A 66,915-nucleotide genomic window follows, 5' to 3' on the forward strand; every position below is an offset into this window, starting at 1 on the left:
ACAAGTTCCACAATGTAATCTGCTTCATCACCTTTCAAATCACGAGTTTCTTTTGAAAATAGTAATGAAAATTATTTGAATCAATATCCAACCAACCATTTTGTTTTCTTAAAAAGAACATTTTAAAAATTGTCCATCTGCATCTACAAGAATGCTGAAAATGACACAATGTTTACCATTTAGCTAAAACTAAAAAAAATGTGAATGTAAATATATTAATTGCTATTCACATTCAATGCATTTAGATTTGTTTAAATGGCAACTCATACTTTGAGTAAATGTTTTAAAAGAGTGCATTTTACTTTAAACGTATAATTGTAATGAAAAACAATTATCTAAATGAATACTAAATTTGAATACTTTTTTTTCACCTGTAACCCTGATTTTTGAGACTATAACATAGTTGAATAGACTTTATAGCACACCCCCCCACCCCTTTTTTTTTTTTGCTTGAGCAGTGGCAAAGTGCTTTACACTGTCAGATTCATTCATTCATTCACGCACTGACGCACTTCATTCATTTCCTTTCCATAGTTGCTTATGCTTGCTCATGTGGACTTGTTGGGTTTCTCTCTGTTAAAAGCACAGAGAAATGACGGTGTTGTAGTAGGTGCCATATAAAATAAAGTTGAATTAAATTGAATTGATGTAACTCTCAGCCCTCCCGAATATTGATGGAGTTGCTCATATCATTTGGTGTTATACGAACTGAGGTGCTTGATTTGATTTGGTAAATTATGTACGGGTACATATAAATTCATGGGTAAATAATAAATATATGGTTAACTATACAATTTCAAACAAAGTATTATTTCATTATATGTATTCTATACGTTTAATGTTATTATTGTTAATAGACGCTGTAAATTAGCAACACTATAATATAAATATATATGTATATAAATTAATTTCTATAAAACTTGTAATAGTTGATATCATTGTATTTTATAAGCTTTTGCGGTTTGGGGTTTCATGTAAGACATGTACATTATAAATGAACAAAGATGCATCTTTAACTGAGTAAACAATGTGGGAAACTACAGGTGATAAAGTTCAACCATACTGGATCAAATAAACAATGTGTGATCACTCAGAATTTGCTTTTTTTTTTTCCAACTCGCATCAAAAAAGGCAAATCAATTTCAATCCAAACAGCAATGTACTCGTGCCTCTTATTGATATTTTGAATATGTATAAATCTTATTAAGACAATATGATCAGCAGATCCTCTCAGTGTAACAGAGTTTACATTAATCCACAAAATGTATGCAAATGGGTCAAAAGAAGCTGCAAAGTGCAATGGTTGGAGGGCCTTTAATCTTTCTGTAATCATGACGGTCGTTGATGTGAAATGAACTGTGGCCACTCTCCTTGACCAGTTCGTAGTGGTCAGCGGTCCACGTCCATGAGACTAGATTGAATTTATTGCTACTGGGCCAAAGGTAACAAATACATGCGATATAGAGGTGAAGATGGATGCCATTATCACTGGATGGATTTTGTGCCCATCATGAGGGGCAATCACACGGAATAGATTGATACTGCAAGCGATACTTTTATATTAGGCATATATATCTTTCCCGGACAATTCACTTAAAGAAGGCAAAACAGGAAGCGCTTGAATCAAGTGTCTGCAGATGAAGAGGGACAACTTTAATGAGAAATGCTCCAGACTTCCTCTTTGGGTCTTTCACGACTCATCTTCACCCCCCTCGCTGTTTACCTTTAAAAGTGAGCGTCAAAGAATCAGAAGGGTCAAAAACTGACTGTTGTGATTACTCAAAAGCCATTATCACCCCCGGAGGTTTCACTTGGCTGAGGTAGGAATATCTTCATCTCATCAGCAGGGTCGGCTGAAGGTTCTTGGGAGTCCTCGAAGGGATGAGATGAGGTTATGAGAGGTCATGTAGAACAGCTCTGTGTGACAACAAATCAGAGGCCGCCCCTCTGGTCGGAGTCACGTGAAACAAAAGGAAACAAGGAGATGAAACTCAAAGACAAAACCTCCACGGGCAAAGTCCATCGCCTCAGAGCTTCCCACAGCAACAGTGACTTATGATCTCATTACGTCATCATAAACAGAGGCAGCGTTTGCCAAAGTCTACGTTTATAAAAGACAGTATACACGCTTGATCTTCTAAGAAAAATGGTTGTTTTAAGTTTGGCTATTGCAGCTCTTCTTGTTGTCATCTTTTATTAGGGGAATAAAGAAAACCTATATATATTTTTTAAAGTGTTTGGTAATAGATTTTTAATGTTCATTTGTCTACGCCCCGAAGGCTTGGATCTTTGACATTTGAAATAATTGTTGTTCGAAGGATCATCACCAGGGGAGGGTTGTGAATAGTGTAGGGACGATTTGAGTAAATGACTGTGTCAGCCTGTTTATTTGTAACATGATTGCCTCGGGCGCTGCCGGAGGACAGCTATTAGAGGGTCTGGCCATAAAGAGATAGAGAGAAAAAAGCCCGGCGATCACCCAAAAGTTAGCACTTAATGTGACAACTTATCAGACAAAAAGCTCCCCACAGAGAATAGAGGGAGAGGGAGAGGGAGAGAGAGAGAGAGAGAGAGAGAGAAGGGAGGGGGGTCGAGGGGGTGAGATATCATTGCCCACGGAAAGAATATCATAATATGATGAAGGAGAAACTGTACCGTGATCATAATTATCTGAAGTGGCTGCAGTGACAAACATCACATGTCGATTCAGAATCCCCAGCATTGCTCCCATATGTTTTTGCATATTGTACAAAGCTGGCCAATCTGTGCTGGCCTGAGGGGAGGCAGGGAGCAGAGGACACCGAGCCCTCCATTTAATTAAAAGACTCCAATAGCTCTTGCCTGTGGCAAGGCCTCAAGTGTAAGTGAGTGGTTTGTGCTGTTGCCTGTAAGAGCTGCTAAATAAATGCCGCCGGTCCCAGTGGGCCTGAGATGATGTGGGGATGCGTGTCACTCACAAGATGTAAACACAGCAAGGACATTCTGAACGCGTCGTGGACGGAAAAGAACAGGAAGGCAAACAAAGGGTGTGTGTGTGTGTGTGTGTGTGTGTGTGTTTAGCTGTGACTCAAATAAATTAAGTCTCACTCTGAAGTTTATGTAGCCAAGAAATTATTGTTTACTTTGAATTTAATTTCTCATAATTGTTCCAAAACGTTTATCTGAAGACACAGCTTCTGAAAATAAAACTCCCTATTTAGTTTCAAAAACGAGGAGAGAATGCATCTTTAAAGGACAGATATGCTGAAAAAGCTTGTCCTCAGAAAGCTCCCCGCATCACGAGTCTCCAGGACAACTTTGGCCCGGCAGAAGAATTCTTGTAATCTCTTCTGGCAGGGAAGCATCCTGTGGCTCAGGCCGTCTGTGGAGTGGACAGTCCCATTGTTGCCCAAAACCTCAAAGGAGGAAAGGAAGACCGGGCGGTTGGCAGGAGGCCGAAAGAAAAGGCTCAGAAGTGAAAGGCTGTGGCAGCAGTTAAATATAGTGTGGGGAAGGACGGATTATGGACGTGGAGGTGACGGTGGGGAGCAGGTAACATCTTCTGTTGTTAATCTGCCTCATAAAACTTACTTTTTTCACAGAACATATGTCCACTTTGATGGTATTTTTCTCCCAATTCATTTTCACTGGACTGTTTGAAAAAGAACATTGGCTACTAAAAGTATATCCTGATGTGTATTAACAAGCACATGCAATTTCCCAGTTTGTCATTCCCTTGTAAGTATTGCAACAGAACAGTGCATGTTTGAAGAGCGCTGAAGGGGAGGGACCAAGGTTTTTGGAGATTATGCTAAGTCAGGGCCAGTTACAAGCGGGGGTGGAGTCCAAGGCCAGACAAAGCCCGTGGAGGATGCTGCCACTGGCATGCAAATAGGCAAAAGGGTAAGGAATCAAAAAGTTTAGGGTAGGGGGAAAAAAAAGGGGGAAAAAAAGGCAAAAGAGAGAAAAAGCACAGAGTTTCTCCGCCATGGCAGACACTTTTTTCTGGCTCCTCAAACAGATGCTGAGGCAGATGGCGGTGAATTAACAGAAGATGGGAGAAGAAGAAATGGAAAAGCCTAAAATGGGCCCATGGAGGGCAGACATTAAAATATTGTGTGTGTTTGTGCATGCATGCGCACACGTGTCGGGGTATGCACGTGTGTGTGTGTGTGTGTGTGTGTGTGTGTGTGTGTGTGTGTGTGTGTGTGTGTGTGTGTGTGTGTGTGTGTGTGTGTGTGTGTGTGTGTGTGTGTGTGTGTGTGTGTGTGTGTGTGTGTGTGTGTGTGTGTGCGTCTGAGTACACAGGTCCGGGGAGAGGCTGTTAAACAGTATCTCAGCTGGGAGGACTAAAGAGGATGGGTGGAGGATTCCCAGTCAGAGATGGAGCTCGCGATAATAATCACAGGCGTGAAATTACAATGCTGATATTTGTTGCACCCCAGGGTGTGGTGTGGTGGGGCTATCGGAGCTTGGAGAGCACCACATATCACCAGAGGCCTTGCGCTGGCTGACGGTCATCAATGATCAGACGAGCGGTCCTTCACCCACACCTCTGCCCACTACACAATCTAAATGATTCAGCAGTCACTATGAAAAAATAAAGGGAAATGGAATTGAAAGAAAGAAAAAAAAAAAGGGATACTTTCAAATTATGACTTACTTCAAATTACATTTACAGCACCGTATTACAAGGTAGAACAAGGCTCTAATAATAAGGGTTTTTATTTGTTTTTTTTAATGAAATTCTGATTTTAACTGCTCCACTGTTAAATTTTCATTTTGCAATTGTATTAAACGAGAAAAGCAAAATGGTTCCAACCTGGATTGATTCTTTATCAACAACAACAAAAGTTGTGACTTCTAAAGAATTGTGAACTGATATTTGGATTGAAACAAGACTCAGTAACATTAAGTTGAGTCTGTATAGCAACTCTGAACCTCTAGAAAACCAGGCCAACCCTAACATCCACTCCTTTCATGGGAGTAATTGAAACAAGGGTCACTTACAGGGACTTTGTGACAAACCTGCAGGACATGTTCTGATATTAATGGTCTACACAAAAAAACAACAAAATATCAAGAATAAAAAATGGCACCAAAGTGATAACTTGTAGAAAAATGTAACAGGTGGGATTTTGAACAAAACTCAATAAAGGTGCCCGTCCAATCAGAACTATCAAAAATATATTTACAAAGTAATGAGTTCACTGACTTCAAAATGTTGGATCAAAACTGAGATGAACACACAAAAATGTAATGTTGTTTGTTTCATTCCATTGCGACAATGCACTGTGGTATATCATTAATAATGTTCAAGTTCTTTCACATATATATTGATATCTATTGTCTTTAAATGTGAACTATGTAGCAATAAATATTGAGGAAGTCTTCAACAGGTACTGTGAATTAAATTATGTCAAGAATGACAATAAAAAGCAATAAACAGTGTTATAGACAATTGTGTTTATTTTGTGTGTCCCTGATTATTTTTACTGATACCTTTTTTTTTTTTTTTTTTTAAGAATTTAAACTACTCATGTTTGAAGAAAGATGAATTATTGCACACTGGACACATGGTCAATACGGTTTTGACCACCAGGTGATGGATATTTTATTTATATCTCAGGTAATTGCAGATGTAATGCAATTGAGTCAGCAAAATTGCCTACTTGACCCCTTAACACTTCTTTGCCCATTTGAACTATTCAATTGGCCAGGTACAGAAAGTTGATTTTCAGAATATAAAGCATATCTTAAAAAAAAAACCCAAAAAACAGTAGCCAACATCACCAACCATTAAAAATCACCACAAATTAAAAGTTAAGCAGTAAATCCAATGTGTGCATGAACACATTTACCGCTTTGCTTTTGTCTGAGAGGGAAACTTGCACCAGTGTCTTTGTGTCAAGTCATGTCAAGAGTTTTGTTTTTTTACTTGATTGCCATATTAGTTTGATACTAACACTGCAAGCTCTTTGTTTCCATCTAAAAACGCCACTGATACATAAAAGCATAAAAGTCCGAACTAAAAGCACAATACATTTTTTTTTTTTTACTTCCTATGATGCGACAGAACAAAGTGTACACTTCTCCTGTTACTTTTATCACCTGTCACTCTGATTTGGCTTTTTGTTGTTGGTGTACTTCCTCCTAAAACTGGAGGAGGAAAAAAGTGATGGAATATGTGATAATAGTAACTTAATTTTACCAAGTTGATCAAACTTTGGTGTCGTCACTACATTTTATATCAACTCGACTCACCGGTCGCCCATGTCTAATTTTCATTCATATATTTCTTCTAACTTTTCATTATCATTGAGTTTTATTGTGACACAAACTGAAGCAGCACTGTCCTGCCTCTTTATTTTTTCAAACATTGAACTCAGAAGCAGCAAAGTGGCGAAACATACTTTAGCATGAAGATCCTCGGGGCTGTGAGCCACAGTCTTGACAAGATATGACACTGCATTTTCCTTCATTCTCTGGTCGAAAAGGGGGAGGGGAGTTAATTTTCATGTCCATCATCTCCTGCTCTTGCCAGAGACTCTGCGAAAGCCCCGTCTGCCTCCCCTATTTCTGGGGTGAAAGTGAAAAGTAGATGTGTTGTCAGGGCAAAACTGATAATGGCTGTGGGACACAGAGTGATCCCAATTGCCCTGCTTTCAGCCCCTGCCACCCCCATGCTCCCCGGTGCTAAGGGGTTCACTGACAGATGGGACGGGGCACTGTGGGACAGAGTGCTGATCTGGCAAAAAAAGCCCACCAAATAGGCCTTTTTCTTGGCACCGGGTGGCTCGCACAAGTAGTTTACTGTTTGGCTCAGTGCTGCCCGGCTCATATTCATAATGTGCATTGTCAATTAACTTCAATAGTTTGGATTTACAGGCATAGTGGACAGCAACTGAATTATAAAAACACGAGGAAGAATAATCTTACGAACTTCATAAATCGTGGCTCCACTGCAGAGTGTTAAAATTGTGATAAATTCCTGTGAAGAAGTCATGGCCTTTGACTCCTCAAGCAAATCTCGGCTTGAAATCACTCCTGATTACAGATGATCATCAGCTCTGAGTACACTTAGAACTGCGTCCCCCCCCCTGAGCACAATACCTCTACTCTGCCGCGCTGTCTTTAATTCTTGCCATTTGTAAAGTAGCCGAGTGGCTACAATGCACGGTGGTTATTACTTCACAGGGACTTTTCATTCAGATAAGCTCCACCTCTCAGCAGAGGGGAGAGATAACTCCTGGGATCCATCAACGGAGGGAGCGAAAAGTGAAGGTCATTATATAGTCATCACAACTTATCCTGCTGACCCAAAAAGTCCCAGAGATTGAATATTGTCCTCTGGAGAGAACAGATACAGCACATGAAAGAAAGAGAAAGGGAAGTGTTGACAGACAGGAGGTGGGCGGAGGAAAAACTAACTGGAAATAATAACATATAACAGAACATATCTATTCGGGGCTGTGTTACATTAGAACAGGTAATGCATAAGCTGCCTGTTAGATTTATACCGCAGAGAATAGGCTGGTAAAGATGCACTTTATCTTCAGACGTGGAAACGACCCCGCTGCTCTGGCACAATCCCAACAGGGGCTGTTTGGGAAATTGCTGTTTTTACATTTGTGTGTATATTTTCCCATAAGGAAGGTGGATAACAAATGAAATATTCAACCCAATTGTCTGATTTATTCCTTTTATTATCCCCAAACATCAGGCTGGCAGTCAAAGAATGGCTTTCCTCGTGCAGGGGTCCCTTCCCTCTCGGGGGCCTGACAGCCTATCAAGTCTCCACGCATAAATAGGTCAGGATTGTGTGAGCATCTCGCTATGGAATATTTTAAGGTTTTCACCAAGCAGAATTACTGAGCTGATATTGGAAATTATGGGGGAGATGTATTGTTGTAAATATGAAGCCAAATACACAGCATAAAATCCACGTAAGAGCTTGTAAAGCCTTAAATAACCAGATGCCATTCCTCGTTTCTAAAGTTGAAATTCCTGACAATGAGTGTGCGATCCGGCTGCGGTGGTGTTGTGAAGTTTACAAAGCAGTAGAAACAGATGTCTGGTTACGGCACCATTGTAACACAATGAACCTCATCAGATATTAGTAATTGACCATTAATGAACTCCCGGTGATAGCCCTCTAAGGAATACACACAAGGGCCCCGGAGACCACGAGGCAGCGAGGAGAAAGGGCCTCACGGCATTAACATACTCCCAAGGCTACAAGAGGCTTTTAAATGGCCAATCAATACAGAGCATTAGTTCATCATGCCCTCTGAGGGACCCTGGAGGTGTCTGCTGTGTGGTGAGAGGCCTCACAAAAAAGGGGACGAGTACGCTGTCAAGTGCCCTATTCTTTGTGAGTGATGAATGTGAGAACCCAAACATGAGCTAATTTTGATTGTTAGTGGAGGTAATTTCTCCATTATCTTATCACAGAGAGCAGTAATTTATATCGGAGTTGTCTTTGACAAATTCAACTCTCCACCTGTGCTGCAGACTTCTGAGAAGCTCTGCTCTTTTCAAAGGCATGATAACGTCAACATTTAACCGCTTCTGTAAAACCGGGACAAGGGCATCACAAATATCATGTGACATTTACTGTACATATCCCATTAGATAGCTATGAATAAAGCTAGTATTCCTCCGCAGCCAGCAGTTTTATTCTTAATTTTCTCATTTGTGTTATATGGCACAATGAAATGGATATCATTACATAGAATAGCACTATCATACAAATACCATGCTGTGTCCTTGAAGGCAGCATAATAAATGGTTCATCACTGGCAACCAAATGGCAAGACAAATTTACGGCTGCTGATCTCTTCTCATCATCAGAGCAAAGTACTCAGTAAAATTTCATTGTAACTTCCAGGGAAATAAATAAATTTGCCCCTTGACCTTGAGTAAAAATCACCTCCAACGCATCCCGCTGAGATGATGGACCCCTCTCCCTCCATCAGGCTCCCCCTCTCTCTTTTTCAATCACCTCCATACATCTTACCTTCTTTGGCACTGTGTCCATACATAGATAGTAGGCTAAAGATAGGTTTCTCACCTTCACTACCTCGACCCCCTGAGATTTCCGCAGTGTCTCTCTTCGTCTCCTCTCTCTCCCTCTCTCTTTTTCTCTCTGTCTCTTGTGAGACCCCGGCCCCCCCTGAGAAGCAACAAGAAAAAAGGTGGCAAGAATACCGAAGACAGCCAATCTGGAGGGAGTGGACGAGAGGAGAAAACAGAACAAGGGTCTAAGTGCAGGCATTGGAAGCGGGACAGAAATGACAAGAGGGGAATATGCAGAAAGTCTCAGTATAAATCAAGATAAAAGACAGAAATAGAAAACAGTAGTGGGGAACAAGCCCCCGGATGCTGGCTCTCGCTAATGGAAACACATGGGTGAGGGCTAAGGTGTTGTCAGCAGTCTGCCGGCGCACACTGACATTCCTGCTTGATAATCTGGCCTGCCGTAAAATTAGACTAGCAAATACCCCACTGACAGAGATGCATGTCCTCCCTCTCTTGCGCCACCATAAAAAGCTGCTGCCAGTGTCTCAGAACACCCCAAACTTCAATTTAAATTTACAGCGCCGCAAAAGGAGAAGTGATATGCATTCAAAAAAATTTAATAACCTATTAAGTTATGACTTCAATTTCATTTTATGAATATTTTCCTTGGGGAGCGCCGCCATCACGAGAGAAAGACAGAAATTTAAAAAAGATAAATAGTGCCATTAATCTATAACATTTCACTCCCATTATTCTTCAAAATGAGAAGTTATTTTTGCTCAGATCATCAGATAATTAGCTCTTTATACTCCACTTACAAGGCAGAAAATGACCATGTTCAAGAAATTTGAAGTCTGTCATTTGGCTGGGAATAAAATCATCATTTGTCTTAATATATTGTCTATCTGACAAGGAGTATTTGAATTTGATTAGGTTTCAGTAGCTTTATTAATAACAACTGCTGGATCAGGGGGGAGGTGAGTCCTCCGACTATGAGAATGACGTCTCTGTGCGATGGGACTGCCACAAAGGTCAGGACGTCTGCTTTATTTTTGAAATATAACTAAACCATAAATTATCCGACGTCATTTATAGTCCAATGCCGTGTCGCACTGCATAAACTGGTTTTAAGCTGCAAAACTATTAAACAACTCATCACAACTCCACTTTGTAGAGGGTGAATGTGGGAGTGCAGCAGGGTATAATAGCTTTAATCTGTCTGTTGTTTGTCTCATGGGCATTAAACACCATCTTGATATGAGTGAGACTACAGTGCACACAGGAGGGGGTCCTCATAATATTTAATAGGTCATCAAAGGGAATGGGGGGTAGACTGCTGACATTTGCCTGGATAGTTAGGAGAAACCCCAGGAGTTGTCATATGACTCATTACCAGAGCACAGTCGAGTTGGTTGCATCATCGTTCAAAGAGACTGTCTGGCAGAAAAATCATAATCCAACAGATATAACTGCTCCAGTCACAATGGCCCCATTAACTAGCATGAGATTTTGATTCTTGTTTCCACCCTGAAAATAGAGACTAATCAGTTAATAAAACTCTATTACTGCCACCATGAATGAGATAGTTGCTGCCATTAGTGTCAAAAAAAAAAAAGAAAAAAGAAAAAAAATCCCTGCGAGTACTGCGGCTGGAGATTTTCACAATCTGAGATAGATGCAGATAGATTGTCTTTTGGATTTTCCTGCTCCTAGTGGAGCTCTCAAAAAAAAAAAAAAAAAATATCTGAGCACCTGCCTCATCACCTCCTCGCCCTCTCACTCTGGTCAAAGATTAAAAGCTGAAGCCCCACGACTCAGAGGAGATGAAAGGGCATCATTTGGAGCTGCAAGATTTTCCATAAAAGAAAAAATGGAGTACTTTGACCGGGCCAGCTGCTGACCTCCTCAGGCCTCCTGGACAGCAGGTGTCAGAGGAGGAGAGAGGAAAGGAAAGGTAACGTGAACTCCACTGTCCACAGTGGATTAAGCTTACGAATATTTAAAATGTCTTTGCACCTTGATCCTTATTTCAGTGGGTTTGCATGTCTAATCATTTTCCATGGAAGACCTTTTTTTTTACATTGTGCAGACACACACATTTCTTAAATTAAGCTAATTGTATCAAAGTTAAATTCCCAAATCCACAACCCAATAACATGTAAACTTACTGATTTTCTCTCTTGCTGAAAACTAATGCCACTAATAACTTTGTAGTGTAAACATAACAAAAATTATGACTTTTGTAATATCCTGATATATGAGAAAGCTGTGGACAAATGTAGTGTTTTTGTACATTCTTTTCTCAATTAATCAATCATGAAATAAAGCGGTAGGTTTTAATTACCAAGGACAAATTGTAAGAATTTATCAATAATGTCAATACTATTAGAGTTCAGTCAAAATATGCCAGTTAACTCTGAAAATTGCCTTCCAGTGCCACATTTCATATCCTAGCCATGTTACACATTATGCAACACACAAGCTATATTACAAATTCAAGTTTCTATGTAGTATAGTAATAACATAATAATGTGTGACACTTTTCAGGAATTGTGCATGTTTGTGTGTTTACTTGGGTTATGTATTTTTGTTTTGTTTAAATTTGTTTTTCCTAAAGTCCCTATAAAATCTGAACAGAAAGTTGTACAAATTTTAGAATACAAAAGTGAATTAAATTATTAAGTAATTGCAGCCTGGTTGACTCATTGCCCCACATAAACACATTTAAACCATTTGGCTCAAATTGATATTAAACTTTAACTCCAATTATTCACTTCGTAAAAAGGAGCAAACAAAACATATACATTTCCAAAAGAAAATTCAGCTGTCACATTCGAGACCCCTCAAACTTTGGACAACCTCTACATCCTTGCACAAAACAACAGTCCAGGACTTAAATGCCCCTCTCACATTGATTCCTTTCCCGAGGGCCCAAACCAATTTCTCTTGTTTTCAGACACTGTCCCTCCCTGAACCTGTAGTGGCCGTCAAAGACATTCATCCATCCGCCCAGGATGACTATGACTGATCTCGCCACCAAACGATCAATTTGTATTTGCTTTCTCTTTCTCCGTCTTTCCTTGCTGCGTGTGTCTGTCTTTCTCCTCTCCTTCTTTTTGTCTCCTTCACTTCATCCTCTTGATATTTTGTTGAGGTGCAGAATATGATGAAAAAGTGGGAGTGCAGACTGCTTTGACACTGTGGCATGTGAGAGTAACAACGCAATCACTATTTGACCTTGGAGAACAACTAATTTATATGTTCATCCATCTATATTTTTGACACATGCAACTTTTCATCTCGGTGAAGGCCCACAGATCATCCATGCAAACATATAGTCATAATTCTTTACTTGGTGGATTCTATTCTGTAAGCTCTGACACGCTGAGCCCACTTGAACAAAGAGATATCTAAAGGTAAATCGGAGTGCTTATGTATGCCTGATTTGTTCGGTAGTATATGTCTCTCCGTCATTCATTAAGCTGTAATTGGACGTGATTCTCACCCAGGAATGCAACATCCTCAGATTCCTCCAAGGCATGCAAGGTGATGATGACAGTGCGAGAAAGAGCCGTTAATCCATCTTGTAATTGCACCGAGCAGATTGCAGGGCTGGACGTGTGTGTGAAAAGGCTGCGGAGAAACATTTGTCACCAGGCGCGAACAATAGGAGGCATTATGTATTTGGATGTGTTTGCACTCAAGGTGAAGCTTTTTCTATGGACGTTTGAAGATGTGCGTATGTGCGTGGATGCGTTTGTGTCTGTCTGTATGTTGTGCGTGGGTGTGTGGTGTGTATGTGTGCGCTTGTGTGTGCGGTCGGGGACCCTTTTCCTTGCTATTCACAGACAATTTGTAAAGCCGGCTGTTGAAGTCAGGCCGAAGCCCGCGGAACAGCTGGAGCCCCTCCATGATTGATAAACGTGGTGGCAAGAACTTCATCTCCCCCTGAATGAAGACAAAAGCCCCACAATGCTCAGCCAGTGTGTTACGCCTGCCTATCGTTAAGTGTGGACTGCGGACCTGCCCCGGTCCTCAGCTGGGGGAGTCGGGTTGCCAAGAGGGAGGTCAGGACCCAAACTAATTACCATTTTATGACAAAACGGTTCTTTTGTCGTGGTTATATAATTGATTTACCTTTCAGGAGGAGATCATTATGAAGTGGCTTTGGGAGAGAGGGATTAAAAGGGGGCTAAAAAGGTATTAGCTTCAATCCTACATGCTCTTAATGTCATAAAGGATGTCAGTTTAAAATTATAAAACCAATAGTCATGTAGAGTTAGGATAAAGAAACATTTAAATGTGAATAGTGAGTAATGACCTGGACAAAGCACATTTGATCATTGCCAGTACTGCAAAAAAAATTATATAACACTGAAACTGTAGAAATCACTGACCCTGCGAGTGGACATGTGCCACAAGCTAAATGCATCAAGCATGAAAACGACACTCAAATCAGCAGCAGCAGCAAATGATTAAAAACATATCACCATGTTGTATTGATTGTGGCAGATACCACCACATTTCCCAAAGACAGGATTTTAACAGAGATGTGTTCAGAGGTCCGTTGCCTCGGTGTCGTAAACTTCTGCCTAGTTTGTGACCCATGCAGGACCAGGTCAGTGAGTCAGAGCAGGGCCAGTTCAGTCAAAGTCGCCATGGGGTGATAATTGTTACATTTGGCTGAGATGAATCCCACCCAGGAATCCGTTTCCCCTTGATGACACGTTGCAAAGGGGTGACACTTTGATTTTCCATTTTAGGTCATTTTTCCAATCAAGTCTTGCACTGAAAATAGCTGGATGCTCTGACTGCACAACATTTATGGATGTTTTAGAGTACCCTAAGTCTATCTGTTCATTACATTATATTCTCATGTTTATCACCCCCCCCCCCCCCCCACAACACCACCAACCGCAGTTGCTTGCATTTCCTCTCCTGTGAAACAAATAGTGTTTCGTGCCTCCCAACTTTCTTTGTTCGACTCAGAGAGCGATGTAGCCTGAGCACATCCATCCTTGACCTATTTAATGGCTGGGTTCTGTTGAAGACCCACCGCACAAATTGAAAAGTTTTCAGTCGCTAAGTGAAATGTATGGCACTGCCTCCGGTCCAGAAAAAAATTGGGGGATTGTTCTATTTTAATTCCAACCTCAATTTCAGACGTCTCCCACGCTGCGACAAAGTGGATTTCAGGCTCATGCTTGTCGACATTTCAGCTGCCAGGACACACGATGAATGAGTGAATATTGATGAACACAATAGATGCACCCAGGCCATTTTTCCCCCCCTCTGTTATTGTTGGTGTGGAGGTGGGTAAAAGTGGAAAGAGGAGGCACCCTTCTGATCCCACGGGAATGAGGAACCATTCTCCATATTTAGAATATTCCCTGTGAAGTTTAGAAAGAGATATCAATCTCACTTTGAGGCCCTGGGCCTTCATTTGTTTGTGAGAGATGCGGCACGCTGCTCAAATGACTGTCCCAATTCTTCAAAACCCACTTACAGTGGGACTTCGCACAAACACGCGCACAACATACACTACTGAGCATCTGCCAATTTCCACAGCCTCCTTGTGCCTGACACCAGTGTTTATAGCTGTGGAGTCTGGGCTGTGCTGAACCAGCGTCTTGATTTAGGAAGCCGTTGCAGCTTTATGAAAAGATTTTTATTTTTTTTTTTTTTTTAAGTCTCAGCTGTTTGGAAAGAAGCAAGACAAGCGTATGCTCTATAAATGTTTTTGGGTTTTTTTCACGAGACATAAACTCGTGAGAGAGAACAAGAATCTTAGTGGCTGATGGGTGAATGTGTAATTATTTTGTTATCTGCTTTATTTTACACATCAAGAAGGTTGAGATGCTGTCATTACACACTGAGCACTTCTTACAGGATAAAGAATCCAATACATTTTTTCAGACTTGTCCTTAAAAATATATATAAATTATGTAAGATATAGATATAGCGCAGACACATACCAGTTGCAATGTTAATTGTCTATATCTGTGTTATTTATTTTTACAGTGTAAATAGGATAATGAAATATTTGGAGCTACTTAGAGCCCAATTGGCACTTCCAAATGGTTCAGATGGTACGTCATTATTATTTTTGGTTTGTTTTTCACTTGTTTAGTTTTAGAAAATACCAGGGATGTAGCATTCTTAAAATAATACGTCCAAAAGGTTTTGATAAAATGACTGTGTGAGCCTGATAAACCAAATTTGTTCTTCACAATTATGATGGCAATCCTATTATTGAAGTAAGTATTTCAGAGGTCAGACTTTAAGACTCAGATTTATATTGCTTTGGACAAAGGGTGTGCTAAATGAATTGATATGACTTTGCAACACTTTGACATATTGCTGTAAATCCAAAGGTATTTCACTGCAATATATGCAGATGTGTGGTATACTACAAGAAAAGTATTATTTTGTTCCATCAAGACAGGACTCCGGGGTGATAAACATCCTGCCTGTGGGCCTTAACTGACCTACAGAAGATTCCAAGTCAGACCACAGGATGACCTTGGATAGTGTGAAAATTAAAAATCTGACATTAACTACAATTGTTCAAGAAAATGATCTCCTGATCCTAATTAGACTACTGGGGGAGCTATACCACAACAACAAGACCCAGAACTGAACCACAGATGGTAGCCAGTCATAAATGGAGCAAAAAGAAAAGAAAAGAAAAGGAAAATAGCTTTTGGTCCATATTTTACTCATTGAAATGGAGGGGGGGAAAAAGTCACAATCATTCTTGAACATAATATCCCAGTGTTAGATATTTGTGTGAGATGGAGAAGATACTCTTTGTATTTTAAAGGTGTGGGCTGGTAATCATAATCACAGGTAAGTGTACACACGTAAATACCGCCATTGTTCACCTGAATGAACACCCGCCCTCTGGACCGTCTTCCTCATGTGAGCCAGCGCTATAAACAAACCCTCACAGTCATCTGCAGATGATGTGTGTATCAATGCATCAAGGCTTTGTTCTTCCCCTCTGTCCTAATCTTCCGCTGCCCTATCTTCTACCCTTTTTCCTAAAGACACCCATGTGTCAGGTGTCCAACCTGGCTGTGTTTTGGTTTTAGCAGGGCAATGGGCCATGCAGGCCCTTTCTTCCCCACAGTGGAGTCTTTGCCCTAACATGCGTTCAGTTGGGCCTGCTTTACCAACACTATTGATTGCAGGTGATGTTCTGGACTCAGTCCAGCTGACCTCGAAGGGAAGTTAGATACATCATTGTCCGAACAGGAACCTCTAGAGACTGGACAGAAGCCGCACACGTGTTAGGCAGTCCGCCTGTGTCTAGTCACTGCATCTGTCAGTGCATCGGACACATACATCTGGGCTGCTTAGCGCGGAGAGCACGAGATTCAATTATTTCAGTGGCGAAACACAAAATAGATGCTCCGCAGACAAACACTCGTGTTACTTGAAGTGACCATCCATGCGCCACAAACTCCTCAACTTCTTCACCTTTTCCTTTTGCCTGCTAATTAGAAATCTTAATATGCAATCATGTTAACACTGGGTCTAATTTGTGCTCCGTGCCTCTTTGTTTCTTACACACCTCGCAGCAATTGATGGATATCCAATGAGACGCAGAGTCCCTGCCAAAGGGAGTAGCTCTGCAGCTTGTGACACATCGCTGAGGCTGGGGGGGAAGTACGCCTTAAATTAATTAACATCGGACCTCTTGTAGCTGTTCACTTCTGTAAACAAACATTTTAATATGCAGTGATTAATTAAATCTGCCAAGCACTTCTGCCCCTCCCATAGATCTTCCTTCACTCTTACTTTCCCCATCTTGTTAAAGAGTTTATTATGCGCCATGCGAGATTCACAACTTTGTCTGGCGACAAGTCATCAAACCACGTATATCAAAATGTCCAGCTGACACCCGATGACTCGCATTATGTTTCCAGCGGCTCACTTGAATCCAGACTTCTCGCTGCATATTTGGCGAAAGCTATAAGGTGCAACTGTTAACTGGCACTTGTGAGGAATGGGCCAAGTAAAAGTAATCCTACATCTCAGCAGCACAGCCCTCTTTAATAGCTTCTGGGTTCTGGCTGCAAGAGAACAAAAAGGTAACAAAGCCTCTCGGGCTACTTTGACCGGCTGCAATGAATAATGTTTGGTCTGACAGATAGTCACACATAGCTTTTTGACATCCAATATACTGTCCTTGTCTATTATTAGAGTCTTGTTTTATTGTTCAATAATAGCTTTTTAATGAAGTCAATAGTATGTCTGTATTAATTTCGAATCGTGAAATTTAAACTTATGTCGTCAACCACAATAAAAACATGTGAACATATAACTTTTACGACTGACAGCATGCAAAGCCACATTAGAGGAGTGGAGTCTGCAGGACGACTACATTAAAATGCAACTGTGCCAGAGATCTGTGGATTAAAATTTATTTGGAAAGATTTGTTAGTGAAGATAAATAAATTCAAACACTTCAATAAATCCTTCAAATTATCTACAGAGGGTAGTTTTGAATTCATCACTTTAGAGAAGGGGGGGAAAAAATCAGAAGATTGCATGAGTTTATGGAAATCCACATCAGCAGGGAATGGATGCAGACTCAAGGGGCATCGCTGCACAGGTAAGCTTCTTTTGGAGGGTTCATGTAAATCCTAAAGTCCAAAAGTCAATTACTGGGGCATCTCAAGCGTGTGTTACTGAAAGACTGATGTTTTATTGAAAAGAGGCTTTAATTCATCGGGCTTCGCAGCTCCCTTTCATGCGACTTGGAGAGAGAGAGAGAGAGAGAGAGAGCATGGTACCTCCTTCAGATGGCCAGTGTCATATATCACACACACACACACACACACACACACACACACACACACACACACACACACACACACACACACACACACACACACACACACACACACGGAAAGAGAGAGAGAGGGAGAGGGAGTGAGAGACAGAGAGAGAGAACACACTAATGCCCAAAAACAACTCTCAGGTGGTCTGCTTCACTCCACTGACCAGACCATTACACCCCCCCACCGCGCACACACACACACACACACACACACACACACACACACACACACACACACACACACACACACACACACACACACACACACACACACACACACACACACACACAACTCTTAATACAGACCACACAGACTAAACTAGCAACTCTAACTTATCCCTCCAGCGTCACGTGTTATTCCTGTGCACAACTATCAACACTTTCAACAAGGCAATGACAAATTTTAATCACAGCAAATAAAAAACGTGCCATGTCACAGCCCCCCAGTTGTTGCACTTGCTGCTTGAGTTCTGAATAAAATGCTTTCTCTCAATGTGATCCACGGCACCTCGGTGGCTCATTTCATCACAGCTGGTTTGATGGTTTAGGAAGGTGGGAGACACTGTGTTATTCTGCCATTCTTACCTGCTGATCACAGTGCAACTCTGTGTTTTACTCCCACTGGAGTGTCAGTAAACAAATAAGTCTTTGACACAGCACCGTCTCAACACAAGTCCTGTGCTCTGTCTGCCTCTAATGTCTCCACAGCTGGAAATAAGGCTCATGGTGGCATTGCCCAGAGAAAGGCAAGCAGACAAGCTTGTTTTTTCTACTCTGATTAGCCAAACTGTGCTGCTCATATACAAATGGAAATGGGATGTGCATGAGTGTCCCCCTCTCCTTACCCTCTCTCTCCCATCTGTCAAGACAATAGAGTTTAATCTTTAATCCATGAGCAGCCATTGAATACTGGGAAATTACAAATTACAGATGTTTTACTGTCCTTTTATTTTCTCCCACATCTCCTGCCCACTGTCTCTCTCCTGCTCGAACCCTTCAGCGATACCTATATTCACCGTGTTAAAACACAATAGGTGTTCATACTTGCCACCAACAAATGTGTACCGCGCTAGAAAAGGGAGAGACGGAGAGAGTGTGACACACACACACACACACACCCACACACACACAACTACACACATTTCACACACTCATTCTGTGCCATCATGGTACCATATGACACTGTCATCATTTGGTAATTAAACCCTTGCTGGCTTTAAATATGAAAAGCTGGCAAGAGTTGATGATGATGATACTGGCTGTCGCTCAGCCCAGATTTCCAACAAACCATCCAGACACCAGGCAGGAAACATATTGTCACGTTGTTGTCTTAGTTTGGCCACTTATTTCCCTCAGGACCAAAAAAACAAAGGAAGAAGCATATTTGACCATTAATATACTATTTTATTATTTTATTTTATTTATATATTAATATATATATATATATATATATATATATATATATATATATATATATATATATATATATATATATATATATATAGTGTGTGTGTGTGTGTGTGTGTGTGTGTGTGTGTGTGTGTGTGTGTGTGTGTGTGTGTGTGTGTGTGTGTGTGAAATAACATCACTTTTTTTGTTTGACCTCTAAAAAACTAAATAAAAACAAATGGTGGACTGTGTGTGTGTGTGTGTGTGTGTGTGTGTGTGTGTGTGTGTGTGTGTGTGTGTGTGTGTGTGTGTGTGTGTGTGTGTGTGTTGTGATAAATGATGAGCACTGCCTGGTGCATAGAGTTACTGTGGCCTCCATGTGAAGAGAGGGAGGTGGTGCCAAGGAGAGATGGAGGGGCATGAAGGGTGAAGGGAGGGAGGTTTATTTAATGTTCAGCCCATGAGCAAGTGGGACAGTATTTAAAAAAAAAAAAAAAAAAAAAAAAAAAAAGGGAGAGGGGGGGTGGCAGTGGCAGTACACGGGATTTGAGGACAAATGGGCGGAAATGTAGGTGAGAACTTTGTCTCTTCGTGGAGAGCAGATTGGGCGAGCCAGTTTACAGATACACACCTCAACATTAACCTGATCGTCCCCAAAAATCCACGTATACACACCTTTTACCGCTAGCAACCCCCCTCCCCCCTCCCCCTTTTAACCATCCTGGCAATCTTGGAGAGAGCAGATACTCTCTCCAGGCTAATGGACTCTGCCATAAGATCTCTCTCCTCCTCCACCACACAAACGACGTCCAACCAAACTCACTCCTCTGCCTCAATTTCAATCTGCCTCTCGCAGACTCCCGGTCATAACCCGTAAATGTGTTTTGTGGCTGTGAAAAGAGCTTAGGTTCCATTACTGACAGCCCACACAGCTTTATGGCCATTTAAGACCCTCGATTTGGGTTCCTCCCATTCGGATGTTCCTGCAGACGCCCAGTGTGCCGCCTGACCAGGCCAAAGGGGGGGGAAAAAAATACACTTATTAAGATCATTAATGTCACAATTACCAATGCAAACTCAACTTCTACTGCTGGAAATGTACTTTCAATACCCACATCAATAAACATTATACACAGTAAAAACAAGGCACTAATGTCTCAGTGTGTTACTATCTGCCAAAATCCAACTTCATGAATTTAAAAATATAGCAAATATTGGCTGTTGGATGTTTATTTTACAGAATCTATTTTCTAAAAGATACCATTTTTATCTTTGAAAAAAACAAAAAACAAGAGTAATCATATATTCGCCACAGAAAATACTTCAGTGCTTTCACTTATTTTTTTGTGCTTTGCTTAAGTATGAAGTATTGAATACTTTTGAAGCACTACAATCAGCCTTAATCTGCACCTGTCGTGGAGATTTTAGGAGAAGATGTCTCTGAGCTGCAGAGTAGATTTTGTCTTAAACAACATTTTTTAGTCAGGAGGGGATCTTTTCAGGCTGAGCATAAAGTGTACCATAATATCCATTACTGGTCTTTGGTCCAGTGGAAGCCTTATGACCATTTTTGAACTTCAAGCACTGTAAAGAGTCTTATAATACAAAATGTTTGTTAAATAGCCGATAAAGAAGCTATAATCTTTTAATGTTGGATTTTATAGCTTTACCACGCTCTGTCGTTCTTGTGGATATTGTAATATTGCATTTTTACTGGTTATTCATCTGTTAATGTTCCAGTTACTAAGTTTTATACTCTCCCTTCTTCATTTTTTTGTATTTCTTTACACTGTTAAACACACTGAGAAAGTTTCCTCCTGTTTGAAGTTTATCAGTTTAATACCTGACTGGAATAACTCTTTTTTTTTTTTTTTTTTGAGTGAGCAGCTAAAAACAAGCTGAAAACAAACATCAATTACTAAAAAAAAAAATTGTGGAAAATGAACATGCACATCTTGAAGATTGTATTGTATTTGCTTGTGCAAAATCATGGCCTAAAGTACCACAGTAAAGGTAACATACAAAATTTTGAAAAACTACAGGCAGTACATGTCTGTCTCTTCCCCTCTCTTTGTTAATTATTTTCTATAACTTTGCAGTATTCAATAGATAGATAGATAGATAGATAGATAGATAGATAGATAGATAGATAGATAGATAGATAGATAGATAGATAGATAGATAGATAGATAGATAGATAGATAGATAGATAGATAGATAGATAGATAGATAGATAGATAGATATCAAGAAAGAAAGAAAAAAAAACACACTACCGGTACAGTAAACATTTCATAAATATACATCAATTGGACCGAGCAGCTGTTTACAAAGTAAAAAAAAAAAAATTCCCCTCATTGCAAATTAGTTTTTACAGTTTCTTTTAATTCGGCACCTGCAAACCTCTGTGTTCTTTGATTTCTATTTTTCTTGTTCCTTTATCAATCCGTAGTTCATTGGAGCAGGGTTGCTTCCTCTTTTTGTTGTCGCCTAAACCGTTTAGTTTTGGATGATCGGTCAAAGATTCTGACAACCAGCGGGGAGAAGCACGACGCCCAGCCGGGGAGGGAGCGCAGGAGGCCGGACAGATCTACTGGGCTGCATCGGAGAGACGCACCATTAGACAAGGGAAAGCCATGCCTCACAGCGCGGGTCGATCAGGTAAGGATTTCTCCCTCTGCTCCGCACTAATGTCAACGTTTGTTTGCAGGTACGTTGGCCGCACCGAGCTGGGTTTGGACGGAGTTTCACATTTAAAATATTATTTAACACAATCATTTAAATTTGTAGAAAAAAATGTGCTCTTGCCTTTCTAAATCAGCCAATTATGCGTATGTTTTAATTTATTATTTGCCAGACAATAAATATTATTATATTATTATTATTATTATTATTATTATTATTATTATTATTATTATTATTATTATACAAATTGGTTTGATAGTCCATTAACATCGTCTATATTCTAGAGGCTGTAATTGAAAACATAGATCACAATCTAATTCACCTCTCAATTTTGGGTTTAGATGGGAAGATCAATGGAAAACAGTTGTAATGATCTAATTAATTATGGCAAAATTAAAAGCAAGTACAAAATCAATCTGTGATGGTGTCGAGAATAGAGTCAAATTGATATCCATCTGCTCCCGTTATAAAGCACATGAATAAGCAATCTAAGGACGCAGCTGATATCCTGCAGTTTGGCAAAGCCTACCCATATGGCTCTGGGTGTCAGGAGACTCCAAATCATTGTGGGATGCAGCGGCTGGCTCCAGAGATGATACTGATGTTTTAACAAAAAAAAACAAAAAAAAAAGGAAACTTTTTGAAGTGTGTATTTTTAGTGTCTCAAGTAAAATCACTGTTTTTTGTTTGTTTTTTTAATTTAAGGGTCGCTAAAGTGGATCATTCTATCACCCTGCAGGTATGTTTTACCATGTGGCAGCTGAGTGTCCTGGTTGGAAGGTAAAATCAGACACAGTTAATATATAAAAGCAGTGAAAAAAATCAAAAAAAGAGAGAGAGAGAGATTTTATTATTATTTTAAATGTCTCACGCAGATGAGTCTGTCATCATTAAACTCCGAGTTAAGGTTTATCCAGAAAGGTTTAGGTGAGCTTTAAATTAACAAGCTTCTCACTTTACACTTAAACTTGCACAGTGCTGCAGGGGAACAGAGGGCTGAGCAGAGTTTACAGGGATTTTCCATTGGATTTCCAATTATTTAAGAATTAAATTGTTTATACTATAGCCCCAGTTTGGTATAGCGCCCTGTCTTTAACAAAAACTTTACTATAAAAATATTTGAAATCAGGCAAGAGGACTTACGGCAGCACGAAATATTCTTTTTTTTTTTTTGGGTGGGGGGGACCCCTGCATCGCCCCAGACAGCAGGAAGATAACAACAGTGGTATCGATTGACCTGAGTGCGCGTTACAGGCCATATGTTTCAAACAACGGAAGGAAAGGATTTGTTTAGTCCTTCTTTGAAATTCATCATCCCTCCCTCCCTCCGTCGTTCTGGTCTGTCTACTCTGGAGGCACACACTAATAATAATAATAATAATAATAATAATAATAATAATAATAATAATAATAATAATAATAATAATAATAATAATAATAATAATAATAGTAATAATAAATGTGTCCCAAAAAACTATAAAGAAAAGAAAGGGCAGGTCTTCATGATCTCTAACTATTCAGCCTCTGCAGATATCAATAAAAAAAAAAAAAAACAATGTTTAGAAAGCTGGAACATTTGTGCAATTGTTTTAGATGTCTGGAATATATTAAAATGCACTTTTCCTCATTGTGTGTGACAACTGTTTCTGGGCTCTTTATTGTATAATGCAGGTAAAAATCGAAAACATAATGGCACAGGGTCCTGGGTGGCTGGGGGTTTTAAAGCAGATGAAGTCAGGACTAACTGTTTCTTAATTATCGCACCGTTTGTTTCGCTGTAGTGCTGTGACACGGGCACGTCGTCGTGGCAGGAGAGAGAGAGAGAGAGAGAGAGAGAGAGAGAGAGAGAGAGAGAGAGAGAGAGAGAGAGAGAGAGAGAGAGAGAGAGAGAGAGAGAGAGAGAGAGAGAGAGAGAGAGAGAGAGAGAGAGAGAGAGAGAGACCGAGAGAGAGAGAGAGAGAGAGAGACAGAGAGAGAGAGAGAGAGAGAGAGAGGGACGTGGGGGCAAATAGGGCTGTTGTGGGCGAAACAGCAGCAGCTTTAGGGCAAAAGTGCACTGACGTGTGAAATTACAGCCCATGGTGCTACATATTGTACCAGAAGCTCCCTCCCCAAAAAATGCAGAAACAAAAAAAGAAAAAAGAGGAATGGTTGTCAAACTCGTGCAGGGGGCATCTGTACGCAACACAAAACCCCGAGACATGAATGCCCCAAAACCTCTAAATAACGACTAAATATAATTATGGCGTTTGTTTGAGGGCGTCTCTCCAAAAGAAATGCATAAGTTTGAAAAAGGCATGGGGTTGCAGTATTGCGTCTGCGAGACACAGTTCAACAATATCGCAGCAAAATTAAGGAATATTTAAAAAAAAACTTTAAATGTTCTGACATTGCTAAAACAAGCATGCAAAAGTCGATGAAAATCCTCCGCTGCAGCCATATGAAAGTTTTGATTATTATTATTATTATTATTATTATTGATAAATGTGATGTCGTGCCCCCCACCCCTTCAGATGAGGCTCAAACTGAAGATATCAATAGTGCATAATCCCCAGTACTCCCATCAACCTTTGACCCGTCAAACCTCAGCAGCGTTATTCTGCCTCTACCTGTATGCCTGCATGAGCACAGCAGGCTGCGTATCCTACTGTATGAGCGCCATCTACAGAGCGGCGCCGCACATAGGCGGTAGAGTATAGATGATGATGGTGGTGGCGATGATGATGATGATGATGATGATGGGGATGATGATGATGGCCTACTGACTGACTCTCCCTCTGCAGGCTGCCTGCGAGCTCACCTTGCACACCTCCGCTCTGACCACACACAGCTAAGAAAGAGAAGCAGAGAAAATACACTGAACTGTCTGTGTGTGTGTGTGTGTGTGTGTGTGTGTGTGTGTGTGTGTGTGTGTGTGTGTGTGTGTGTGTGTGTGTGTGTGTGTGTGTGTGTGTGTGTGTGTGTGTGTGTGTGTGCGCGCGCGCGCGTGTACTGCTTCCTTGAAATACACTAAAAGTAGAAGGTAAAAATCTCAATATAAAAGTTTTGTTTTATATAAAAAAGTAGAAGAAATTAACTTCTAAAAGTTTCTGAAAAATATAGTAATAGTTGAGGCTGTTTAAATTTCGCAAGATATTTGTAAGGTTCTGTATTGATGAAAGCACCATTATATTTGACTATGTTATTATAGATCGTCCAATAACAATTGTCCATCTGGGCATTTCTCAGTCACACTCCCAAGAGTTTCTATTGAAACTCCTTCTGAGCGGCATCATTTTACACAACATACAGCAGCTTGTCAGGGCTCTACCTCTCTTCTACCCCCTGCCTTTAATTTCCTTGATTCTTCACCCCCAAAGTCTCATCATTTCCCATTTCGTCTCCCTCCCCTTCCTGGCTGTCGGATGCAGGGACCTCCTCATTTCGGCTGCAGGTTTTTACGTGGGCGAATCACAAAGTGTTGGAATCTATTGCCTTTGTCTGACAAGTCATCCATCTCTATGCACGGGATCTGTGGGATGGAGGTAAGAGAGGAGGAGGCTGGAGGGGGAGAGGGGGTGGGTGGGTTGGTGGTGGTGTGTGGTGTGTGTGTGTGTGTGTGTGTGTGTGTGTGTTGGGGGGGGGGGGGGGGGGGGGGGGTCTGTGGGACTGCAGCTTTTAGAAACAGACACACAACGCGAGGGGTTTCATTTTCAGCCCAAAGCTTCGCTCAGGCACAGCCCATTCTGGAGGAAGAGGGGGACGCACTGCTCTGTACTACTTCGCCGTGTCCATGTTGTTGTCATCTCCGCCCCTATCTGATTAAACCACAGAGCCAAGCCGCTCCGCCGTCCATAGAGGAGAGGAGACGGGATTTTTCTCTTTTTTTTTCTTCTTCTTCCTTCCTTCCTTCCTGAGCGGAGTGGAGACTCGAGCTATACTCTTTTCGGTTTTTTTTTCTTCCCCCCTCCACCATGTCCTTTAAACACAAAGTGTGACTCGCTGTGAGCGCATGTTGCTGCGGCCGGTGCGCTCTGCTCACGCGCTGGGTCATGCTCTGCACCTGACAGCTGCTCCTGCAGACTTTTCACTTCACACTTCGAACCGGGAGGAAAAACTTAGCAAGAAGTTGTTCAGCCCGCGGACTCTTCCCACACGGACTGTTTAACTCCTGCATATAAATCCTTGTTGTTGCTTTTTTTTTTTTTTTACTCTTTTAAAGCTGCACCACAGAGGCGAAACGGCGACCTCAGTCGATTACCTTTCTTTCCTTTGCTATCCCATGGATATTCACTGCAAAGCAGACCCCTTCTCGGCGATGCACCGTGAGTATGCTGGAGGAGTTCAGAAAACACGCTGGCGTGGCTTTAATTCGCGCACAAAACGCATTTTCAAAGTTGTATTTTTTTTCCCCTTAAAAAGGCAAAAACTACAAGCTTAAATCAATTGAATTATTTCATGCTGTTTGCCGTTATTTGATTTCAGTAAACACAGCTTTGAAATATTTAAAACAACCTCATCTTTATTGGAGTGTTTATTAATTTATTCAAAATGACCTATTACCTGAAAGTGTGTATAAATTAAAATGAATAGTTATTCAAATCAACCACGTCAATTCCACGATTAATGAATTAAGAGTATAATATTAGGGGGGGGGGGGGGGGGATACTGACAAGCAGGTGGATGCCACACACGTTTAAAACATTTGGAACAATAACGCACATGGACATTGTTTACACTTGTTTTATTTTTTATTTTTATACAGTCCTTGCAACTTTATAGTATCGGAAGTCAGCTGGGATGTTAAAATGTAAATGGCAGAATAGAAACTCTTCAATTTAAATACAAAGCTTTTTATTACCTGTGAATTGGCTTCCACAAGACAAGTGTACTCTGTGTGTAAATTGACGCAAACGTGACAAAATATTTTTTTCCATCATTTCTTGCGGCGGATGAGAGTGAGGAGAGAATGAACCTGCCGAGAAAAAAAAAAAAACTGGGGCAGTCGTTGTTGGAAGTCTTCATTTTCCTCGTGTTTACCTCCATATGATATGCGTAAAGAAGACCCGCACTCCCGCTGAATTATTTATCCCTCCCCACTCGCACAATCCACGTTTGTAATACGAGTTATCAAAGCTTATTTTAATTATTTACAATAATTGTGCAAGGAAAATTAAACAGGGGCGAAACATAATATGTGCGCCATGTGTTGGGCTGCAGTAGAGGAGATGCCATTGGAAAATATCGGTTAAGTAGGCCAAGCGCTTTTTTGCTGTTTATATATTTTTAAATTATAGAAAAAAATTAAGCGTTCCATATGTAGTATTTAAATGTTCGCTTAATAACTTTGGGTTATTTGATTATTTAATTGTTATACCTAGCACTAAAATGCATTAATAATAATAATAATAATAATAATAATAATAATAATAATAATACACGCGTCGTACACGTGGTTCACACCGTGCGTACTAACGTTGATGTGGCTATTTTTCTAAATCAGGAAAAGAATACTGGTTCAATAGATGAGAACATACAGACGCTCCGAAACGAGACGAAATAAAAGAAGCCCCTAAATCGATGCTGGTGTCCTCGGCAGGTATGTAATGTTATGTCCCCTCGTGCTGCTGTTGTATCCCACGCAGGGCATGGCGGTGTGAACCAGCTCGGCGGGGTGTTTGTGAACGGCAGACCCCTCCCGGACGTGGTGAGGCAGCGGATCGTGGAGCTGGCCCACCAGGGCGTCCGGCCCTGCGACATCTCCAGACAGCTACGGGTCAGTCACGGCTGTGTCAGCAAAATCCTCGGCAGGTAAAAGGGTGGATCCACTACCGACAGAGCCCTATGTGTGTCAAACATCAATCTTCTATAGCTGCAGTTATATGCGCACCCAGCTCTATTCCAGCCTCAGTCATCGGTTATATAGACAGGTCATTTTTTCCCCACTCTCTCTCTCTCTTTTTTTTATTTTATATATATATATTTATTTTTATTTTATTTTTTACTGGAACACAGCAGTTTTGCGTCCCAGATTTTTTCTATCCATCGCCTGCAGCCTCGCATGACAAAAAAAAAAAGCATCATAATCATGAATTAAATGCGAGGAGGTTAGTTTGCAGCAAATATCCAATGAATTAAAAAAAAATGTCCAAGAGAAATGCGAGGCTGTGTGAATATTATATGAGACTAACGACTGGTGCCTGTGAGATTACTGTAAAAGTAACTTCTCAGGCACAAATTGTAATATTACCAGCGGATTGAGAAAAAACACACAAAAAAAACCAGCACAATGAGCTTTGAGCTAAAATTTAAAAAAAAATCTATATCATATGCGTATCGTCCCTGTATTTTTATAAATATAAAAGTAGGTCATTTATACTTAAAGAGCACAAATGCTGTGAGATAATATTTTCAAATATATTTTTTTCAGCTATCAGAAGGCATTTCAGAGGTATTTCATTTCACACACACTGAATGTTTGTCAATAACATTTACCAATAGACCACGGTGGCACGTCGTGCATGCTACTGTAAGCTCATGGAGACTAGAACCGAGGTTCCCCCTCTCCCCAAACTGTGCTCTTACAGCTAAATTGTCCTTTGTTCTGTCCGTCTCACTGCTCTTCTTGTTTTATTTTAATGACACTGCTTTTCGTTGAGAATCCGCTCTGTTCGCTTCCCAGCTGACACTCAATTAAGACCCATATAACTGCACACTTTTAGTCCAATTAATAGATTATTGCCGCCATCATACTCATAGGTAATTCTTTTTTTTTTCTTTCTTTGCTGTTATATGTACCTGCAGAAGGTCGTTGGAGATTTGTTTCCACACAAATGAGTTTTAAGACACTTTTTTTTTTTTCTCTGACTGACTTGATTGGATGCATCCAAGAACGCTCAATCTGTCTTCCCCCCTCATGTAGGTATTATGAAACCGGCAGTATTAAACCCGGAGTCATTGGTGGCTCCAAACCAAAGGTTGCAACTCCGAAAGTGGTGGATAAAATTGCAGACTACAAGCGCCAGAATCCAACCATGTTCGCCTGGGAGATAAGGGACCGGCTACTGGCTGAGGGCGTCTGCGACAACGACACAGTTCCCAGCGTTTCATCCATCAACAGGTAGGCGGGAAGAACTCTTATTATTAAGTCGATTTTTATTTTTATTTTATATAGATATATACATACATTTATTTTTTTATTTTTTTTAAAAGGTACCGATAGCCGCTCTAAGTGGTCACATTTTGTATTTGCAAATTTAACCATTCGGCGCAATATAAAAGTGATGCAAATACAAGGAGGGGGATAAATCATCTCCGAAATAAGCATTTACACACACACACACGCACGCACGCAAACACACGCGCGCACACACACACAAGGCGCAACTCCAGTCAATTCCAGCGGAGCCTATCCGGGGTGGTCTCACAAGTGCAATTCAATCCCCCTGTTCCACAACACAGCCAGCGCGGGGGCTGAGGCTGGGACCACGAAGAATCACATCTGTCTCGATAAAAACCGATCAATACCGCGTAACCAGATCCAGAGGCAGAAGGAAATACCCAACAAAGTCGTTCAATACGCGGACCACACTGCGACAGAGGCTTCTGCCTCTATTGCCACACAATTGCTGTGTTTTCCAACACCGAGGTGTGGAGCGATAACAGATCTGCATTTCAAGATTTATTATTAATAATAATAACAATAACAATAATAATAATAATAATAATAATAATAATAAAAACCAAGTTAATTCGATTAAAAGACAAACTTTTGGAAGTTGTTGCTGTGCGTAAAAGTACGATAAAAGAGTTTCTGTTTCCCTGAAGCAGCAGACACCCAACACCTTCACCTTTACACATGAGGCGGGACAAAGTGGACAAAGTGTCTTTAGACAGAGGACGGCTGGTGGAAAAAAATGGCCCGCCGCATGTAGGCAAAGTGAAAAACCCCCGTAGTGTGCTGCCAGTGATGAACTTTGGTTAGGAGGCACTGTTCCAGAGAGCTGGTCATCAGCATTACATTTTAATGAGCTGAAGAGAGTCTCATAACACATCTAAGCTAAATGCAGGAGATGGGTGAGTCATTACAAAAAAAAAAATGAAAAGGGGGGAAAAATAGAAATATCTGGCAGCTTTAGATTTTTTTTTGTTTAGTTTCAACAGGTTTCTTTTTTATTCTGTGATTTCAACGGAAAACAAAACAAACAAAAAAATGTTTTACTCTGTATTCATTAACGTTTCTAAAGGAAACATTACAGATAATGTCTGAAATGTTAGTTGTGTAACAGTTTAACTATGGGAAATCATGTCCATCGGAACTACACAGGCTTCTTTATTAATAATTAACATCAGCTTCAAAGCACAAATCAGCATCTTTCATGTTTTAAGTGTGGCCTTGCTAATCTCAACAGTTGAGACAAACTTTAAGAATATCTCTCCCTGACGGATGGTTTTAAAAAGAAGGAGTCACAAATTTGTATTATACTGCATAACATATGCAAGATAATCTCACATGAACTCCAGTTGATTTTACCTATAATTTGTAATATTACATTTGAGATTTATGTGTACATTTAAATTTGTTTAGCTAAAAGGAGGACTGGGAACCATGTGTAGGAGGAAAAGAGGAGAAAAAAAAAAGGAGTGCTGGTATAAGAGGCAGTCAGGGGAGAGACAGATAGTGGACCCCTGGTGGTCTCTGTGGTTAAAGAGATGACCTCTGCTCTGTTGACTAAAGAGGATGTCCTGGCTTTAAACACATTTTCCTGCATGAATTATTAAAGATTACACAGAGACTGGGTTGCACTTTGTTTTGTTGTCGCAGAGAGGAGTTTCCACATGCTGCACCATGCCCAATGGACAAAAGCATACCCATAAGCAGCTCTCAATCGTATTGATTCACATTTTAATATTTCTTTCAGGATTTTTATTTTTTTTAACAACACCCAAACACCAAAGTCGTTAATTCAGCCATCCAAATTGCTTATTCAATATCAACAGCATAGTCTCGAAACAAAGTCCTTGAATTTATGAGACTCCCCCGAGTCATGAGGTCAGATAACTGTTGTGGTGAGATGTTAGAAATTCAAATAAAATATTGATGTGTGTTTTCTGGAGGAGGCTACTAGCCTTTGTTGCCCTGCCTGAAGGAGAGAGTATGGAGGACACATGCGATAGTGAGGAGAATGAAAAGAGTCTGATGTACATTTTTGCCCCTGAGGAAGTTAACCCCATAGCTGCCTGACTTACAATTGATAGCCTCTTGCTGGTTTCTGCATGCGCAAGTGAGCATTTTTCGGCCTCATCTACAGGCCTCAAAAGAAAAGTGTTTTGTCTGCTTTTTTCCTGTCGAGTTCAAGGGTTTCCACATGGGATTTCTGTCACTTTACAGTGCTGCCTTTTATTGGATGATCTCATGTTCGTCTGTCAATCAAAAGATTACTGTAGTCATGGTTAAATTGAATGCGATCATGTCCCATAAGAGCTAAATCTGAGCTCGGGTAAATCCCACTGTACCTCTATCGTTGAATGAGTTACAGCAATTCTCACATTTACAAATAGATAATAATCTTTAAGGCTTTTGTTTTTCTTTCTACAATTATTTCCATACTTCCGTTTATATAATTGTTTTGAAGCGAAAGTGAGCAATGGGTTTAAAAACCTTTGAATGTGGAAGTTGTCTGAGCTCGAGCCAAAAAGATACCGTCGCTTTTACTGTTGCGTATAATGCGAAATTCACCATCTGCATTAGCTGTTCCTTTGCTTCCATTTATCGCCAACTTTTCCATCTGGTCATCCCGATCAATAGGCACTGATCCTCAGTGAGCCTGGGTGATTCCTGTGTGCACTTAAAACGGACAAAAACTACAACAGACACCCGAGAGAGTAGAGTGAAACATATAGAAATAGGAAAATGAACTGCAGAAGGAGAGTAAAAATAGAGTGATAAGAAAGAAGGGAGAAAATGGCTTTGAAAGACAGCCATTGTAAAGTACAGTAAAGCAGACGGCACATTGGAGAGTAAGGTGAGGGGAAAAAGGAGAAAAGAGGATGAAGGTGAGAGTAAAAGATCAGATTTGAGAGATGGAGAGAGAAAGAGAGAGCAAGGGGAAAAAAGAGGGAGAGGGGAGCAGGAGAGGGAGATTATTAGAGCTGGCCAGGTAGAGCCAGTGAAGCTGATCATTGAGGTGAATTGATGTGATTTCATGCTTTGTTTGCAAGATCATTCAGACCAAAGTGCAATGAAGACTTTCCCGCCACATCACATCTTACTGGTATAGGGACTTTATCATATTTCTAACCCCAGAATCCAGCTAGATTGAATCCACCATCTCAGGGGGCAGCTCCTATTCACACTCACACAGGAGCACAGAGATTGCCCTTAAAGCCCGGAGAGTGGCTATTTGTGAAAGGGGCCTGAATATGACGGTAGAAGCGCCCCAAACGATGAAGCACTTGTACATGCACAGGCAGTAAGTGGATGTGATGTGTTGAAGTGTCCCGTGGTGGCTGGTCCGGTGTGAAATCTCAATGCTCTGGAAGCGCTATTGATTGATCCGTGTCTGTTGTTCACTTTGCCAGGATTATCCGCACCAAAGTCCAACAGCAATTCCACCCATCGCCCGACGGATCTGTCACGCCGCTCTCCACGCCTGGCCATACCATAGGTGAGCGCCAAAGGGGCCGCGTTACAGATTAAAGCACGGCCAAATGGCCTAAACAGAGGCACGATACAGAGACGAACTCGAATGAAAACGTCATTCCATGATGTCCATTTACAAGTTTGGACACACTTGTAAAATTCAAGACACTTTAATAAGCACCAGCACAGACTAACACAGCTTTCTCTGTCAGTGCCCAGCACGGCGTCCCCTCCTGTGACCAGCGCTTCCAACGATCCTGTAGGATCCTACTCCATCAACGGCATTCTGGGTATCCCCCGCTCCAACGGCGAGAAGAGGAAACGAGACGATGGTAAGAAAAACACAAGACCTCTTTGTTTTCCCATCTTTTAAACTCTCCTCATCACTCATCTGCTACTTCTTTTCCTGTGTGTGAAAAGGATGGCATTTATGACAGCGCTGCAGCCAAGTGTGTTTTTGTATGCTGTCTCCAGTGACTTGTTATGTTGTATATCAGGCAGGGCGAGTGTTGAGGGAGTGCTGTGATTCAATCAGCCTTTCTGATGCCCTACATTTTACCATACAGATACGCCTACAGAGCTGCATCTCAATTTTACACCACCTCAGACGTATTGTAGATTCCCCATATAGCTGTCATACAACTATAATCCCCCTTGGCACGGCATCAGCCCCGAGCTGTTCTGGGTTCTCAATCCCAGAGAGCAGCAAAAGGCAGAGAAAGAAGATATTTTGTAATTCTTGGCCAGTAACTCCAAGCCAATAAATATTCTGTGCCATATTAATATAAAACGACATTTCTGTTAGACTCTGAACCTATTTAATTCTGAGGGGAAGCATTAAAACCAGGCAGCAAACATGAAAACATTCTATATTTTTGACTATATACTATAACTGTCAAGGAACTGCCAAAGCAAATAGACGTAGATACTCTGAAAGATTAAGAGGAAGCCTATTCGGTCCAAGCCAGAATTTTTCATTCCGAGGCAAGAGAGTGGACACACACTGCCTGAGGACTAATAGATTATCGGTTGTGCAAACAATTGGCTTTTTTAATGCCTATGAATTAACATGTCCCTGGTGGAGACTTGAACAGGTGTAGGAACAGACCGGTGGAGGCAGGGAAGAGGGCTGTGTGTGTGTGTGTGTGTGTGTGTGTGTGTGTGTGTGTGTGTGTGTGTGTGTGTGTGTGTGTGTGTGTGTGTGTGTGTGTGTGTGTGTGTGTGTGTGTGTGTGTGTGTGTGTGTGTGTGTGTGTGTGTGTGTGTGTGTGTGTGTGTGTGTGTGTGTGTGTGTGTGCGTGTGTGGTGTGTGAAGCTGATGGGATGATATGGTTGAAAATGATCTCAAAGAGCACTTATCAAAACAGGCCACTGCCTTCTTTTATGTTTCTGTCTCTTTAGTTCTCTGGAGTGGCAACCACTTGGATGGAAGGAAAATAGGACATTGTAAGTTGAAGATAGAACAACCTTTTCTTTTGCTCTGGTCTATCAGACCACAATACTCTCCTCTCACTTCTTGTTTTTGCTCGTCCAGGGGTAAGAGCTTATGACGTGTGATGTTGTTTGTTTTTGTTTTTTCTGATCTATACTCTCCCGAGACATTACAGAAAATTAAGTGGGAGTGACTGTAATACACCGAACACACAGTTCACCAACATGATTCATTAACTTTTTTCTACTTAATCTTAACTAGAAACGTTCCTCTTTTTTATCATGTGAAAAAAAATCATTTCTGAATTTTGTGTTTGATTATGTATGTTAATATTTATTTGCCACATCAAAAAAGCAGAAGCTGTCATTTAGTACAGCAAAGAATTGAGAATGTTTCCCATATAATTTGTGTGATCTGTTGCATGTCTGTAAACTCATCAGAGATTTTGAGCTTTAAAGTATTTTTCTTGTTTGTGTCGACATCGCTATAATTTGACCATGAAAAAAATACAACCTCCCAGTCCTTGTACTAGTGATGTTGTGATGGCAGCGGCAGTGTGATCCTGGTGTGAGTGAAGTCGGTGGTTGCCCTTTTAGGAAGAAAAAGGTCCCTATTACTGCAGGGCTGTAGAGATAATGTAGTGTGACACGCGTTATGTACACCAGGTCCCCGTAAGACGAGCTTCAGGGACATAGGTGCCATAAGAGCTATTAATCTGTCCTTGTCGTGTGTTATTGCAAATTAAAAGTAGCATGTTACACTGGACGGCTCTGAGTGAAGATGGAAGGGGTGTGTGGGGGATGAGAGGCAGAGGAGCATAGGAATGGGAGGGGGGGGCGAAAAGTGGATTTGTGAGAGGAGGAGGAGGAGGAGGGGGAGCGAAAGGTCCTCGATGAGGACTGAGCAAGAACTAGTTTTTAGGATTTGTGCAGGTGCAACTTTAAAAAGAGATATGTCCAGTATGTGTGTGTGTGTGTGTTTTTGTGGGACTTTGTGGTTTCTGATGCTTTTCACAAAGTGAACATAGTGACATTTAAAAAGAATTTGCAATTCCGCAGAGAAAAGCTATTAATTCACAAATTAAGCCCCCTCCCTCCCTCCGCCGCCCCGCCCCTCCTTCTATCTTGGATGTGCAAGCTATCGAAAAGACAAAAGAAATAGCCTTAAGGGGGGGAAAGAGAGAGTCTCAGTCCTATCTGTGGTAAGATTGGTTTGCATGTCTGCAAGCAGCGATACCAATTATGCCAGCGCTGGGAGAATGCGTCCCTCTCCTTTGCCCCCCCCCTCCACCCACCCACCACCACCATCACCACCTCCACCACTGCCGCCCCACCCTGAATCTATCCATAGCCAGATTTATTTGTATATCTCATTACGGGAAATGGAATGTTGTTCCTGCCAAATGCATTAATAGTGAAGTGGGGAAATTAGCCTGTTGTACAGCATGCTCTCACTCAGTCATTTAAACCTATGGTGGAGGTGGGAGCCAAGAGGCGACGGAGGGGATTGGATGACAACTGCTGTGTGATTATAAAATGTGTATTACATTGCGAGAAGTTAATGCACTCGTTTAAAAAGTTTGAGCCTTGCAGGAATTTTCTCGAGGACGACTTGGACGTGAATTAATAGGTACCAAAGCTGCTGTGATCTGTTCTATTTTCTTAAAAGAAACATGGTTTCTATTGGTGGTGCAGACCCATGTAAATGTACTGTTTTTCTCGTCTTGGCAATACAGTGACAGGTTATTCCTGACCTTGCTCCTGTTTGCAGTCAGGTTGATGTGACCTAAGTGCATGTTTCCCTCACCGTGGGTTTGCCGGGTCCTGGTTGGAGCCCGGTGGAGCTCTCGGGAGGACAGGCTGTAAGGAGCTGTGGTGATAAATTAGGTGGAGAAAGCAAAGGTCATAACTTGTGATTGTAGCGTGGGTGTGGGATGAGTGTAGAAGGAGCTGATGAGTGTGTGAGAGAGGGGGAAAAATGCGGTGTAGCAGGTTGTTCACTGACGACATAAAAGAATGAACGTTGGCAGCGAAGAGAATCATATCAACCTTCTTCAGTAGCATGAAGAAGAAAAAAAATGTACACCACAGCTGTTTAGATTTGTTCAGATTTGACTTGGCTTGGCCCTTTTGGCGATCGTCCAGAGTGTATCTTTTAACACATTTGACCCATTTGCTGCGTTTAAATCAGTTAGTGTATGGATTTGAACCAGGGCCTGCACTGGTTGACTAGTCAAGCCACTCCATGACAATGAGTCAATAGAGGATCACTTTAGAAAATAAATGCATCCAGAGCGAGACAGAAAAAATGGAATCATGAGAGCCATGATGGCTCTGATGGGGTGTGTGTGCAAGAGAAAAGCCCAGGTTTGAGAGGGGCCACAGAGCGTAACATAGAGACAAGAAGCTGTTAGAGCCCTGACAGTAGCGGAGGCACAAAAGGGTCCACATTGCATTCCTCCCCCTCCTCGGCTTTATCTCTGTGTTTCTCCTCAGCGTTTCATTTCTCCTCCATTGTGTACCTCTTCTTCCTGAGGCCTGGTGGCATAAACTAGTATTTGCATCAGGCAAAATGGCTGCAAGAGACCCCCACGTACAGTTGTAAACAACATAGAATGAGCTCCATCACCAAAATATAAAGAGAGCAAATTCACTCTATGAAGAGGAATCATGTCATAGAAAAGTCAATTACTGGCAGCAATGCCGAGAATTAATGGAGCGATGCATTACTCAGCTTGAAGAGTGAGAAAAGTAGGGATACGTTAATTGCATTTCCACAAATACTCAGCACAGAGGGTGGCTACATTAAATGATAGCTTGGTCCAGAGAAGGGAGATGAAGACAGAGGACAAGAAACATAGGAGGAGGTAATGGAGTCACAATAAAATGGGAGACAGTGCAATGCAAAATTATCCTTACATTAATTTAGACAAATTAATTAAACTTGAACTATCATAAAACAAGTAACGAAGTTATTTTAATGTGTTCTACTTTTTCATATGATAGTATTTTGAATTTCCTTTTTTGCTGTGGTGCGTTTTAAATAACATGTAAATATTAGCACAAATTCATTACGCAGTTTATGAGAAGAAACATATTTTTATGATAACAAACACATCAAGAATAAATCAGTATATTGTTTAAAAGAGACGTGGACAGCAGTACCCTGGAATCACAACCACAAACTTTGAATTCCAAGGCCTTCCAGCCACAGCAGATCCAGCTTTTAATGTATTCAATTCACAAACTGCTTTCACGTTTTGTTTTGGCTTGTTTTGGGTTTTTTCATTATGAACTCTCTGCATCACTCTGGGTCTCAGGATATAAAATGAAGTAAATAAAATACTTTAAAAAATGTTATTGACAAAGCCTCAGTGCTGCCAGTGAGCGCAAATATCAAATAAGCATCACTATGCCTGCTGACAGTCAGTACACTGGTTGGTGGTGCTAAATCGAATTAATAAAGCTCTTAAACACGCCACAACATAACAGGATCTTAACAGCCATGGCAGTGTTGCTGCCTCTCTCCTCTTTCTCCCCCACCCCACCCACCTCTCTCCTTTCCGCTTCAGAGGTTTCATAAATATAGCTAGCTTACAGCGAAGGAGTGTTCACCCTCTGGGTATACCAGTTTGTTTGTGCTCGCTCTCTCTCTCTCTCTCTCTTCCTCGCTCTCTCTCTCTTTTCAAGCTCAACAGCATTTTTTTTAAAACATCAACAAATGATCCGCAATTTGCAATAGCATCATTTCACCTATCAGCAGAGGACAAATAAGTAAAAGGCTGACTCGCAGCCTCTGATCTAGGGAACCCCATGTCATTGATTTACGGAGAGAGCCCAGCAGTGTGTAGGAATTCATTTGCCTTTCAAACAAGCCTCCACTTCGGCTCTTCTCCGAGTTATCTTATCACAAGAACAGGAAAGATGAAAGAAGGACATTAAGGGCCACCATGCCACCACAGGATGTTAACAGCCCCTTTAAACACAAGGCAAAACACAACGTCTTTGATACAATTGAGGCCTGCTGTCACTCAAGAGAGACAGACAGGCAGACAGAGTGAATATAACAACTTTTAGATCGTCTTATTACTAATTAAGGACGGTTTAATTTTCAGTTTCTCTCTTTGAGTCCCAGCAAAGTGGTAGAGTTGACATGTCTTTTTTCAATAAACTCTGACACACTTGTAAATTCAACCTTTGGGCAACATCCCTCCAAGTGAGGCATTTACTGTTTGCGTCTGTCCACACTTCTTCGTTGTGTCACTGCTGGTGATTCTTATTTTTTTATCTCGGCTTGTCTCCTCGCACTTTGGTGTTAAAACAAAGAGACGCAGTCAGCTGGTGCTGTGAGAGTGATAAGAGAATACCTGCTGAGACACCCGAAGGGGGTGAAGAAACACTGAGAAAACGAAACAAGTCAGTCAATGAGACAACACACAAGCACGCACACACACACACACACACACACACACACACACACACACACACACACACACACACACACACACACACACACACACACACACACACACACGCACGCACGCACGCACACACACACACACACACACACACACACACACACCCCATGCTCTGACAGTCGGGCTTCACACTTCACTTGACACACCGACTGTCAAAGGATGAATCTGATTTATTGCAGCTATCTTATGATATATGTCAAACATGAACCCTTAATGGCAAATTCTGAAAATAAATGATTTACTATTATTTCCATTTAAAGGCCAAATCAGTAATTTTTGGGCCACATAAATTTGAATTATATTCATGTGAATAATTTCACGGACGAGATAGAATATTTTGTGGGTTTGAACTTAAAATGACCAAACTCATTTGCTCCATGTTCAAAACATAACTTGTGTAAACAAACCTCCAATAACACCCAATTGCTTTTACATGGTCAGGTCTCGTGTGACAGACTGTTATCAGGACCCAGGCTTGTTTTTATCGTTTACATTTAGATAACAGAAGGAGCACCAAAAACAATCCAGTGGTGGGAATCTGTGTCCTTTTACTACTGGTTCGGAAGGCCTTATTAAGTGTGTGAGGGGGTGTTTAGTATGAGCATGGTCCTCTGGAGTGAATGACAAACACTTGCTATTGATCAGGCTTGCCTTTTTTTCCCTTCAGACCAGCTGATACAAGGTAATTAATGGCTCCATTTTCTGCCGTACCACAGAGAACAATTGAGTTTTGTACAGCAACACTACCACTGCTCCACCCCCAGCACCCACAAACCTTCACCCAAGGGAGCTGTTTAAAACAAAACAAGCAAATGTCAAAGCTAAAATATTCTTCCAACTCATGGAAGGAAAAAAACGTTTTTGTTTTTTTAAATAAATATTACACAAACCTAAAGTCAATATATTTTCACACACACACACACACACACACACACACACACACACACACACACACACACACACACACACACACACACACACACACACACACACACACACACACACACACACACACACACACACACACACACACACACACACACACACACACGCGCAGCCAATTGCAGCCCTCTATTCCATTCTCTCCATGGATCTATTTCTTGGTGCGAATCGGGTTCATCCTCTGGCCTCAGCCATTGAAAAAAGGTCAAGCAGCCGAGCAGAATGGCAATAACGCCCCTGAAATGGTACCATCAGTGGAACATGATTGATCAATTGAATTCCATAGCACAGAAAAATGTGGGATTAAGTAGAGTATTATACGCACAATGAGTTGAGGCATGATGTTCATTCCAAGTTCATTTCGCCTTCCTCCTCTGCTAGCGGATCAGGCAATCAATAGCGGCCTTGCATATCATATATCACCGCTGGCTCGCCCAGGAGAGAACATAATCTGCTGCAAATTTAGAATGACAGATTTGTACGAGAGCTAAAGCCCTCATCCGCTGTTGGTGGCGCAGTATAGGGAGGAAAGGGAGGGTGGTGGGAGGCAGCCAGCAGAGTGGAGGTTCCTGGAATGCTGGCTGCAGGTTTTAGCTTTAGATTTTTTTCATTTTATTTTATTTTCAGCGCTGGGGACATGATGAGCGAGCAGAGCGAGCGCTGCAGCCGCAGAGGTGGGCTCCCCGGCCGAGTTGATGGGGTCAGAGATCAGAAGAACGAGGGAAGCAGAGGCTCATTTGTTTATATAGAGTGTGACCAAGTGAGGAAATGCATACACTTGCCCTCGACGCCCCGTCCTCATTCGGCCCTGGGTACCGTCCATGCTCCACTCTGCTTTCCAAAGGAGAGGAAATGTGTGGGGGATGGAAGGAGAGAAAGAGGGAAGGAGAGAGGCAAGGGTAATACGTTCAGGAGGAAATAGTACAGTTAAATAATGGCTCTCCATTTCCCGCTGGCAGAATGAGAGGCTCTGTATGTAATCGCTGGCCCTACTTTCTTCTCCTGAAACACACGCTCTCCCTTACAAGTATATATTTGCACTTGAAGGTAATCCATCAATTACCATGGACCCATCAAATGATGACCATGCTGATGGTGACTGCGACTAGAGGTGGGGGAGGCAGAGAGCTGCTTCAGCGAGTGCATGTGTGTGAGAAACAGAGAGGTAAAAGCCACATCTGACGGTGGGTCTCCCTGATTTTACCACTGCTCCTTGAGCCACTATTCTCATACCGACTGAGCTCCAGAGGTCTTTGCGTCACGATTTTGTCACCGAGCTGGCTTGTAGGAATAATATCAAGTTAAACGACTGGAGCCATGTCCTGATGCAGAATGTCGTCGCCCTCCCTCCCTCCTTCTCCCCTCTCCTTCTTACTCTAGATGGCTCTGATGGCTCAGGCCCGGGCAGCGACTCTCAGGGCAGTGTGGAAAGTTTGAGAAAGCACCTGCGAGCGGACGCCTTCACCCAGCAACAGCTGGAGGCCCTGGACCGTGTGTTTGAGAGGCCTTCTTACCCCGATGTCTTCCCCACTTCAGAACACATTAAACCTGAACAGGTTGGAAACACATTTATTTCTCCTATGAAAATATTGAGCACAGCATCTTACTGTCAGTCCGTAGCTTGTGGCGTAATAATGAAATTAACTTCGAACATTTCTAGCGTTGTAAATTGGTAAAAAAAAAAAATCTGACACCAGTGAGAAAAAGTCTTGTGCTACTTTTTGCCAAAAGCAGCCTACGAGCCGACAACCGATAACCTTTATTTACATACTTTAAACTGTTAAACAACAAGAGACTATTAATTTTTCCATTGGAACTCTATGTGGGCACCCATGCAGCCTTAGCAGTGCCCTAATTGAGTTCATTTTCATCTCTGCGCGATCGTGGGGAATTACAGCGGCGATAAATCAGAGGGACAGCCCCTCAGCCTGCTATACAGCTCCTAATGCAGCTAATTACCAAAGTGATTTCTACGGCAAGATCAATACCAAAACGAATTGGAAATGACTTGCAATCACAAAGAGTGGAGGAGAAGGTATTAAAAAGGCGAGGGGGGGGAGAAAAACGGCGTCAGAATGGTCCAGAAAAATCAGTTTTAATTTAATGTAATATTAATCAGACTGCTTTCCACTCTTTCTATGCACCTCCTTTTTTCTCCCTGTTTCCAACACCCCCTCCCTTTCTTAAACTGGTGAAAAGGTGGGATATTAGGCTATTAGGGGCTTGTCTGGTGTCTGCGTCAGGGCATTAAAAAGCCATTTTGAAGAGGCCAGGCTGAATAGGCCTCATCCCTCCCACACTTCTGGCAGCCATGTGGTCAGGTCATTCAGGCCCCTCTGTGCTCGCCACTCGCCCTCCGCCCAGTCCTGCCCAGCCCTACCCACAGCCCATCTGCATGACAAAATGGCTCTTGTGCTGCGGAGGCCCAGCGGAATAGAGAGGAACATCCAGCCTAGTGCCAGGGAACAGTTGTAAGCAGACAATTAGAGTTTATCTGGGATAGAGGCAGACAAGACTGGGGTCACCAGCTCGCCCCTGTGGGACCCCAACCCCATTGAGACAAACAGATGCACACAAGCACTCCGAAACAAATACTCGCAGACACTACTGTGTGCACACACACTTATCCTTTCAAAGAGAATCGGGTCAGGAAGTGTCATCTCATTAACAAACAAGATTCATCTCCACTGCGAGCAGCTTGAACCACAGATTAAAATGAATAAATACTGAAGAGACTTGCATGTGGATCATGTCTTCTACAGTAGCAAAGCAAACTATGAGCGGAAACTAAAATATGAAAGACGGCTGGAACTGCACAGGATGTTGTATTGTGCTGAGAAAATAAATAAATAACAAGTGAAGACTAATAAAAGTCTAAAAGTCACAAAAACAATGCAATTTTAAGAAAAAAAAAATGTTATTAAACCCTGTTTTATGTGTTCATCCTCGAGGCAAAGCACAAAGGCCGATTTTGAGGTTGTACTCCCCTTTAAAAAACATACCACATGTCTCTCCTGTAACAAAGCCCTGAATGTCTCCTCCCTTGACTGGTCACAGGGATGACTGCAGTGGAGCACAAAGAGCCAGCTGACACCCCGTCCTTTCACTCCTCTTCCAATCCCTCTCTCATCCCTCTCTCCCTTCCTGCCTTCTCCTCAGACAAGCCCTAATGCATGCATACATCATCATAGGTCTTGGTAAAGCACAGGAAGCATGGTTGGGGGTCATGTTCATAGGAAATTTTCAGTAGAAAAACAGCGAGAGGATCACTGGTGTCTTCCTCAAATAAACCCAGGGCTTGTTTCAAACATATTCCATACATTGACACCTAAACTGGCAAATCTGCTCCAAATCCAAATCTAAAAGATGCTCGTGTGCAACTCAACGGCGATTTGAAGTAGATCATGGCCTGATCTGGTGGAATGTGAAATTTAACAGAGCCTGTGTGAATTACTCCTTTTGATTGCCACCTGCTCACGTGTGAATCTGTCTGCAGGCAAACGAGTACTCTCTCCCGTCCCTGAATGCCGGCCTAGAGGACGTGAAGCCGAGCCTTTCCACCAGCGCTAGCTCTGACCTCGCCTCCAGCGTCTCCCAGAGCTACTCTGTTGTGACAGGTACAATCTGACTCATGCTACATTGCTCCCAAAAAAGAATACACACGGCTGCGGGCTCACCCACAAAATCCACAGCGAGGCGATCAAACTTGAAAGTAGTACGTCGTCCGCACGGTATTAAATTGTTCAAAATGTTCTGGTCACCTCTCAAAAACCAGCTTTGAATGTTTTGTACAACTTTTACATTTTTCTCCAAAACCATTGCAATGAGATTTCTGCAGCAGAAAAAGGTTAATAGTGTCATCTACAGAATACCTGCATAAATATTGACACGATAATCCCAGCAACGCAAATCAAGATGCCATCACTTTGAGCAAATCTTCCCAAACAACGTAAAATCACTTGATGGAAAAAAAAAAAAAAACTTTTCAGGGCACTTTTTTCATCCTCTATTAGTTCTAAGAGATATATCATCTGAGTCCATTAAAATCCCACAGCTCTCTCGCACACTGTTGTGTTAGCTTGGATTGGCCCGATAACAGATTGACTCGGAGCACTTCTCATAAGAGACAGCTGCTGTTCTCACCATGACACGACGTTGTCATCAAAGGCTATCATAGCCTGTTGATTGACAGCGGCTGGAATAGCAGTGTGGCTGGCTGGCTGCCTCACGCTGTGGAGGGAGTGTAAGAGAGAGACCTGAGACCCAGGCAAGAGGCAGACAATGAAAGAAACACTGAAATTACAAGGGTGTTTTTTTTTTCCATCTCATGAAGCGATTGCTCTTTGCAGGAGTAGCTCCTATGAAGGACCAATAAGTAAAGGCAGGTGTAGAGCATTGGATATCATGTAGTGTCTGTATCATATAACCTGCACCATCACAGCCTGTTTTGCACGGTGGCTTCTCTTGCTTGGCTGTCCATGTTGATCACCACCTGGTTAATTGAAATATGACTTCATTGTGACTCCTTGAGGGTCTTTTCCCAGGAGAGGCGAGGCTTACCGACGGCCACATTGACTCTAGAACAATATGCCAACCTTTTAATAAAAGTCCCATAATTATGCTGTGGGAATCGGAGTCAATGAGTCGACTCTGTGTGTATGTGTGAGAGAGTAAGTAAAGACGAGGACAGCGTGATTGAAAACTGCAGCAGGCCTGCTCATATGATCTCTATAGTCCAGCCCCGGACTCGGGCGCAGGGCTATGGGAAAAGAAAGACCCCCTTTTTATTCCTGAATATGTGGGAGGTAGCCATGCCCCAGAAAGTTGGGCCTCAGGAGAAGAAAGGTGTGTTTTTGTCTTTTATGCTGGGCTCCTCCTATGAAAGTGGTCTCGCTCTGGGGAGCACACTCATAGCAGGTGGCCTCAAAGCCACCTGGGGTCCTGGGGCCCCCTAAAGCGATACATGTGAGGGCCACGGATTGTATGGAAGAGATGAACTGACAACACTTTTTGCAAAGTGGAATATGACGTTTTTTTTTTTTTTTTTGGGGGGGGGGTGGTCTGGTTTGAAGCCATTTGAAAAATGTGTTTGATTATTTTGAGCCGCAAATTAAACTCAAGTAATATCCAGTGCACATTTATTACTAGATTTTCACGACTATGCAAACTAATGCATTAGGCATCTGATTGTTGAGGTTATTAGTGCAAAATATTTTTTTTTACGCCATTAGCAAACCCTGTAAATAGGAACGTACGCCAAGGCTGAAGAAATGCTAAATTACCTTCCTCACTTAGTCTGGGATCCAATTATCAATAAATTATGCTCTCAGACAGTATGAAGCGATGAGATTATATTCATTCTTTAAATGTTTTCTGCACCCAATTAAAATGCACCCACTTATTGATCTTGTTGATTTTTATGTCCTGAAATTTGCATAATCTATTAAAGATGAATGATTAATGAAGTGCTCAGTTTTGCAGTTTAGGGGCGCAAGCACAAGCTATGTCGGCCATGTTTGCGTCCCATTTACCCTAATGTGTGAAAGAGACAGTTACCTAGGAGGGAGGGCGTTTTGCAGCCAAGTCATAACAAAAAGCAGTACAATGAACCGTCGGTAATGCTCAACAAGAAGCACAATTAAAAAATTATTAATTCATGCAGGAGCATTTGCTGCAGTTGTAGTTATTTTGAAAGAAAGAAAGAAAGAAAGAAGAAAACAAAGGCAAGCTTTCTTATCAACAGGTAAAATAATAGTGGCCATGTCTGATTGAATCGGTTTTTTTTTGTGTGTGCAGTTGATAAACGTACGTGTGTGTGTGTGTGTGTGTGTGTGTGTGTGTGTGTGTGTGTGTGTGTGTGTGTGTGTGTGTGTGTGTGTGTGTGTGTGTGTGTGTGTGTGTGTGTGTGTGTGTGTGTGTGTGTGTGTTGCATTTCTTATCTTATTTTTCTCTTCTTCTCTTTCTCTCTCTAACAAAAGTAAACAACTTACAGTATCCTGCAGATTGTGTACATCTTTGATTCAGTTATTCCGATCCTGCCAGATGATTTATACGTGGAACAAATTATGTTTCAAATACTTTTCCATAGTTTAGCAGGGCGGCGCCCAATGAGAGCTCAGTGGCGTCGGAGCAGGCTGGGCAAGATAATCATTCTCCACAGAGCCTGTGGGACGGGCGGGTGTAAATGGGCTCCCCTCTGACCTGGTAAAACTCACAAGATGAGAGCTGCTCCTTAGTTCTTTCTGTTTTTATCAATTTCTCATCCTTCTATGAGTAAAACGTGACAAAAATTGTACAGATGAAATTTTTGATTAATTTACACACTGAAGTGTGGCTGTTGTAGCGTTTTGATTTTTTTTTTTTCTTTTTTTTTTTCTTTTTGAGCTGGCAGTATCAGCTTTTCTCTGCTGGGTGGCGAACAACAAGCAGCCACCTGACCTGCCGTGCCTGGTGTGTGGCCTGGTGACAAACGGCTTGTCTCAACTCAGTTCACGCCTGCAGCCGCGAGCTTGGAAATTAATGTTTATATCACCCCCCCCCCCCACCACCACCACCACCACACAGACAAGCACACATGCACACAAATAGCAGAGTATTCTTTGAAGACACAGTCAATAATGATTGATGTTAAAGCTGTGGATGTGGAATTTAAATTTAAACTCTTCACTCATTCACAACTGAATGGAGCTTTTAGCCGTAATTGTACATAAACACAACGGGAAGAATGCATGCTATGTTGTTCATAAGGCAATTATTAAACAGATTCTAACAACTCCTCTCTATATACGTTCCTCGCTAATAAAGGGAAGTTTTGCTTTGAACATAGTGTAAAAAATAGAATCGAAGCAATTCTCCTTAGATGGAATGTCAGCTCCTCAAAACAAGAGTTCTGCGGGTAAATGGTTCACGCAGCAAAGTTCCTCTGTGTGCGTTTAAAAATGAAATGCTCACTTGGGGGAAGTCTGTTCTCGCTATGTCTGGAAGCATCACTCTGCGGACTGTTGTAGGTTCTTAAGAGTCCATTTCTATGGTTGATGGGGTCTGTAGACGTGGTATCAGTGGTGGAGCACAGACAGATGTTGGAGAACTCTATACCATCTCCCCTCTCTCGGAGATGTGTTTGCTGGGGAGAAAAGTCCCCAAGGACCCCGAGTTTATCTTCCATCTCCATCATCAGGGCTTGTGATTTGACAGGCTCCCTTTACCCGGGCGCTGCCTCGTCTCCAGGACAATAAGCAACACCATGTCTGATTAGTTTCAGAGTTCAGTGGTCTTGAACGCAGCATTTGTATCGGTTGTTGTTTCGTTGTAACCCCTGTCTGCCTGACAACGTTTGCTCGCGGCGTTGAGAAAACAGAGGCTTACAGGAACATGCGGGAAAACTCAAGACACGGCATTAACAGACTTGACCTCATGTTTGGCAACTTCATTCTCATCCTAACGTTCAGATTAATGTCCCAAAGATGAGGTGGGCAGTATAACCTGACAACAAGGTGCTCTCCAGGATGATGATATATTGTGACTGCATGAGCAACATTCACTTAAACAAGCCATCTCAGACGATAGCTACACAATCTGTGTTTGAAAACCAGGATACTCCAGGACTGAGTTATGTTTTTCTTAAACTAACAAAAGCAAAATATGACATGTTTTTTTTTTTTTTTATTCTTTTATGGCTGTTTTCTATGCAATCTCTTTGTTGGCTTTGTTAAAAATTCATGTTTAATTTAATGATTTAAGCTGGCCGTGATCATGAACAGAGATAAAAGCAGCAAGGCATCAGAATTAGGTGTATTAGTAACCACATTTTAATGGTGTTCTTGACAGAACCAAGGTGATACTTTCTTTAGTCCTTCTCTTTTATCAGTGTGCTTTCTGAATGTGTAATGTGGCTAAAAAAATACTTAAAGACTCTAAGATTTTGAAAGCTGTTTTAACTTTAAAGGCTTTAACAGATGACATGTTAGCTATAATTAACTGAAGAGGCGAGCTAAGCGCAAGGGATTTGCCATCATTCCCCAACTGCAGACCCAGTTTTCTATAAATGTCTTACATAGGCTATTTGGACAGTGCATTTGACAAAGTTTTGGCCCATCCAATTAAATGTAAAGCCCACTCATTAGAATATCTCAATTCATGCCAGATATTCAAGACAACCATTCTTTTTAATGATCTGATCATACATTGAAAATGTACAGTTAAGACCATGTTGCTCACACTGTAGCAGAGACAGCCGCCTGAGATGAGAGTGTATTTACTGTAATTGCAGCTCTTGACTTCTGCAAATGTCACACAGACAAGGAAGGGGGACTGTATGGGAAAGCAACGAGTTACACTGCCTCACTATGCGATATTAGGTTCTTCGGGGCCGACACTGCTGCGTCCCCTCTCCATAGAACAGCCTTTATCTTAATGAGGAATCGCAACACACAGTCCTGTTGTAAAACAACAATGATGAGGGAAGCAGCTAATGAGGCTATCATGGTGTCGGGAAAGAGCCATCTCTCCCCACAGGGCCCAGCGAACAGAACGAGCTCCGCGGCAGGCAATGGAGAGGCCGGAGACAGAGCTTACATTGATTGCATAGGTCTGAGAGGCAGAGCCGGTGAAATGAAAGACGCCAAGACTCATCAGCTAAATTAGATCAAAGTGTAGAGTTCTGAACTGTCTGCAAGCCGATTGTTTGGTTATTTGTGGGAGTGATTTTGTTGTGAGAAAGCAGCCGTGAGATTATGTTGTTTGTTTTCCCAAAACCTTGGGGAAATTTTTAACGCATTTGAGCTTGATTGATCAGGCGCGATGTGTTGTTGCAACATTTCACTGGTGTATGTTTCCACTTAGTTGAATGAATTACTGCTGGGTGCGTGCGAGATTATTATTATAAGCCATGTAAATGAACATATCGGGAGCTAAAGACTGCTTATCTATTCTGTATTCATATATGAAGCGTGCTGGTAGGTTCTTAAAAGATAAGTTAATGTGTATTAGCAACTGCACTTCTTATGATGTTGCTCATCCTTATGGCTTCGGTCTGATAAGGATATGGAGTCCGGCCTTGTGATTTCTATTATCTAATGGCTGTGATATGCTACGTGCATGATAAGGTTTTAATATTTTGCAGGTTCTTGCCTCAGTTGATTAGTTTTTCTATAGGTTGTTTACTCATGTATATAAACCCATCTAACCATACATGTGAGCGTCTGACATGACTATGCACGCAGTACGTATAAAGTTGTAAATCTGCATTTTATCAAGTTTTTTTTCTTCTTTTTTTTTTTCTCATCTGCCAGACTCTCACCCATCATATCCACCTTCCATGTGTGTAAAGAGAGAGCCCCATGAGGCATCTTTTGCCCCCTTCACCCCTTCCTCTGTTGGGGATTCTGCTCTAGCTGACATCTTGCCCCACCAGTCCAGCCTCTCTGTAGATGCCTCCACTCCCAGCTCCCTTGCACATGGCCACGGCCCCTGCTACAGCCAGTATGCCAGACGGCCCTTTATAGCAGGTACAACTTCAACCGTAAGGCCCCGTAGGCAGATAAAAAGAAAAATCAATCAGTGTCACTCTGTTCAGCTTATTTACATCTGTGTTCATTTTTAAGCTGTTTAATCACGGACCAAATTGAAGCCGCCACCTCACATGTTGCTCTGTGGCCCTGCTGTTGTGCACACAGGACCAAAACTGACTATTTGGCCCTCATTAACCAGGACTGCTCTCTCACCCCCTGCTTTCCTCCACATCTGACCCGTTGCTCGTTCTTCTCGTTAACAATAGGCCTCCCAGTCCTTTCCTGTCTCATGACAGACCCAAAGTAGGGGGTTGCAAAGGCAGAGATGTGGGGCTGATGCCGGGGCCTGGTTGGACCTGTGTGCCCCTCCATCCAGTCAGGCTCGCTGCTGTCACTGTTAATTATAGGACTGAATGTGGAGCAAAGAACACAGAGAGCTCTCATTGGTTTGATGCTCTTGTCATTTTTTTAGCCATTTAAGGTATTTATGTTGAATTATTGTCGTGTCCGTTTGGATCATTTCATCACAGCAAAAAAAATACTTCAGATCACATAAATGCATTCAGTGATAGCGGTTGAGGTTTTGCGTTTGTCATAACTAAAATTCAATAAAGCAGGTGAACAGATAAGTTGAGCAATTATGTGGCGAGAGATAGATAGACAACAAGCAAGCCCAAGCATTATGATACAACATTTTACATGTTTTTTTGTGTCCTGTCAGCATTTTTGAAATATTGAAACTGACACCTTTGAACACTGATCTGGTTTGCCCAAATAAATGGCTCAGTGATAAATTATTAATTAATAAAATTATTCTCTTCATTTCTTATATAACCGTGACTATTCATCAAGCAAAATACAATCAGTTGTATCTTCTCTGTTGAAGAGTACCAATGCAATGCGGCGCGTCCTTGTCTTTCACCACAGGTCGAGACATGGCCAGCACCACCTTACCTGGCTACCCACCCCACGTCCCCCCAACAGGACAAGGAAGCTACCCCACCTCCACACTTGCTGGAATGGTTCCTGGTAGGTGATTCTACTCCATCTTAATGATGCCATTAATTTTACTGTCCGGGGGGTTTATTTTCATTAGTCCCCGACAACAGTATCCTGTAGATGTCGAGGTCACTCAATAGTGCACATGTACACTAACAGAAATAGAAACATGAAACACGCCCTCGCTATTGAGACAGTTAAGAAACAAAGCATTGCTCCTGACTCAAAAGGATTGAAGCAAGCTTGTTATAGCTTTGTTAGACTGCGGTTAGCGTGTGGTTAGCGTCTGTGGATGAGGACATTAGATGAACTCGATAGGCGATCACCACAATCAGTGGCCGTGAGATAGGACAGTTCCTCTCAGTTACACTCCAGCTCCCAGCGCTCATTACCCTCGCCATGTCCACACAGCGCACTCTCACCAGCCCCATCGATAAACACTGCTTTTGCTCCTCTCCTCGCCTCCCCGGACACCCAGGGCTGCAGAGCGTATCTCTTTCCCCTCTACTTAACCTGCAGTTCAGGTTCACAGCAAACAGTTAAGGGTCAAAACACAGAGGCGTGGAGGGCCTGTAAATATTTAAATCACTATCTCTCTCAGGGATGAGCTCAAGTTACACAACCAGCAGTGAGGATGCTGCAAGTGTGTCTAAATCTCGCCCCCAAAACAACTGAACAACACAATTCCCTTTATAGCTTGGAAACATGTACCTCTCGCACTGACCAATAATCAAGAAGCATTTACAAGTGAACTCAGTGTGCATGAGGGTAACATTTTAGTACATAAGCAGAGGTAAAAGCTGATGTCTCAGATCAAATTGAGAAAATAGTTGTGCTTTATTAGTGCATGCCACTGGAGAGTTCTTATGGATATGCAAACCCAACAATGCTTACAAGCACGACAACACACATGCCTTCGTTTCCAGAGGTTGTGGGGTTTTTCATCCAGTGGCGAATGACTAAGATTTAGTGAGCGGCTCCAAACACTGTTAAAGTAAAGGCCATTCTTCAGCAGCTTCATAAAAAACCCAGCCTTTATAGTCCCATAAAAGAAGGAAACCTGTGGACCCACGGCATCGCTCTCTGATATCCCCTCAGCCACCCGTCCTTCCCACCACAACCCGCACAGGGAGGACAATGAGAGAATGAGAGTCTCTGAGAAGCTATTAGGGAGTTTTGAAGCGGAGCATCATCACTTTAAAGCAGGACAAAAAGCACACAAGTCCTGTGTTCGAAAAAAAAGAAACAGAGGATATCCTTAAGGCTAACAGAGGATTAATAAAACAACCAATTCACCTGAAGGGACTGTGGAGGGGAGCTTTACAAGTGGCTACAGCAAAAAAGCTTCACAGACACTGCTGTGTAAGTAACTGCAATGAAACTTGGAGAAACTTGATATTATAATGCCACGTCAGATGGATTTCACTTTGGACTCCGATTATGCTTCAGATTTATTTTTGTTGATTTTATTCCTCAACTCTTGCTTATACTCACTCGTGTGATCGTATCAACAGCGATTCTAAATTAAATGTAATCAGAGGGGTAGTATCTTACTAAATATTGTGCAAATTTATATTGTTGGCTCTTTACCGACGATCGTATTATTTGTTCTGCAGGAGGAGATTTTTCTGGAAATCCGTACTCTCATCCACAATACACGACTTACAACGAAGCATGGCGGTTCAGCAATCCAGCATTACTAAGTAAGTGACTTTGCTTTACGTAATCATAAACTTTTATGATGATTAACAAAAACTGAAAATAAGGTACCTATCACAAATGACAGTAAACCCTCCAGGGTCTGAATATTTTCTGTCCCTGGACCTATACATATTTGTTGTACGTGACGTTTGACCTCATGGTTTCCAACGGCTCGTTCTTCTGTTAACTTTCAGGTTCCCCTTATTATTATAGTGCCGCATCCCGCGGCTCCGCACCTCCCACTGCTGCCACTGCCTACGACCGTCACTAGTCACCCCGGAGACCAGCTCAAACTGCAGGGCCAGAGCTTCGGCCTCCATATTGTCCCCGTTTGAGAAACACTGAGGTCGAAGGGAAGCGAGGCGAAATCCCAAACAAAACCCCGTCATCTTGCGTCATGTGGAAGACGGAGGGGCGAGGGGCGACGCCGGTGCACCCAGCTTCAGCGTTAAACACATTGGGTCAAAGGGCCCCTCCCCACCCACCACCCACCACCCCCCCACCCCCCCACCCCTCGGGCATCTGGAAACTCACCTGTCACATGCCCTCCCTCCTCAAAAGGCCCGAACATTTCCTGAATGACTTTAAGAGATTATATAAATATATATATTATAAAATATAAATTGAAGAAAAACAGTGTGAAGAATACCCTGTGGAAAAAATATTGTGGGTTTTTAATTTTGTTCCTTTGTTGCTGTTGTTGTTGTTGTTGTTCTTTTATTCATTGATCCTCACATTCCTTTATGTAATAAACTGCAGTATTCTTCTGCTCCGAAGAGAGATGTCCAGGGGAGATGACAATGGTCCCATAGCTTGGTAACCTTGAGATTTGATGCAGTTTCGTGGGGCCCCTCTGACACTCTCTGAGACCGAGGCTCCACACTGTTGAACGGGCTTTACTCTGGTGCTTTGACTCTGTCTTTTGTTCCCATTTCTCCAACCTCACCTAAATTATCAGGCAGGCCCACAACTTCCATCCCCCCCGCAGACCAATAGCAACATCACTCTCTCTGTGGCAAACAATCAGATGTAAAAATGTAAATCATTTTACTAAGGATTAAAAATATGGCAACCATGAACTCGAGCTGTTCTTGCTCCAAATTTAATGACTTTAAACCAGTTTTTTAGCTCCATCTTTTTTTTTTTTATTGTGAGCAAAGTTTTCAAAGATTTGTCAGAGTCACGTCTCCCTAATTTTCTAGTCATGTCTTTAATGCATGGTACCATCGTTTCCTCTATTTTGCACAGTCAATAAAATTAACCAAACTTTTTTTAAATTTTTTTAGTTGGATTTGGTACATTCACTGTAATTTTGTGTAATTTTGATTTTTTTTAAAGCATACATTTCAAATAACGACGTTGCATTGGTTCAAAGATACAACAGAAACAAACATGAAGTATTTCTGTGTCATCTTTTATTTAATTATATTTCAGAGTGAAAGTGCTGCTTCAACATTTTTGAAGACATTGTAAGCCATGACTCTTTGGCTACATGAACAAATTCAATTGTACATCATTCAGCTATTTAGTCGTACCACTAGATGCCTACACGGTCTAGAAAGCAGTTTACAGTTGTGGAAATCAACTGTAAATTGGCTTCAACAATTGCCTTACAAACCTGTTTTTCAAGTTAAATTCATGCCTGTTCAACGAAATTAATTGCCTTTAAAACATATTTTCACCACCATCGAAACTCCATAGGGGCTGAAAGGAAATACTGATTAATTTGGGGTTTTTTTCTGAAATATTTTGTGAATGTACTCCTACCTACATTTGCCAAAGACTTAGTTTGATATTTAATATTTTATTTACAGTGTATGTATGCATAATTAAAGCAGTATTATCTTTTAAACAAGTCAACACTGAACATGTATGTCATGGCTTTTCAACCGGTGAATAACATGATGCATTTGACTGACACGAGAAAAAAAAAAAAAAAAGTGAAAAGTGCAGTGACTCGATATTCCAACAACTGCAACAAAATGCTGCTTTATAGAATGATTTGTGAATAATGTGAAGACAATTCTTCTCTGTAAATATAATGTCTCACACACTTACACACAAACACAGACATATTCTTACACACCATTGCAGTATCATACTAATGTACTGGATCCCTTTGTAGATATACAGACTGAAAAAAAACATTCATTACATTTGTGTCTTATTGTAACATTGTGCTCTGAGAAAAAGCACAACTCCTGTATAACCTATGACTACGTCAATAGCAGGTTTCACATGCTAACATCACCCTAGGTTGTCTTTGTCATTCTATTTTATTTCCATGATATTGTCATGATGTTTTATGTCACTATGCAATGAGTTAAATGGCTTTCTGTATCATCTTTTCTTGTTGGGCTCAGAATAACTAATCCCCATGGAGAACAGCATAAAAATAATTATTTAAAAAAAAAAAAAAAGTGTAAATGACCTCCTGTGTGAAATGATTATTCTCCAGATTCACTTTGGCTCCACAAATTCTCCTCAAGAAAATGTGATGAAACTGAAGTCCTTGGCAACGATTGCCCTGTTTGCTGTTTGTAGATGTTGTGATCATCATGTTGATTCAAATTACAGTGGTCTTTGCATCCATATATATAAACACATCCAGGCTTATTCCCAGTTACCATACCCTCTCCCTCCACTCCTAACCCCAACACAACTGGTCTAGCATAAAGAATCTAAAACCAAGTTTTCTTTAAGTCAACACAGGCTAATACATCATCTGGTTCCAGGGTTACCAGTGGTCAGTGAGAGCACCAGATAACAGAGAAACAGATCGGTCCTGCTTGTCAGGAGAAGCTGCACCTCTACAAATTGCACTTGGGATTTGCCTATTTCTGTCTACTTGCAGCTCAGCATATCTGACAATGAGACACTGGTGCAGAGTGCAAGCCGCCGTCAATTCAGGCTAAGTCTTTGCTTTAGGAAGTGAAACACCTCTGTGGGAAAAGGGTCTTGTGCTATTGTAAAGATGATACAGGGGATGTGTCATGGACATAAAAAGGATTTCTGACAAAAATCTATATGGAAAGCCTTGTGGCCTCAATCATTGTTCTGTTTCAGTTCTGTTCCAATTCTTTTTGTGCACATGAGAAATAAATTCTTTTATATGTCTGTCGTTGACTTGGTGTCCCCTCATTATTAACCCCATAAGAAAATGATTCAGAGTTCAAGGTTCTTGGGGAGCGTTCCCGCAGCGGCTGTATTGACGTTGGATTTTATGAACAAAGCACTCATTCGGGTTACAGCTCTCACACATAAAATGCATGAAGGCTTCACAACATACTGCGTTCATGGGTGGACGTCTGTGGAAATCAAAGAAATTAATACAGTTATAGTTTAGCCTTGGATTAAAAAACAAAAAAGAACAATTTTATTTTGTCAGTGCATCTGTGCACGCGCGTGCATGTGTGTGTGCATGTGTGTGTGTATGTGGTGTTACAAAACTGGGCTGAAAAAAACAGGGTTGAACAAAGAAGCAGGACAGTTGAGTAGGCAGACGAGCATTGGCCTGGCTTCTGACTCCAGTATATTTAATGATGCATTGGCTTCACCCTGCTACTATACCACACTGCTGCCGCCTCACTTTCACTCCACACTCACTCCTCGGAAACACACAAGCCCAAGCAGTTGTAATTCAATTTCTCTGCTTCCTCTGCCTATTGTTTATTTCATGGATCCCCTGTGAAGCATCAAAAGCTGCTGTTTCTGACAGACCCTAACTGTCCTATGTGTTTGTCATTCAGGCCTTGTTAAAAGATAAAACACACACACACACACACACACACACACACACACACACACACACACACACACACACACACACACACACACACACACACACACACACACACTAACAACACACACACTAACAACACACACGCACACAAACACACACTAACACCCTCAATTCTCCCAGCTGAGAATTCCCAGTGGTAAAATTATTCCATTTAGATGGGAACTTTTTTGTCACTACCCTGTCTAAATTGGCATATCTGGCTCTCTCGTAGAAACCAATAAACTGTGAACCCGGACGCATCTGTCAGTCAAGCTCATCTTTACTTTAGTGGGCCAGATGACAACAACAGGAGAGGAGACGCACACCAGCAGAATGGAGCACACTGATTGGCTCTCATCAGTTGGGCATTACGAAAAGCACCTGTCATCCTCGGGGCTTCTCAAACCCGCACAGAAAAGGCCCTGCCGCGGGGGCCAGTGGGCCTCGTGCAACATTTACTCCAACACTTCATCCTCATTGTCAACGTGGCTTGGTGATGCCCTGCAGCCAGGCCTCTCTGGCTTGATTCATGTCGATCACTGATAATATATACAGAAAAATAAGACCGCTTTAAAGTGCTGGTAGATGGAAACGCTATGAGGCAATCCGCCGCAAATTCTGAATTTGAGACATCAACATGCAGCATAAAGTTTAAGTATTGTATAAATTTATACTTTCAAATGTGAATTCTATATATATAGTTTTATTAAGAGTTTAAAACATCACTGTCAGCTGACAGCGGAGAAGAAAAGTTTGCTCAAACAATACGTAGTTTTACTTGTGCTTCACATTGTTTTTTGGCATCTATAACTTCTATTTAACCAGACTTCACAGGGACAGATTGAAATATTTCTGACAGTGATAAAAGAAATCAATTCATTATCATATGACGTTATAGAAAACCTGAATCTGTGCTAAGAGATTTCCTTGACCTTCTCCCTCCTTTTGTTTGACCAGGTTGACCATGTAAATACTGTATAGACAGTGAACAAGAAGTTGAAATTAGGTGTGAAGCAGTGACATATTTTAATCATTATATTATTATGTTTACCTTTGGCCTCAACAGAGGCCTGAGTTTGAGTAGAAAAAACGATGAAAAAGACCAGCATCGACACGTAGAAATCAATTTCTAATGATTACCGTTTGTGTAAACATCTGAATTTGAATGTCTGCTTGCCTGAGTGCTGTATTGTTCAGAGATGAAAAGTGGTGGTGGTCTCACGGTGACGTCCTGTCATCTGTCTGCATGGGAGCTTGTCATCAGCCTCATCATGTGGCTGTCATAGTTGATGCTGGCGAGGGGAGAGGCCAACCCTGCTGTGTCAATCAACGAGCCCTCATTAGAAGCAGCTTTAATTAGTGGCTGCACGGGTGCAGTATTGTTCATAACTCTGCCTTCGTTAACTCTGTTAATCCCAGATGGATTTGTGTTGGGGAGAGGAAGCTCTACGGCGGTCCAGTGTTGGATCGAGAAGCTGCATTGTGTTGCAAGGTAAAAATCAAATTATGTCATGTGTTGTTTATGGCTTGTAAGTGAATCTGTGATGAAAACATTTACAACTCAGGAAATGAAAAAACATGTTTGTTTTTTTTCTTTCTTCCTGAGAATAAATTATAGTCTCTCATAAAACTATCTCCGTGTGGCGTGGGAGCCCGAGAGCTCAGGCCTGGTCTCTGATGATCCAGATCGTGACAGAACAATGATTATGAGGTTATTTTCACTGTCGGCGGGTGAGACCATCCAGGCGACAAGAACATGACTTTGTGATGTTTGTAATGAGTGAGCATTGATTGAGTCAACACAGCCTAAAGAGGTTTTCTACATGTTCAAGCTCAAAGGATGCTCAGACTCTCTGGTGCATCCTGTACCGTGGTATAGTTCGCAATTAGAATAATGAGCAGACCAGAGCTGTCTGGAGAAACGCAATTGCTGCGTTTTGTAACCCAGACCTCATCTGCCAACTATATGCTATAATACCATTCCCATCCCTGTTAGATCAGTCAGCAGTGCGGAGCAATTTCCCTTCAGGAGCTAAATTATCGTTTTGAATGGCCATTGTGAGACACATTGTGTAATTAAGCACTAAATATGCCTCGCTACCTGATTATGTCACTCTTCAAAAGAGCCAAGGAGCTGTGGGGCAACAAACGAAGAGTGTCCCAGTGTTTGTGAATGCATATCAAGCAATGGGGTGAGATCAGGACTGGGGAGGAAGTGTGCAGGGGCGTAACAAAAGGCCAAAATGTGTAAAATGGGGTAGCACTGACCTACGTGCCCCCTTCAAGCTGAGAGGGTGTCTTCAGTCTGACAGAAGCCCAGTCTGGAGGGGGGCATGGGGGGGGGGGGTTGATTTGTTTGATGACCGACTGACTGTTCTGGTAAAATAGTAGAAGAGGAGCCTGAGACGCTCTGCGGCTTCAGGAGAACGGAGGGACCACAGACGAGGCAAAGAGGGGAGAAAGAGAAAAAAGTGGGAGGCCACGAGCACCAACCCCCACCACCTCTGACTGTTTCCCCGCACTGCTCCACACTGCCCCCATGAACTCTCACACACACACACACACACACACACACACACACACACACACACACACACACACACACACACACACACACACACACACACACACACACACACACACACACACACACACACACACACACACACACACACACACACACACTCTCCAACACCTCCACCCCCTCCCCTACCCAACACCCAGTCACTGTCAGGCCAAACACATGATGAATTGCCCTGTCAACAGAATTCATTCAGGGACCAATTAATTCAGCAGAAATGAACTAGAGCCATCAGTCGCTGAAAAACTCAGTGCAAAGAGAGCAAAGTAGCCCCACTTCAGAAAACGAGGAAGCGAGGGAGGGAATGGGGGAGAGAGGGGTGAGAGTGTAGTGGAAACGAGAGAGGGCAAGCGAAAGCGAGGGAGAGAGAAAGGCAGAGGGAGCGTGGTGGAAGTTAGTCTGACAGAAATTGGTCATTTAATGCTTTAGCGCACTGGAGACAGCCCCTGTCATAGACGAAGGCATGGCAGGGGCTCCCCTGGTATTTTATTTATTAATTATCCTATGCAGCGAGGGGCCTTTAACTGTCTCAGTCCAGCCCCGTCAGCCCAACTCCCTGTCATTTTCTCTCCACAAACAGATCCTTTAACACCGTGCTCCAGGTTAATGGAGACAAAGCCAATATCCAACCAACCTTGCCTTCTCCCCCAAATACAGTATTCATCTGTACCTTATCCAGGTAATTATGTCTCAGACAATCTCCTGAATATGTCGTTGGGATGCTAATAAACCACTTTAGAGCTTGCGTGCAGAACACGTCTGACCTTTTCAACTCACTGCTTCATGGTCGCTACACCTCCAGAGGAGGGCAGCAATTATTTACACCTTATTGGGAACTGGATGTCATCAGGAATAACCACAGTCCCAAATAATCTAATGACAGCAGCATACATTAGTAAGGGAATAACTGAAACAAACGCAGGCGTACTTGCTCATAACGACATGATTTAACATTAACCCTTTACTGATAAGTGGGATCTTTTGTTGTCAAAGTAAATTCACTTGTAGATTTCAAGTATTTGTCACCACCGTCTCTGTTTCTTCAACAGTGTTGATGAAATTCAGCTGAAAGGAGGTTGCCAGAAGCGGCTTTGTTCGTGGTGACAAATTAGCACTGTGAAGGGCGATATCAACACCAGCTAATTAAGGTGTCGTGTGATTTTGGGCTCCAGATCAAGAATCTGCTGATTCATCCCACGGGTGATTATCGTGTCCATATGGTCAACGTACAGCGAGCTACGCTCGGAAACACTATCAGCCCGCTGTGGCGCTGGCGTTGCCAAAAGTTTGATCTTGTCTTTTGTGGCTGTGTTGGGTGGTGTTCATCACAAGTCTGAATTATTAACACCATCTTTTCTTTAAGCGCAGGATCCTCTGGTGGAAAACACGGGATGAGGGGCAGCTGGGAAGCTGCCTGTGACTGGCTGCCACTCGTCGCTGACATGAGGAAGTGAAATTCTACGCCGTTTCCACTGGCGTTCATCGATAGGCTACTGTACCTTGGATGCCCTCTTATTAGCGACACTTGTTTTTGAGAAATGATCACACCGTCATGTCACCTGAAGGCGATCTCAGGATAGATTTACACATTGACTCTGAGATGTGTATCTATATGTTAACATTTCAAATTTAGTACATACTCACTATTTCCAAATTGCATGTAATAACTGCAGAGGTTTTTTTTTTTTATTATTTATTTGCCATTTCTTTTCTTTCAGTCCTTTGCCGTAGTGCTAAGTACAGTGAAAATACACCTAATAGACAACAGTGGCATACAAGCCAAGTGAACCTGACAAATGGAACAGAAAAGCTAACAGAGAAGAAAGAGGTGCTTAGACCAACTGTCACAGGTAAAGTACTTTCCTGATTTCTGTTTACTCACCATGCTCTAAACTTGACTTGTTTTCCTGCAGCTTACCGAAGAGATTCTGCCTTTGAGTCAGCTGGTTGTCAGCACCTCTCACAAGCAAGAAACACTCATTTACGGTTGAATTTGAGGGGATAAAGTTATAAAATGGATTGGGTTTTTTTGAGAGTATGAAGACATAGCTACCAGGAGAAAATATGTATGCCCCTTAAATGTTTAATTTACCTCATAATAAACTTTTCAACCTTACACAATGCATTAAAAAAAAAAAACACTGCAGTAGTTTACATATAAAGTCTTGCTTGTATTCATATGAAATATAAGACCCTAGAAGAGCAGAAGGAAAGCAGTAAAACCTACAGAAGGAAAGCGCCTATGAACAGAGAGTAGATGTGCTGTAGAATATAATTAATTAAATGAGACTAATTAGGAACATGAGAGCAGGTGCCAGGCTATAAGCTGACAGGAAAGACAGCGAGACAACATGCCAGCACAAAAAAAGAAAAGCACAGTCACAAACACACATGTGCGACTGCACAATCAAACGCACACACACACACACACACACACACACACACACACACACACACACACACACACACACACACACACACACACACACACACACACACACACACACACACACACACACACACACACACACACACACACACACACAAGCATCCGCACACATATGCACACAAACACACAGCTGCGGTTATGAGGGTGACAGGCACGGGGACAAAACAACTTTCTGCGTTTTGTCATGTGAAACCCCGCAGGAATACTCATGACAGGAAGCAGAGACCCAGGCACCATGGGGGTCTCTTGCCTTTGTCTCACACACATTCTCTTTATTATTTTGTTCTGCAATGGTGGAAGGAAGTTTGCACAAGCCAAAGATTTCTCTCTCCTAATTATTTCAGCACTTACTCAAGACTGCAAGCTGTGTAATTCACAGGCTGCTTTTTCTGCTCTCAGACCTCTTAAAATGCTCCGCGTTGCAGAGCTGCTTCAGCAGCATACACTTAAAATGACAAATTTATACTTGATATGACTGAAATTGATTGGAAAGTAGAATTTCTAGTTGGGAATATACTTTTCTCATTAAATATTCACCCACAGTATGAAGTACTATATTGTACTATGTCATACGAGGCAAGTTGAACTGGTTGAGAGCAAAATGTACACAAGAGGATGAGACTGGTCCACAGAAATCTACTGTACTTTTAACAAATCTAAAAAAAAAACATACATTAACTTGAGCCCTGCACGAAAACTGCACATACCTGTGATCTGCTTTTCACCAAAAACATAAATTTACAAAGATTTGAATAGAGAGTTGATCGGAAATGATACAAAATGTAAGTATCTGTGCTTCCATTTGAATAAAGAATGCGAGTACTTTTGTCCCTTTTGTTACTTGCTGAGATTAAAGAAAGAAAATTGGACCAAAACGATTACCACAATGCAAAAACCATAAATGTGTATCTAGTTTTCTATCTTTCAAACAAACTTACAGTTGTACTGTTTGTAAAACCAATGCAACATAACACAATTGACTCAGAAGGTTACAAAAGTATAATCTTTTTGAGACAAATATTAGATGTATATATATCTGCATGGACATATATACGTATGGATGGACATATGCAACAAAAAGTAGTATTTGATTTTCATCACATAAAATGAAAGGCACATTTTTTAAACTCAATAAATTACAAAGTGTTTAACTAATAATACAAGATCTGTTGATTTAGCCTGATCAAGATAAGCCCAATTTGACACAAAGAACTTGGCGAAATCTCAGACTTTTCTGCTGCCAGTCACATCCACATGCCAAGGATCTATACCGAACTTTCTTCTTCGAAAACACACAAAATAGCAGCATTTCGAGGTCTACATGGTGTTGAAGCCAAGGCTCTGCAAAGCCGACAGCTCAATATCTGGCCTTGGTGCGGCTTGTCAATGCAACACCAAACTCAAGACAGAGAGAGATGGGGGGTGGGTGCAGGGAAGGCTTTTTTAATTATCTGTGGTTGGGTCGGACTGTGCATCATCATTAGAGAGACTAAATAGCAGTGGTCACTGACTCAGGTAGTGGTAAACGGCACAATTAACAAGCTGAGGAGGGAGAACTGTATTCAATTTGAAAGCCTTCTCTCCTAATCCATCTCCAGTGATCAGCAGTGCTGCTGAGCTACGCCCTTTTACATTCAATTACATTAATCAGGTTATTACCCAGCAAAAAGTCAACATTTTAATCAAGAACTGGCAAAGTAGGGCAGGGCATTATACCTAGACAGAAAAGAGGCAAAGCCGGGAAAGGTTTGAAAGTTGTGGATGTAAGCATCAGTATTTGAAATGCTCAGTTTATGGCAGCATTCATCAGAGTGCATTCGTCATCATACATTCGTTAATACAAGTCCCAAGTAATGTCATCTTTTAGTTGGAAATTCATGAATATGTATAGCACACGTCAAGAATGGAGGTGACCTTTGATTTTCGCGTCTTAAAAGCACTAAAGCTGCTTGGATATAATCCATGTCGGGGTGTAAAACACAGCTACAGGATTCACATCCCGATGACTTTTCCAATAGTCTCAAATTAGTTTGACACGCTGCTTTTGGGAATTCCAGAAATACATTCTGTTTGAAGTGAGCTCCTTATTAATAAATGGATGTGAGCCTCTTGTCTGAATGTATGACAAACTACCCACTGTGGTCAGGTAAAGGATTATATCATTCACAGCAGAAAAAAAGCCAATTAATAAGAATATGTGCTTACTTCACAACCAGTTGAAGTTGACTTTGCTGACTGATTGCTGACTGAACACACAAAGTGAATCTAATTTAGTAGAACCTCTGGCTAAGCAGTAGTTTCTCGCCCATTTTCTCACACTAACAGGGGGAAAAAATCAATTCTCTGGCATCTATGACACACAGAAGATGCTTGTCTTTTTTTCTTCATATACACACACACTATATTTTTGAGTCTCAGCTCCTTCTGACTTCTGTTCATGGTCCACACAGAGATAGGGTTCTCATTAATGAAGGGAAATTCTTGTTGTCGCTCCATAATGAGAGAAGACAGAGGTGAGAACAGCTCAATAGAAGAGATAACCACTCTTTGATCCAAACGGTCATGCAGAACCTATACCCGCTGCATCGTCAGAAAGTGGACTGTCAAGCTCCTCACTTTTAAGTCTCTCCTCAGTTCAAAACTTTGAACAGGAAGACTGCGATTAGTCGTATGCGTGTTTCGGACGATGATGTAAAACAAAGCCAGTTTGTCGTTTTGTTTTGTTTTTTTCCCCCCAGTTAATGAGAAAGTTTCTAAATTATGGCAAACTGTCTGCCCTTTCATTGCATTGTTTCCAGATCACAGCCTGCAGGCTTTCTCAGTATAATAACTGACTCCGTACACCCAGTTACACACAAACAGTGATAGGGCATCGTCACACATTTACAAAATATTAAACTGTCTAAGTGCCATTTTTGAATCCACACTAACAAGACCCATCTCAACTTAAGATGTCTTGTTAAATTGAGACCTTGTTCCCCAATGGACTTAAATGTAAAACATATCTCTACCCTTGACAAGCAATGTTAATCCATTTAGTGTAACGAACTAACATGTCCCTAATTAAAATATGCCTTTTAATGATACATACTGACATTCTGGAAAACACTGTCACGCTTCCCTCCTTTAATACAGGAATATGCTAATTGTTTCAGTAACACTGGTGCTCAAATCCCAAGGCTACTGCAACATCCTGAGGGAGTTGATATGTGTGGGTTTTGAAACCTTTGTTCAAAAAAAAAAAAAAGAATAGCCATTTCATTATGATCATTTTGGCCACACGAAAAAAAACCCACATTCACAGGGAACTGACACTGTTGATGTTCATTCATTTACAGACATTCAATTTAACTCACGGGAAGCCTCAATCACTTGGCTGCACCTTTTTAGTCCACCTATATGTGGTGGAGGGCAGAGAGAGCATCAAGCTTCCACCTCATCCAATGGCAGCTCATTTAAAACAAATCAGGCTGATTGCTGGGCTGCTGCACGCACAAGCCCAGGTGATAAAGCAATTAAAGTCCTCTAATTCTCCACTTCGGGAAAGGGCAGAAGGTAATTAACTATATATAATGTAATCCTTTTGTTACTTCTTTGTTTCTTCCGCATCTGATTTTTGTTTCGTGATGTGCGAGGATGTCTGATGTCGTAAGGGACAAGTTTATGTGGGTGGGGATTGCAGCCCGCTATGGCGGCGACACTGGATGAGAGTAAAGCTTCAGTTAATAGGCTCTCTCTGGACAGATGAGGTCCATTAGGAGGTTAATTTAAACATGAATAGAGGACATACCAGGAGAAAAAGTGATGTAGACACTGAAAGAGGGCTGAACGGACAACACAGATCCTTGACAAAGTGCTTTGTTTTTAAGCATCAAATGTGTTTTTGTTTTTTTTTCTGTGAAGCAAAGTTGCTAATTTAACATGTGAGCTTTAAATAGCCACACAGCCGAAAAGGACTCATTTAGATGTGATGTATTCTCACAAATGACCAAATGAAATCAAGGAAGCCTGTTCAAGACCAACCAGAAGTGAACCCTATCACTTCCTATCCGTGAGGCCACTTCTTAAACATTGAGGCATTGTTCAGATGCATTGGCTGCAGCTCCTGCCTCCCAATTTCCATTTCTTTCCCCCCTGCAGAAAGGCTGAATCTGATCCGGACCCATTGGTGTGTGGATAATGAAGGGGTTACCAGGAGCTGGGAGAGGCCCAGTAATTCCCTGCACCGAGGGACTGGGTTTTTGGGTGGGGTTTGGATGAGTACCCCTGCTCCCTGATGCATGCACTCATGTGAGCTTGTGACAGCCTTTACCCAAATCCAAGGCCAGACACAGACTCTGCATGTATTATATAGAGATACAGTACAGAGCCCAGCTTCAAACGTGTTATTGCTGCAGAGATTTTTCCTTTCCTTACAAATGGACTTCATGCTGTATGCATTACTGTTTTTTTCTTGCCGTAATCTTCCGTATATATTTCCAGGGATTGCCAAATAGTTGCATGTATATCTGTGCCACCGTTCGGCTGTATGGACCAGATGTGTTTTCCTTAAACAAACATGAAATTCAGATGTAAATAAAAGCCGATTGGTTAAGCTGACTTCATCATTCCTTTTTTTTTTTTTTTTTTTTGTTTTCATCGCACGCGGCTTTAACCCAGCTCAACCTAAGGTCACAAAAATTAGCATATCATCTGGCAAAATGGTTAGCAATATGTGGGCGTCTCCCTGAGGGGGGTCACCTTAAACATCAGTGTTAAGGCACCAAGAGACCCCTCTTGTACTCCAGGGTTAAGTATCTCCACTTCATTATGATAAAGATGTGAACAACTATCCAACCTACCAACGCTTTCCATAGATATTGAAAGCCTGACTCATCCTCTCTCAGGAGCCGGCGCGAGCCTCCATCCATCATCTGAATACTCCAGGCCCAAATCATTGCCGATCATTATAGTAACAGAGAGACTCCTGATGATTGGCTGTGATTATAAGATCACAGGGATCTAAGGGGTGATCCATCATGCCTGGTGGCATACTAACACCTCTGTGTGATGGGGTTCACCTCGGGGGTCAGGGCCAGGTCAGTAGGAAGAGAGTCCCCTCCACAGAGAGCACTTTCCTCTTCCCTCTGAGCTACTAAAGACTTTCAAAGTGCGCAGAGGAAAAAAAATCATTACGATTTCCAATCCGATTAATGGTTCGCGCTGAAAAACCAATCAGCAAGAAAGAAATACGCGTATAGGCTTGTGTAAAAGTAAGTACACCCCAAAGAAATAGTTTGCTTTAACAGATTAAAACGGAGTGACTTATTTTTGATAAGCTGAGAGGGAACAGTCCCACAGAAAGGTAAAGATGAATGTAAAGCTTTAAAACAGAAGTTAGAAACAAAGTACCAATGGGCCGAGTTCCTAAAAAAACAAAAAGGAATTGACTAAATTGTTTAAATAGACTGTAGCTTGACTGTAATGTTTAAATGGTAAAAGTACCGCCGACAAATCTCGTGAAACAAGACGCGTATTTTCACTTTTAACAGACTGCTTCACTACGTTTTATTTTCTTTATCCAGAACAACATTAACTTTTGGCAAGGTAAATTTTATTACAGGGCACCATTCAAACACAAGGGAATTCACAGTGCTTTACAAAGAAATGGAAGAAATATATTAATAAAAGAAATGCAATAAAGCTTTAAAGATGAAGAATCTTAATCTGAATGACATTGTTTTACTGAGTCGTTCCCACAACCACTGACCATTTGGTCCACTTTGGGACCAAATTACTCGAACAATTGATTAATTAATTTTCTCTGAGTATCCCTAATTAATAACAAATCACTGAAGATATTTCTCAAGTCATTAAAAAAAAAAACGTTCTCCTTTAAGCTTCAGTTGGAGCTTCCGGTCTTGTGATATGCACACCACATAGTTGAGACTAAACATAAAAACTTTTAATAAGACAGGTTTAATTTATCACTCTCCACCCACCAGTTATTTAAACGTAATCTAATATTCCAATAAAAAGAATCTCAAAGTGGGAACAGCAGGGTACTCAACTTTATCGCATGGATCCATCTATTCCCACTTAATCTGACTCAGGGTTGCAGAGAGCGTTCGCCTTTAAGACTATATATAGTATAGTATTTTAATATAGGTTCAGATTTCCATTTGCTGAAAACAGATTGTCTTTGACTATCACATTCCAATATTAAGGTTGAGGCCAACAATTGTATGATAATAAAACAACAACTCATTCAGTGTAGTTTTGTTTGTGTGTTAACTTTTCTTGAATAACATAAATCAAGGAACTTTGATTCACACGCACAATCAGACAGTGTGTGTGTGTGTGTGTGTGTGTGTGTGTGTGTGTGTGTGTGTGTGTGTGTGTGTGTGTGTGTGTGTGTGTGTGTGTGTGTGTGTGTGTGTGTGTGTGTGTGTGCTCAGTGTTAGATGGCGGGGGGACACTGGGAGAACTCCTCCTCCACCTCCTCCTCCTCCTCCTCCTTCCTGT

The 66,915-nt window shown here is 41.7% G+C and overlaps 1 protein-coding gene across 4 annotated transcripts; it reads left to right on the forward strand.

Annotated features, from left to right (window-relative positions):
* Window positions 1-26,175: 26,175 nt before the first annotated feature.
* pax2a (paired box 2a) lies at window positions 26,176-51,935 on the forward strand (the record flags this gene model as incomplete). Of its 4 annotated transcripts, none has more annotated exons than XM_080507091.1 (10): window positions 26,176-26,224; window positions 27,545-27,710; window positions 28,822-29,019; window positions 32,481-32,566; window positions 32,754-32,873; window positions 40,772-40,947; window positions 42,888-43,008; window positions 49,828-49,929; window positions 51,516-51,602; window positions 51,795-51,871. In XM_080507091.1, the coding sequence occupies 10 exons, from the start codon at window positions 26,182-26,184 to the stop codon at window positions 51,869-51,871; spliced, it is 1,176 nt and encodes a 391-aa protein (XP_080363217.1). The 4 variants fall into 4 exon arrangements, with proteins under 4 accessions (XP_080363217.1, XP_080363214.1, XP_080363215.1 ...); XM_080507088.1 differs by having other exon boundaries at window positions 26,182-26,224; window positions 32,754-32,897; window positions 51,814-51,935; XM_080507089.1 differs by having other exon boundaries at window positions 26,182-26,224; window positions 51,814-51,935.
* Between the last annotated feature and the right edge of the window lie 14,980 nt (window positions 51,936-66,915).

The sequence above is a fragment of the Blennius ocellaris genome (genome assembly GCF_963422515.1).
Source record: "Blennius ocellaris genome assembly, chromosome: 13".
NCBI lineage: Eukaryota > Metazoa > Chordata > Actinopteri > Blenniiformes > Blenniidae > Blennius > Blennius ocellaris.